The sequence below is a fragment of the Polypterus senegalus genome, chromosome 13, assembly GCF_016835505.1.
Source record: "Polypterus senegalus isolate Bchr_013 chromosome 13, ASM1683550v1, whole genome shotgun sequence".
NCBI lineage: Eukaryota > Metazoa > Chordata > Cladistia > Polypteriformes > Polypteridae > Polypterus > Polypterus senegalus.
Genome location: NC_053166.1, coordinates 29,498,603 through 29,559,550, shown reverse-complemented (window position 1 = coordinate 29,559,550; position 60,948 = coordinate 29,498,603). Strand labels below are relative to the sequence as shown.

The 60,948-nt window shown below is 38.9% G+C and overlaps 2 protein-coding genes across 3 annotated transcripts; one reads left to right on the top strand and one right to left on the bottom strand.

The window, feature by feature from the left end:
- The first annotated feature begins 540 nt into the window (after window positions 1–540).
- On the top strand, window positions 541–23,694 carry LOC120542294 (histone deacetylase complex subunit SAP30L). 2 transcript variants are annotated; one of them, XM_039774637.1, is made up of 5 exons: window positions 541–704; window positions 1,446–1,643; window positions 12,319–12,441; window positions 17,645–17,743; window positions 21,126–23,694. In XM_039774637.1, exons 2-5 carry the CDS (start codon window positions 1,458–1,460, stop codon window positions 21,252–21,254), a joined length of 537 nt encoding a protein of 178 aa, XP_039630571.1. In that variant the 5' UTR covers window positions 541–704; window positions 1,446–1,457; the 3' UTR covers window positions 21,255–23,694. The 2 variants fall into 2 exon arrangements, with proteins under 2 accessions (XP_039630571.1, XP_039630569.1); XM_039774635.1 differs by having other exon boundaries at window positions 542–699.
- Window positions 23,695–42,465: 18,771 nt separating this feature from the next.
- On the bottom strand, window positions 42,466–45,883 carry LOC120542785 (heart- and neural crest derivatives-expressed protein 1-like). The gene is made up of 2 exons (XM_039775436.1): window positions 45,097–45,883; window positions 42,466–43,289 (listed from the first exon to the last, which is right to left on the bottom strand). The coding sequence occupies exons 1-2, from the start codon at window positions 45,574–45,576 to the stop codon at window positions 43,194–43,196; spliced, it is 576 nt and encodes a 191-aa protein (XP_039631370.1). The 5' UTR covers window positions 45,577–45,883; the 3' UTR covers window positions 42,466–43,193.
- Between the last annotated feature and the right edge of the window lie 15,065 nt (window positions 45,884–60,948).

Below are 60,948 nucleotides of genomic sequence, written 5' to 3'. Positions count from 1 at the left end.
GTTAAATGTGCGCAAAGTCGCCACGCATTGATTTTTAAACTAGGTTGTGATTTACATATAAAGTTTTCATTTTATTTTCCTTTCTCGAATTATTCAAACGTGTTTACAAACTGACAGCTCAAGTGACCGAATGGAAACGGGTGGGGGGGCGGAGGGCGAACCGTTCAGAAAAACACGTCTTAAGTGAGTGAACATCATATACAGTAATTGCACAGACACTGCCGTATACACACGAGTAGAAGTGTGATTATATAATTTGACCACATTTACATTTTGCTTTATAAAGTCTCATGATTCATGTTTACGTGATGATAATATACAGATATCTCTATCTTTTGGCAAGCAAATCTTCCTTATTGTCGCCAGCCACTCAGTCTGCGCTGTTTCTTTTCATTTAAACAAATACGAGCTTTAATCCAGGAAGTAGCCGGGTGGTATGAGTGACAAGCTCTCTGAGCAATCGTAACGCTCTATTTGCCAATCTCCGCCCCAATCATGTCTGAGCCAGCAAATTAGAAGCCGGTGGGCGGAATTTCCGCTATCAGGACGTGACATGTTCAGTGTGGGTCTTTTTTTCAGTGAACTGTATAGTAGTTGTTGGTGCTTAAACAAGATTCGGTTGAAAGCAATAGATTCTTACTTTTTGCACAACTGGAAAAGGTTTCTTCGGTCGGACGATTTTCACTGCTGACGAGTACAGTAAGGTTGCCTGTTTAACTCGACTGTCCCGAATCTATTGGTTTCTTTTGCACTTTGTCAAATCAGCCGGTGGTGAAGAAACCGTAAGGGGGGTGGGGGGTGCACTTATTCACATACGTTATTTTAACTGTTATTTATCTGCTGCAAAATGCAATCCGATTCTATGTTGTGTAAATTGCGTTTCACGTGCTGGGCTATCATATTGTTACCAGTTTTCGCAACGAGCTGTTTGTATGCTCCGTTGGTCCATCATGCTTTCTCTTTTCTGCGGTTGTCGTCGTCGCTGTTTGGCGATTCTTCATTCAACCTCGGTTTTGTTGCCTTTTTACCAAACGCATTCGCTTTACTGTAGTTTATGAAGAGTAGTAGTAGTAGTAAGAAAAGAAGATGAAATCAACTAGTAATTTGTCAGTCGCAAAATAAATAAATAATCGTAATAATAAAAGCTTGTCCAAGTTTGCTGTGCCGTTGTCTGCGTGATTCCTGTTTTGCACGATGGCCGGCAGTTCGTAACCTACGGCTGCGGCTGATACGTTCGCTCAACTGCCGTTGTAGATCTGCAGCGCGATCCCCTTAAATGCCTTTACAGATTCACCACAGAAAGGCAGTTGTTTTTCAGTTCCTTTACTTCGCTATCTTATTAACCGTTTTCGTTAGATTGCTTTGTTTTTTAAATTTTCATCGTGGTTTCACTTTCTTCAGTCGTTAATAACTTATCTTTTTGTGTTGTTTATTCTTGTATACAGACAAGGTGAATCATGAATGGCTTCAGTACAGAGGAGGACAGCCACGATGGGCCGTTAACTACTTCTTTCTACGGCCAGAGCTGCTGCCTGATCGAGGATGGCGAGCGCTGCAGCCGCTCTGCCGGTAACGCGTCCTTCAGCAAACGGATTCAGAAAAGCATATCGCAGAAGAAGCTGAAGCTAGACATCGACAAGAGCGTGAGTTCAACATAAAATGATCAGAAAAGTGTCTTCTTCTTAAACGCCTTGTATACTTGTAGCGTAAAGTGAAGGGGGCGGTCTATCTTCGCGAAAGCTGCCTTTAGTGCGAACCTATTCCCGTGTGACCTTGTTGCACCAAGGAGAAGTGAGTCTTCAGTCGCATGCTTAAACGTTCTCTTCGTCGATTCTTCTAAAACAAAAATGACCAATGCGTTGCTTGAGTGATCGCTTGCTCTACTATTAACAATTTATTCGTTACAGTCCCTCCCTTCCGGGCGTGTATCTGGCGTGAAGCCAAAGTTTTATAGCCAATCGGATCGCAGTAGTGAATCTTCCTGCAGCAAGTCTAACGTTGAGGGCTGCGAATGAGACCAACCGAGGCTCACTTTGGGTCTTGACGCGTGAAAATCACAACAGTACCGATCGCTTCGGCACAAAATATTGTCGTGTCTTATGCGGTAGACATAACAGGCGGGAGGTTTATATTGAATTAATTCTGTAGTTTTAACATGATTGACTTAGGAATATAATATTTATTATAAAACGAAGGGTAAGTTTTATTTCTACCATAACATTTTTTTACTCACGTTTTTTATTGTGGATAGTTCATCGAGTGCTCTGTGTCCGATTACTGTTTAGTTTATAAATCTCTCACATAGCATCATCTTAAGGGTGAAGTGATTTAACAATAAGCTCAAGACTCGTTCCATATTTGTCTTGATGGGCTGAATGGCCTGTTCTCCTCAGAAAGTTTCTAATGTTGTTATATCCATATTTAAAAGAAAAAAAAAATCAGGAACGTATTGAACATTGAACCTCATTTAAACAGTGTCATTAGATAAAGATTGTGTAATTAAGTTTATAAAATAACAAAAATGGAAGAGGGAAATTTGATTGGAATAATTTATTCAGCAAAATGTCAATGGATAGGCCATTTTTGTCTGTCAAAAAAGTAAATTCACCCATGGCTGTAATCAGGGCTGTAGAGTTTGTACACAATTCACTTCAAATCTGTGTCCTCAATTTATGGTACAGCCTGATCCGATTTCTCTATCTAGGCACTTTGCCACTGCAGGAACTTTTTTTTCAGGGCAAGGAACCTTTTAGAAACTCTGCAACGTTTGTTGTATTCCCACCTCAGAAACATGGGCCATTTGTATGTAGTTCCTAATAGTTAGCTCCTACTACTTTTTCCTTCTTACTCCAGGATATGTACTTTTCGGGCAGCCAAGAACTATCATGGGTAAGGTGATGAATTGTGCTGATTGGCTGACCACAAGCACTGGTGCCATCTTACAGATCTATTAGTTGTTTGTACTTTTGGAGAGTTACCGGTGAAGATTTGAGTTCTGCACTTCCTCATAGCTGCCTCCCTGGTGCGCCACAACATGCATGGCATTAAAGCAGTAATCTCCCCCATAAAGTTGTGTTTGCTTCAATGCAGTAAGGTGGTTTGGGGTCCCCTGTGATCTCCCAGATGCTCCTCATTACGCACCACCTCTCTTCTTTACATAAAGGTTACAGTTCCCGTTGTGTTGTGACAACGCAAGAGGCCCAGGACCGGTGTCACACAGAAACTCATTGGTTCCTGAAAACACAGTTCCTGCAGCGGGAAAGCATCTTTTATAAATAGATTAATATATTCACTTTGTAGACTAAAAGCATACAAGATGCAGGGCATTTAATTCCTGCCAAGTACAGATTGCCACTCTTTTAGATGAAAACGCTGCAAGTTTCTTATTAGATTTGATGATCTGTAGGGACATTCTTTTTGAAACCAGTAAAACTACTGATTTTTGCATCACTTAGGTTTTCTCCATCATCTTCTATGATGCACTGACACAGGTAATATTTCCCAAATGTTATAACTGTAAAGTGTTCAAAAACTGCCAACTTTGATAAAACTCTTTTTGCCGTTGTGAATTTGTGCATGGGGTTTAAACTACCTAAAATATGTAATATTTTGAAATTTACCAAAAATGCTATAAATGTAATCTTAAAAGTAGTCAAATTGAATTAATGTATGTGAAATTGGACATTTCAACACATTATATTACAATTTACATTTCTCTGTAGTTGGTATATTTTTACCAAATCAGATTCTGATGTATTCTGCTTCCAACTTCGACTCGGACTCCATAGCCCTGGCTCCAACTGCTGCTATTGGCCCCTCAAGTAGCTGTTTCCTATAATTACCTCTGACTTTGACTTAAAGCACATTTTTCCCCACTTCTTCATGCAAAATTCTTTCAGATGTGTGATGTCTGTAGGGTGTCCTGAGTCTACAGCCCATTTCAAGTCACCTGCCACAGAATCTCAATATGATTCCAATCAAAGCTTTAATTGGGTAAATCCTAAGCTCTCCATTTCTTTCTTTTCTCCCATTCCATGGTGGGTTTACTGGTACTGTATGTTTAGGGTCATTGTCATGTTGCAAGGTCCACTTTCAGTCTTCTGACAGATGATCTTCTGGTACAATGAAGAATTCAAAATGGATTCTAGGGTGGTGGGCTGCCCATGCACTGAGCCAGAACATTTCTACCGCCATGCTTTACTGTTGATATCGGGTTCTTCTGGTAATTTGTCTGTCCAGAACAAGTTTCCTACTGGTACACCTCTCCTATAGATCTAATTTGTGCAAGTTATTTCTAATGGTAGACTCGTGCGCTTTGACACAATTCTGGCAAGAGCAACCTGTAGGTCTCATAATGAAATTCTGGAGTTCTTTCAGCTTTCTGTTCTGCTGAACGTGCTTTGAATAGCCTGGAGTAGTTGGTAGTTGTTTGAAATCTTCTTCACTTGTAAATGATCTTTAGGGACAGTGGAATGGTTGATTTCAAGTCATTCAGAGAACTTTTTAAATCCCATCCAAGGCTCCTAAACATCTAGAACATTCTTTCTGAAGGCTTCAGCCTGGTGATAATACACATTTTGTCAATGAAAAGTAAACTGAACTAAATGTCTGAAGTTTAAATAAGGGAGGCTCAGACAAGATGCTGTTTAAGGTCATCCAATATTAACATACAAATATAAGCATAAATATCATTAACGGCAAATATCAGAATTGTGACTTGTTGACAAACTTTAAAAAGTTTTCTTACAAGTACATGGTTGTAAATGAAATGATTTTTGTATTTGCTGGCTTATGTTGCAACGACACAAGTGTTTTTGTACTTTTGTGAGTACTAATTCTACCATAATTTTTTAATTAATGAAAAGTTAATATTAGTAGGGAATTCTACATTTTGTTCATACTGTGATAAATTAAGTATTCTACATTATTCTTACAGCACGTTTTTATTTTTATACATTAATTACAGTGATCATATCACCTCAGGCACGGTGGTGCAGTGGGTAGCACTGCCGCCTCGCAGTTAGGGGACCTGGGTTCGCTTCCCGGGTCCTCCCTGCATGGAGTTTGCATGTTCTCCCCATGTCTGCTTGGATTTCCTCCTGGTGCTCCGATTTCCTCCCACAGTCCAAAGACATGCAGGTTAAGTGCATTGGCGATTCTAAATTGTCCCTAGTGTGTGCTTGGTGTGTGTGCGCGTGCACGCCCTGCAGTGGTCTGGTGCTCTGCCTGGGATTTGTTTCCTGCCTTGCGCCCTGTGTTGGCTGGGATTGGCTCCAGCAGACCCCCGTGACCCTGTGCTTAGGATATAGCGGGTTGGATAATGGATGGATGGATCTCATCTCTATATGTCTATATATACTGATATATATAATCTAGACGTACAGACATTTGATTATATCTGTTTTCACAAAAGGTCTACTTAACGTTTTTTTTTTCTATTATTTGCTTGAACATTCCAGTTGATTTTACAACTTCTCTCATTTCACTATGCAGCATAGTTCGCTTGTGGTACCAATTGATTTGTGTGAATCTTGTGAATTATTTGTGTGAGACACGCAGCGGGCCGAGGGGAGGAGGCGGGTTCCTCCTCGCTCACACACCAGCCTCGGGGCATTCCTTACTGCCGCTTAGCTAGCGAACGAAAGAGCAACTTGACGGATTTAGATCTTTTTTTTTTTTTTATATATAATTTGCTTGAACATTCTGGTTCGTCTTGCGACTTCTCTCACCGCACTAAGAATCATAGTTTGATTGGAGGAGCGATACATTTGCTCTAATCTGAGACAGAGGCTGCAGGCTGTGGGGAGGGGGAAGCGTGATGTCAGGAGTGGGGAGATGGGCGGGGTCCTCCTCTCTGACCTGTTTCACTACTATGTGGGCGGAGCTGCAGAAGACGGCTAGTTCTTTATAAAACCCCACTGAATTTTTCTTCCAAGTCACTAAAAATCTCACATTTGTTATTACACTGGAGGGATTCCTTCATCAAAAAGATAATTTAGGCCCTAATTTGTTTTTTACTATTAACTCGTTTTTTTGTTAATAGACCAGTGTTATTAAATGGTAATTCTTTGGTAATGTAGTACACATACATTTTGCACATGTCTCAAAACTGATAGAAATTTATTGTCTCCTTTGCTTATTTGTATTTTTAGAAATCTTCCCCTCCTTTTTCCTTAAAATAATGCAAACAATATTTGTTATCAGCTTTTACTGTTAGAGTACTGGGCATCTGTATCAAAGTTGACAAAGAATGGTATGTACATTCATAATAACTACAGTACATAATAACTACATTCATAATAACTACAGTAAACCGAGTGCTGCTTAACACAGCAGAGTTGTACTTCTTAATGAATAGATTATTTTAAAATCCATTCATCTGTCTTTAGTCCTTATCGATCTAATTCACAATCATGGGGGGGGGACTACAGCCTATCTTGACATCCACAATAACAACTGCAGTAAACTGCATAATACAGCAAAGTTGTATTTCTTAATGTGTAGGCTATTTTAAAATCTATTAATCCAATTCAGGCTCATGGGGACATACAGCCTTTGTTGTCATTCGGCAACAAAAAAAACAATTATGAGTAGAAGAGGACAACAAATCTCCAATTTGAAGAACATCATAAAAAAAAAGTGCCCACTAAAATTTTAAACATGTTTAACATATTAACTTCAGCTTCTCTGTGATAATCACCCATCCCTCTTTACACAAGGCAACGTTAAAAAACAAACAAACAATATTACATCACCTATCCCAAATCAGAGAGCCATTCATGCTGGATCAGTCTTCGGTGCAGGATTAGCATTGTTTCCATTTTCATTCAAGTTAATTTTGTGGCTGTTCTTTTTCCTGATTGCAGTTAATGAATAATGAATGCTGACCCATTGGCTTGATGGAAGGCACATGTAGAAATGGCTCGAAAAATCATGTGCATCTCAACTCCAAGGGTGTTTTGTGTAGTGGTCGCATCTTATCCCTTCAGAGATTAAGACTAAGCAATGAGATTGTAAATTACGGATGTTTCTGCATCAGAACATTAACTCTTTTAAGGCAGGTGTCGACTTTTATCGACAGGAGGAGTTCAGGGTGCATGTTGACAAATGTCATCCTCCAGGAGTAGAGGGCGACAATCAGCTGTTCATAGCGACAAATCTCACTGTTACTTCACAGGCATTCCCTCTCTGCTCAGAGGAATGTTAGACTCATTGACTCAGCATCTAATCCTTGCGTGTGCGTGAGTTGCGAAATGTAAACAAGTGTAAACAAAGGCAAGATGGCATCAACATCTCACGAGGGAGCGAAGCGAGTGCAGAAAAGAAAATACTCAGCCGATGATGTTTTGCACATTATCGCTGAGTTGGACTCTGATTTTTCAGAATCTGATTTTGTTGACAGTGATCAGGAGATCTAGTGAGGAACTGGCATCAGCTGATCGGACACCAGCCAATGCCGCCCCAGCTGATCGCCTGCCAGCTTAGCACATGGCGACGCACCACGGCAAGGTTCATGTGGGAGGAATACCCAGACATTGATCCGTGGGAGCCAAACTGGCTACCGGACTTCACAAGACAAGCATGGCTTGCTGTTGGACACAGCAGATTACCAGCCGCTGGACTACTTCAGTCTGTTCTATCCTGAGGCTGCTTTTCAGCTACTGTCAGATGAGACAAACAGGTATGCAGAGCAATTTTTTGAATCGCCAGCTGCGCTTGCAGCGCATTTTCGTTTTTCAAAGTGGAAACCCACAACAAAAGACGAGATGAAGGGCTTTGTGGCATTACAAATAGAGATGGGACTAGATGATGATATAACTTCAGGGAGCATTGGTCCAAATGTGCTTTGTCCTCTGGTGGGTTTGAACAGGTTATGCCATGTGATAGGTATGTGCTGCTGCAAAGTTTTATTCACTTCTGTGATAACTAGAAGCAAATCCCAAGGGGTGAGCCAGGCTATAACCCCATGTGTAAAGTTTAGCCCCTGCTTGACATTGTGGAACCAACATATAAACAATTTTATCAGCCTGGCCGTGATTTGTCTGTGCATGAATATCTGATAAAATAAAAGGGATGCCTTTTTTCTGACCATATATGCCAGACAAGCCCACAAAGTATGGCATAAAGTATTTTGTACTAGCAGAAGCAAACACTGGTTTCTGCCTGAAAGTAATCGCATATACAGGAACGTATTTCTTTCAAAGAGAAAACTGTCCCTTGACAAGTCAGGTTGTGCTGGAGCTGCGACAGGGCTGTGAACATTTGGGTCATGTTGTGTACATGGACAATTTTTATACATCACCAGAATTGTTCATGGAGCTACAGAGCAGGGGAATTGGAGCTTGTGGCACAGTGTGGGTGAACAGGAGACACAGGCCTTCACAGTTGAAGCCAGACAGGCTGGAGAGGAAAAGAGATGACAATCTGGTTTTCATGCAGGCGGAACATTTGGGGGCATGGCACAATGTCAAACGGGTGACTTGACTCTCTACAGTACACACTAACAATATATGTGAGAAAGTGCAGCAACAGACAATTGAAAAGGAGGCACCAGTGCAACACACATTGTAAGCAGTGCAATGTGGAAATGCATGCATTTGGCTGCTCTGAGCGAGAACACACTTTGCAGGACTTTGCTGTGTAACATGTATTTGATATTATGTGAAATCGTATTGTATGCAGGCTTATATAACATGCAGACAGTAACATTTGTCAAAAATAAATGTATATTTTTTATTTTATATGTTAAACAATTGCTTTGTGTTCTTGTTTTTTTAAAAAAAAAAAAGTTAGTTTTTGGAAAAATATTCAATCCTGGGAGAAAAGAAACAAAAAAAATTAGCCCTAAAAGAGTTAACTGAATAGGCTGCAAGAAGTTCTGTTCAACAATCCTGGTGCAAAAAGTGAGCTCCTATAACATCTGACTCTATTATTAAAAATGTAGATAGATTTTTATTTTATTGTACATTTATATATCTATATACACTACCTCTGAAAAGTTTTAGAATATCTGTTTTCCAGTTTTTCTTCAAATTTAATCAGTTGAAATGCAACAAATGACCTAAAATGGTGAAAAGGTGAGCAGTAAACTGCCAGAGGTTTAAATTTAAAGTGTAGGTTAACAAAACGTGAAAAAAGGAAATTTCAGAATACTACAAATGGGCCTTCTTGAGAAAACAACTAATAGTTTACCACCTACAAATGTTCTGTAGTAATTAAAGTAAATTAACCCTTACAAGTTGAAGCAAACAATTTGTACAGGTGTTCCAAATTGTATTGACTTCTTAAAATCTCTCTGTGTGTCTTAAAGCAGATTTGGGACAGACTGTGTTAATATGCCCTCTGAAGTACTACTTGGACAATATTACACTGTAGAAAGTTGTGAATTCCAGGGATAATGGCAAGAAAGCGTCAATTAACAAATAAAATGAGACAGAGCATTATTACCCTTAGAAGTGTAGGCCTTTCATTTAGAGAGACTGCAAAACAAATCAGCATGTCGGTGAGTTCAGTGGTGTGCTACACAACCCAAAGGCAATCAGACATTGAAATAAAATCTCTGAAAGAAAGAGATCTGGCAGAGCCAAAGTCACAAGCCAATTAGAAGACAAGTTTCTGAGGGTCACCAGCTTGTGTGATGGGCGCCTCACAGCACAACTCAGCAGTGCAGGTCAAGAAAAGCAAGTGTCAGTTTGTACTGTGAAGAGTAGACTTTGTGCTGCTGGTCTGACAGGACAAGTGGCCTTAAGAAAGCCATTCCTTAAAGGACAAAATCGGGCAGTGATATAAATACTGGCTGTGGACTACTGCAGACTGGAAGAAAGTCTTACGGAGCGATGAATTAAAATTTGAAATCTTCGGTTCATCTTGCAGTGTGTTTGTATGCCATCAAGTTGGGGAAAGGACAGTGACACTAGCTGTCAACCATGGGGGAGGAAATTTGATGGTCTGGGGTTCTTTGGAATTGTTATTGATGGTCTGGGGTTTCTACCACAGCTATTTTAATAAATCCAGCATTTGAATAAAATTGTGTACACTTAATGATTCCTTGACTTGTTTTTTATTACTATTGTTTAATTGTTTTATACCTTGACTTCATGAAACATTAGAACATTAAAATGTGTTCATTTTCATAAAAACTGAGGTATTCTAAAACTTTTGACAAGTAGTGTGTGTGTGTATGTATATATATATATATATATATATATATACAGTGGGATGCAAAAGTTTGGGCAACCTTGTTAATAGTCATTATTTTCCTGTATAAATCGTTGGTTGTTACTATAAAAAATTTCAGTTAAATATATCATATAGGAGACACACACAGTGATATTTGAGAAGTGAAATCAAGTTTATTGGATTTACAGAAAGTGTGCAATAATTGTTCAAACAAAATCAGGCAGGTGCATAAATTTGGGCACCACAAAAAAGAAATGAAATCAATATTTAGTAGATCCGCCTTTTGCAGAAATTACAGCCTCTAAACGCTTCCTGTAGGTTCCAATGAGAGTCTGGATTGTGGTTGAAGGTATTTTGGACCATTCCTCTTTACAAAACATCTCTAGTTCATTCAGGTTTGATGGCTTCCAAGCATGGACAGCTCTCTTTAACTCACACCACAGATTTTCAATTATATTCAGGTCTGGGGACTGAGATGGCCATTCCAGAACGTTGTACTTGTTCCTCTGCATGAATGCCTTAGTGGATTTTGAGCAGTGTTTGGTCGTTGTCTTGTTGAAAGATCCAGCCCGGCGCAGCTTCAGCTTTGTCACTGATTCCTGGACATTGGTCTCCAGAATCTGCTGATACTGAGTGGAATCCATGCGTCCCTCAACTTTGACAAGATTCCCAGTCCCTGCACTGGCCACACACCCCACAGCATGATGGAACCACCACCATATTTTACTGTAGGTAGCAGGTGTTTTTCTTGGAATGCTGTGTTCTTTTTCCTCCATGCATAACGCCCTTGTTATGCCCAAATAACTCAATTTTAGTTTCATCAGTCCACAGCACCTTATTCCAAAATGAAGCTGGCTTGTCCAAATGTGCTTGAGCAGACCTCAAGCGGCTCTGTTTGTGCTGTGGGCGGAGAAAAGGCTTCCTCTGCATCACTCTCGCATACAGCATCTCCTTGTGTAAAGTGCGAATGGTTGAGCGATGCACAGTGACTCCATCTGCTGCAAGATGATGTTGTAGGTCTTTGGTGCTGGTCTGTGGGTTGACTCTGACTGTTCTCACCATTCGTTGCTTCTGTCTATCCTAAATCTCTCTTGGTCTGCCACTTCAGCCTTAACTTGAACTGAGCCTGTGGTCTTCCATTTCCTCAATATGTTCCTAACTGTGGAAACAGACAGCTTAAATCTCTGGGACAGCTTTCTGTATCCTTCCCTAAACCATGATGGTGAACAATCTTTGTCTTCAGGTCATTTGAGAGTTGTTTTGTGACCCCATGTTGCTACTCTTCAGAGAAAATTAAAGGAGGAGGGAAACTTACAATTGACCCCTTAAATACTCTTTCTCATTATAGGATTCACCTGTGTATGTAGGTCAGGGGTCACTGAGCTTACCAAGCCAATTTGAGTTCCAATAATTAGTTCTAAAAGTTTTGGAATCAATAAAATGACAACGGTGCCCAAATTTATGCACCTGCCTGATTTTGTTTGAACAATTATTGCACACTTTCTGTAAATCCAATAAACTTCATTTCACTTCTCAAATATCACTGTGTGTGTCTCCTATATGATATATTTAACTGACATTTTTTATCGTAACAACCAACAATTTATACAGGAAAATAATGACTATTAACAAGGTTGCCCAAACTTTTGCATCCCACTGTATATATATATATATATATATATATATATATATGTCGCTGTATTTACATATACAGAATATTTAAAAGCCAATTTCTGTCCATCTGACAACTTCAATTAAAGGAAGCTTACTTCCATCGCCTTATTACTTTTGCACTGGAACTAACATGCTAGACTAATATAAATTTATATATTTTAAGGAAGTGAAATGTATAATTCCATGACATTTAGTTTGAAACGTCTGTTTGAAAATAATTGTTACATAGTTATGCAAATTAGTTTTTTATCTTCTACTGATAGGTGGTGTGTTCTTATCTCTTCCTCCTTTCTTTCTTAAATTTACATAACCATAGCAGCCATTTAGAATGACAATTTACATTAAAAAAAAACTCTTCAGGAATGACTGTCAAATTATTTAAACATCTTTGTGTTACTTTATTTTTTTTCTTACAGTGCTTCTTTTTCTACTTGTCTATTAATCCTTTTTTCTTCATGGTTGTAGGTCAGACATCTGTACATCTGTGATTTCCATAAAAATTTCATACAGAGTGTCCGAAATAAAAGAAAGCGGAAAACCAGCGACGATGGTGGGGAGTCTCCAGACCATGATGTTGAAGTTCCAGAGGTAAACAGAAATGTGATCCATAGAAATCCTGTTATGTCCTGGGCTGCCCTCTAAACCCGCAGTTGAGATTTAAATAATTAGAGTTATACATCTTTTGAAAGTACTTTATTGCTTGTGGCTATATGTGTGTTTCCAAACAAGACTTGAAGCAACAGAAGATTATGAGGAGACATGACTGAAGTATTTAAAATTATACTGTAATGGGAATTAGTCAAGCGGATCGAGACTGTTATTTTCGAGTGAGTTCATCAAGAACACAGCCGCACAGTTGGAAACTTGTTAAGGTTAAATTTTACACAAACATTAGGAAGTTTTTCTTTATACAGAGAACCACAGACACTTCGAATAAGTGACCAAGTAGTGTAGTTTGGTAGACAGGAGGACTTAAGGGACCTTCAAAACTCGACTTGATGTTATTTTAGAAGAATTAAGTGGATAGGACTGGCAAGCTTTCATGGGCTAATGGCCTCTTGAACTGTTCTCGTCTAGATTTTACTAAAGTTCTAAAAGGTACTTGACACCATCAGGGAAATCATTTATTCACATTTTTTTTAAAAAGACACTGTTTATTAAACTTCAGGCATTAATCATGGTGTGGTATTGTTGTTAAATAAGTAGCAGTTTTGTTCAGTATGCTGATAAAAGTACATTTTAACCTTTTAAAAATCCTGTGAAATTCTACATCCTTTTCCCTTTTGTTTAATAACTAATGTTTAATCCTTTTGCTTACAGTTTCAGTTTTGGGTAAAGGCTGATTTGTATTTCATGTGAGGCTACCCCAAGTATCTGGTAAAATAAAATGAAAATGAAACCTCTGTGCTTCCTTGGCACCAGTGTATGGCCACAACAGTAAGATTGTGTAATGTCGCTGACTAATATTACTGCTGTTTTCTGTTGTCATGCCAGTGCCTTTTATGTAGTTGATTTATCATTGTTTGTCTTTGCTTGTGGTGCTTCTTCAGGACTCCAGTGTTCACCTGTGTCCTTCAAGCGTCTTCCTTGTGAACATAGTGTTCAGGTGACCAGTTGAAGGTTCCTGCCACATGCAATATGGGCACCACTTAATTAGCCAGTCATCGGGTCACTGTTACTGTATGCACCACACCATGTTGGCTGACAGCGAGACTGGTGCAATGCCACAGTGGGATGTGTGCCATGGAGTGGCATGCATTTGAAAAGTAAAAGACTGTTCTTTGTGATTGCATAAAATCTAAGCGCTTTAATGATAGCTGTAATACAGAAGAGTTTGGAAACTTTCCAGCTCTAAATATTCACATTGAAAATGAAAGTTCTTGTATGGATGTGACTGCCTTAATTCTTCGTGTATAAAACAGTGGGCTAATGTAACAAGTTTTACATCTGTCTTACTAAGTTCTCCTTTATTCAAGTGGTGGATTTTTACTTCTGCTTAGTGTTTTATTTCATTATTAATGTTTTTCCATACTGGATAAACTTGCAGGGTTTACACATTTTTAAAATCCAATGAAAAAGTTTTAGCGACTTTTGAGGGTCATACAGAAAAAAATATTATATTGAGTACCAGCACTATAGCGAATTAGGGATCACGTATACTGTAATTGAATCCATTTTACATATTGTAGCTATTCTTTTTCTCTTGCATATTGCTGTAAACCAACTGGACACTTTATTAGGCATATCTTGGTAGTACCAGGTTGTCTAATTTTGGTGAGCCCATGCAAATTGTAACCTCAGTTGCCTGCTCTTGGCTGACAGGAGTGTCACCCACCTCTGTAGCCTACCTGCTTCAAATTTTAACATGTGTTGTCAAAGATGGTCTTCTGCATACCTCGGTTGTAACAAGTGGTTATTTGAGTTACTGTTGCCTTTCTATCAGCTCGAACCAGTCAGGCCATTCTCCTCTGGCATCAGCAAGGCATTTTTGCCCAGAGAACAATCAATAAGCTTGGTTTGAACTTCAGCAGGTTGTGTTGACTACCATGTGATTGTCTAGTTCAGGGGTCCTCAATCACGGTCCTGGAGAGCCGCAGTGGCTGCAGGTTTTTGCTCCAACCCAGTTGCTTAATAAAAAGCACTTATTGCTAAAGTAACACTTCTGCTTCACTTTAGTGATTTTGAGCCCTTATTGCTAAATTTTGTCTTAAACAGCTATTTTAATTGCTCCTTATTATCAATAACATGCAAATGACAAGAGAGAGCAGCATTTCTCCATTTAGCTTATTTACATTTACACCTGTGTGTATTTATCTGCACTATTGGGTTTAATTAAATACTTGGAAGAAAAATGAAGAGAAAAAAGTGAAGGACTGAGAATTACTCGTCCATTTTAGCCTTCAAATCATTTGCATGATAGAAAGGGAAAGAAAATCTAGGATTTGAGAATGACCTGACATAGCAGAGTTAATTTAATTTCATAGCTTGTTAGTGCTTTATTGGCAAGAATTGCTTTCTAATTAAGCAACCAAGTCAGAACAAAAACCTGCAGCCACTGCGGCTCTCCAGGACTGGGATTGAGGACCCCTGGTCTAGTTAGATATTTGTGTTAAACATGCAGTGAACAGATGTACCTAATAAAGTGGCCTGTGAGTGTGTGTTTACTGTTAAGCATTTAGGTAAAATACTTTATAACGTCACCTCGCAGTAAGGAAATCGGGGTTTGTGTCCCTTGTTCTCCTGTGTCTGTGTGAGTTTGCTCCTACTGTCCAAAGACCTGCAGGTTAGGTGGATTTGCAATACTGAATTGGCCTGGCAGTGTGTGTGTGTGTGTGTGTGTGTGTGTGTGAGAGAGAGAGAGAGAGAGAGAAAGAGAGGTGCCATGTCCAGGGTTTGTCCCTGCCTTGTGCTCTTTGTTACCTGGGATAGGTTCCAGTACCCTTTAATCAACAAACACCCCCCTTTTATTGACTTGTACCAAATTTATTAAACAGTTAGATATTCCATAGCTCTTGTAACCTGGTACTAACTTGATTAGACATTAAAAGCAAAATGTTATCAAGTACACAAAAGAACTGATATCTGAAATGACTAATTCCAAAAGCTTTGTTGTACCAAGGACTTCAGGTAGATTGCACTGTAAACATATTTAAACTTCATGTGCACATTAAAAAAAATGAGATTCTTTGACTTTGGCTTAAAACAGTAAAAGCTAAGATTTAAGCCCAAAAATAATAAAAAGTCTCTGCTCTTTGGAAAAACTCTGCCCCCCTTGCATTTTTTTTTTTTTTAAATAATGGATGTTCTTTAGCTGATTTAGACACAAGGATAGCCGATGTCAGCTGATGTAAGGTATTTCTATTATGCAGCTCTGGATTCTGGAATTGTGTTCATTTTATGTGTTTTTTTTTTGTCTCCTTCCTGCATGGAGTTTACAAAGCACTTTAGTAGTGAGAAAAGCAATATATGAATGTAAAGAATTACAAGTCGGATAAGGTGCACAACTGCCAATTTACTGATTTAGTAAAAAGAAAAGCCCAATAGCTATGTGTGAATGGGGGAGATGACACTGTAGCCTGCTGAGTTCAGTACTTGAAGCTGTGTGAGTGAGTGAGTGAGTGAGTGAGTGAGTGAGTGAGGGGGTCTGCATTGTGTTTAATTAAAAAGAAATGTACATCAAAGAGCACTGCAAACAATTAAGAAGTTCTGCTTGATGTTTGTCTCTGTCACTGCTTTCTATAAGTTTGATTTTTGGAGTTGCTGCTTACTCTGCAGAATTAATTTGTCCTGTATGTGTTTATGGATTTTTCCCCCACAATATGTTGATTGTGTGCAAATCTGTGCCTGAGTCCAGCAATGAAATGCTGGCCGAGATCTCCAGGACTCTGACTCTGACTGTGTTTGTGTCACCTCTGAGTCCTTCTCTATAATCTGGCCGTGTTTTTACAATTAGCTGCTGGACAGAGAGTGTTGTTTTTCATTTATGTTCATTAGTTTCTAATTTGTTTTTGATGTATTTGAACAAATCTGTATCCACATATGTGATGGTTAGAGACTGGTGTAATTTGTTCTTGTATTTTGCCTTGCAGCTTGTACTATTGTATAAGTACTATTGTATTGTATTCCTGAGGTGAGAGTGATAGACTGGCCATCAAGCTCTGTGAACAGAATTGCAGGTGTTCTGCTTTGTGTGTTGTGTTTACCCCATTTCTTTACACCCATTGCACACCCATCTTACCTGTCTCTCCTTGAATTCCATTTTCCCAAGATTTCTATCATTTTTTTTTCCTCCTACGTTTTTTTTTTTTTTTTTCCGCTCTTCTTAGCAAGTCAAGGCTGGGGGGCTGTCAAAGAGCAGGGTCTGTTAAAGCCCCATTACGTGATATTGGGTTATACAGGAAATATGTTGTTGTTCTTGTTATCATCACTTCTTGGGCCAACTTAAAAGCAAGTAAATGCTTGCTATTTTTTTGTCATTGTTACACACAATTAACTGTTTTACCATTAAGCAAAATGTCAAGTATGAGCAGATGTTTTTAAAAGTATATTTTAAATTTGTACACTGAAATACTGTCTTAGTTTTCAATATAATTGCCAATTTCATTTCACAGAGAAGCATTTTCTATTATATAAACCCAAACCTGTCATAACAAAATGTGCTATAATTATATATGGTGTGTGTATGCAGTATTTAGTTTATATTTATATACTTGCTGCATTTAGAAATGTTTACTATATTCGCTTCATTTAAAATTTAGGTATAATAATGATTGCAGACAATTTTGACTAGTGGACTTCCTTTACTTTTTAGCTTTCTGTCAAACACTAACATTGGGGTACACATCTGCTAATGAAAAAATTTACCTTTTATTCAGTTCATAATTTTCCATATATCTTCTTCTATTTTATTTCTCATAACATAAGCATCCCATGCATGTGCATCTGGACTTTATTAGAGTGCAGCTAAGGAATACTCATGCTGGTCTTACACACAGTAGAATAGATTCATCCCATTGTGATTTATTTTCTGAACTTTTGCCACCACTTATTTGGTTTCAGAATCTGCTTTTTCACATCAATTGCCAATTTGCATTTTTTAATTTATTTTTTAATATATAAACATTAAGTGACAATTTACTGAAGGAGATTATCATTCTTTGTATAACATATGCATGAATGCAGTACACTGTGGTCACCTTGTTTTAGGCACATTAATATATATTTCTGAGTTGTTATTGTACATTTTTTTTAAATAAACACTGAATCAAAAACCTTTTTTATTGATTTGTAGGTGGATTTATTTCAGCTACAAGTGAACACACTTAGACGCTACAAAAGACATTACAAATTACAGACCAGACCTGGCCTAAACAAAGCCCAGCTTGCAGAGGTAAGTACGCTTTTTAGAGACATCATGAAGTTAACTATGTGTGTATTTTGTTTGTTTTTGGATTAAGTTTTTTTTTTTTTTTGGAATAATACATTATGAATTTTGCAATGTATTTCATTGTATTAAATTGCATTTTTTAGCATAATTTGTACTTTAGTCACTGTTGTGTAGTTGTTGCCTTTCAGCAAAGCTCTTGCATTCTAAAACATTATCAGCTGAGGGCTCTAAAGTTTGTGTCTAAGGTGAACTTCAAATGATGCCTCATCAAAGAACTAGTTACTAAAGGAATACTCCACCCAAAAATGTTTTTTTATTTTTTTGTTTTTATTTTAAAAACAAATATGTTAACTTACCCCATGTATTGTAGTTTGTTAGCCAAGATTCATTTTTTTCATGCAGAATGGTGTGGAAAAACATTTATGATATAATAGAAGCCAATGGTCAGGACAAACAATGTGAAAATGTCCATGGAAAAAAGAAAAAAAAAAATAGTTACTCATGTCGCATAATCCACATGTTGGTTACCCAGTCATATGCCTAAAACGTGCAAAGCACATGCCTATTTTGCAGAAATATTGTTAAATAGATACTCCCGGTGCACATCATTAACAGAAAAACATACTCCCATCATGTAGTACTTCTGAATTGAAGAAGGGACTCTTGACCAATGAATAAGAAGAGACAGATCTTCAGTTCAAAAGTGCAGTATTATGGGAATGCATTTTCCGAAACTGCTAATTCCGAAAGCTTCTGTTTAACAATATTTTAATAAAACAGACATGTACTTTGCACGTTTTAAGCATACAACTGGATAACTAACATTTGGATTAAGTAATTTGAGATTTTCTTTCCATGTATGTTTTTCACAAATCGTTTGCCATTTTACCGCATTGGTCACCATTATGTTCTATTATATTGAACGTTTCTCTCTCCATTCTGCATGAAACCATGAGATGAAATATTTTGCTTGGTCATCGCTATAAACTAGACAGGTTAAGTAACTTATAAAAGACTGTGAGTTTTGAGTAGAGTATTCCTTTGATCACATAGTAAATACTTTGTTTTACCAGCGTTCAGCTTTTATATTGAAAAAGGGTTACACTATTAGTTCATCTAAATGAAAATTGAAAAAAGCACAATCCACATATATTCACCCGTTCAGTTACATTTTAGAGAAGGTGTCTTTTCACTTTAACTGTAATTATGGTTATTATTTATTTTAAGGGCATTAATTTCTATAGACCAAAATATATAAGCATGCAGCACTTGAAATACATGTCTATGAAGTATCGTTTCAAATCCTTTAGCTTGCATATTTGTCCTTGGCCTAAATTTGCGGTTAGGTCAGAAGTCAAAAGACCCTTCTTCATCTTATTTAAAGCCAAGGTTTTTTGACTTTAAACTGTCCTGCCCACTGTGAGAGAGGGAGCATGGTAACAGTACTCATTTAAAGAATATTGAGCTGTTTTAACAGCAGGTTTAACTTGAGTAGTATAGATTTTGTGTAGAGACTCTTATTTTTGAAGATGGCACTAGGATTGTAACCTTTTTAGGTGTGTGTGTGTGTTTTTTTTTGTTTTGAATTTTTTCCTTTTAGTAAAAATGCTAACACTGGGGATCCTTCATGATATCAAACCTCAAATGTCCCATTTATTATTCACATTTTCTTCTCATAAGCCCTCGCACACAAATAGCACATTAGCCATGAGCACCCAGGATAAGGTATGATCACTTTAGCTGTCTTCCTGCAGTTCTTTTTTTTCTATTTAATAAATACATATAACACTTCTTTTTTTATGTATATAACTCTTCATTTTTATTTATTTATTTATTTTTTATTCCTGCATCACAAATCCTAAAAAAAAATTTTTTTGTATTTAATTGGGGAAAATATCGTCAAACAAGCATTTTTATCAAACAATAGGTTATATTTAAAAAACAGCATTGTTAATGAATGAAGTTTGATACGCCAACATTTCCAGCCAGTGTATTTGCAGGAGCAGCAACTTCCACTGTCTGGAGAAAGTTCACTTCGGCCCACACATCTGAACATGGAAACGTGGAAATCTGATGCCTGGCTGCACCTGGGGGACCGTACACTTGTGTCAGGCCAGCAGGCCCAGCCCAGCCCAATAGTGCCCCCGTCTTCAGTGGAAAAAATACATGTGTTAAATGTAATGATATCCGTCCTTTTTCCCTTAATAAATGAAAAAGGCTTGTACCGTGAATGATTTAATGACGTCCTTTTAGTGCTTTGAGTAATGGAGACTGGGGGAGCAGGGGAGGGTGTGCGGTGGTCCCTTTTCTCCTGAATTATATTCCAGTTTCTGTTCTCTTCCTTTAGCAAATACTACCTTGCAGTTGAATGCTCTGCATTCATTTGTAGTGCGTCACGCTCGTTAGCTAAAATGATATTTTTAATCTTGACCTTTTAATACAGAAAAGTAAACACATTTTAAATTTGTTTCTGTCTTTTTTTTTTTTTCTTTTACGTTTTCTTAAATCCACACTGTGTGAGTAATTTTGCCCTGAGATTTTCTAGTTTGTTCCTGCCTTGCTACCAGTGCTTTTGGAATAGACTCTGGCCTTCCAAACTTTGAACTGGATCGAGTGAGTTGCAAACTAAATCAATGATTTCCTTTCTTCTGCACAAAGCAGACTTTTGGTTATACGTTTCTAGCTGAAATACAAATAATTTTAATGTGGAAAAGAGGACGGCCTCCGACAACCCGATATCTTTGTAGCAGTCCTTCTTTGTGAATGAATAAAACCGTACAGATGCCGATCTATCTGCTACTTTACCCAGCACTATGCAACACTTCTACTGGGAAAGTCAACAAGAGGGGCCCATGGCAATTAAAGCTTTTGATTGGGAGTTTATGAGTGTATCCAAATAAGAACTTTGTCTGAAGATTTCTGTGGCTCAAAGTAATTTTTAAAATTAGCAGGTGGACCACTAGTGACTCGCCAGATGTTTCGAGTTACTTTTTAACGGTCATGTTCTTGAACATGGTATTTCCATTCAGATGGAGTCATTAGGGGTTTCTGAAAACAACTAGAACCATTCTGTAAGTGCAGGGCAGACCAAAGGTTTGGAAACTTTCAGACATTTTATTTATTCTGCACTTCATTAATAAGAGCCGTAGTCAACAGTTGTGTCTAATTAATGGTGTGTTCCCTGTTCTTTGTTTGTATACCCTGTTTTGTGTTATTCTGAATGTACATGCTGGTGCCATCTCTGGACTGGTATACCTGATATGCTTTTAAAAACTGATGGTCACAGGCCATAAGGGAGTTCAGGAGTTCTGTTTCGAATTGATCATGTGTTCTGACTGTGTCCCTCTCTCTCTTTCTCTGTCTCTCCTGATTCCATGCATTTTAGACTGTTAGTCGTCACTTCAGGAATATTCCAGTAAACGAGAAGGAAACGCTGACCTATTTTATTTATATGGTGAAGAACAACAAAAGTCGACTTGATCAGAAATCGGAAAGCAGTAAGCAGCTTGATTAAGCCTGGACTTTAATATTAAACTTTGTGGACGAACCGAAGGAAGTTTGTGGAGCATGGTGTTTCGATTTGCCTCTTGTGCAACTCTCTTTGACTCCAAAAGCATAGCTATAATATCGTGACGCACATGCCTAAATGTTAATATATATATAATGTATGTTTACCTGTAAATGATGTAAAACCATTTGCTTTGAGAATTTTTGCAGTATAGAATGGTTAAGCTGGCTGCCGGATTGCAACAAAAAGTTTACATTATACGTATGTGTAATAAAATACGTTGTGTGCGTTTTGAATTGTGCCAAACTATAAACTGCAACAGAGAAGTTCCTAAAAAGAAGACTAGCGGGATAAAATGACACATGCTATCAGACCAAATGGATTTACATTTGAACATCCGGATTTGGGGTAAACTTTCATTATGAATTTGTGACAGAGGGCAGTCAAATGACCAGACGAAGGTGTTTGATTACCATATGACGTTTTCTTTAATACACACTAAAGCATCTCCCACAAGCATTCATATTACTTGCATCTTTTAAAAAGCTGAGAAACATCTGCAAACACACCAAAAGTGTATCCATTGTTAGCATTAATTTGATTGTGTTGTTTTTCTGCTACATTCGCATGCATCTAAATATGCGGTTTCAGCAAAATTTGAAGATTTTTTTCTTTCCTAAAGTAGAGTGCAGGACATGTGGCTTTGTCAGCCATCCCATCATTCCTGCAGTGCCTTTTGGCAGTTGACCGACTATAGCTACTTTTCTTAATGACATAAAGTGAATGTAAAGGAATTCTTATCCTTAGTTTACAATTGGCAGTATCCTAAGAGTGATGCTTCTGAAGGCACAAATATCTTAAATCGGTCCCTTAAACAATAGCGTTATTCACAGACATCATCATCGTTCATGTATTTGTACAAATACCAGTTGCAATTTGGTGGCTGTTGAGCAATAAAAAGAATTTATTTCAGTTGGCCTGTACTATAGAAATTGAAAAAGATACAGGGGCGCTTACAGTTTCTTTATTGGCAATACAAATAAATGTTAAGATGTCCTGTTATAGAGGGTATATTTTTTGTGCTCTTTTTCACTGTCGGGCCCTAGCTATTGCACTTACATTCTCTGTTTTTATGTTGTAACATCCCATCGCTGCACTTTTTGATTTGTCTGACCCTGGTGAACGTACTGACCCATCCTCACCGAGCTCAAAAGGCTTTTGAAGGATAAAGCACCATGTTAGTAAGTGGGTTTACTGTGTATAGAAAGTGCACTTGCAAACACCAAAATGTGGAAAGCTGGCTCTTTTTCAAGCACCATTTTAAACTACAACTCGTATTTCACTACTCCAGGAATTTGTGATACCGGGAAAACCTCAAAAAAGGCAACTTCCAATTTAAAATGACATTTAACAATGAATTATACTAGGCATACATTTGCACATGTTTTCAACAAAGCCTTTTAAACTGTCAAATGCAGGAAATGCTGGAGTACAAGTTGTGACCTCTGTACTTGTTTCCTTGAGCCTCCATAGTGTTAATATGCCTCATAGTTGGTAAAGTAAAAAAGAAAATTAAAAAAATACAAATATTTATATATATCTCTATTTTTACATGTTAGGAGTTACAAACTCCCTTTTGAATGTTTTATACTGTGATATTTTTCGGTATTACATGAATGAGGTTTCTTAAAGAAACCAGTTGACGTCATGTCTGCTGTCAGATTTGAATAAAACTCTTTTTAATGCATTGGTTGAAAAATTGGAAAGGCTGAAAAGGACCTTGAATACAACATAATTAGGAGTGCTCTACAATGACAGATCTGCCCTTTAAATATAAATAATATGTAGACAGGAAAGGCTCTAAACTAGTGCTGTCAACAATTTTCTAAAATTACGTGGATATATGTACTGTAATGTGAAGTATTTGGTTTTAATTAAAAGAAACCCTTTTCAAACATTTTTCTTCTGCAACATTTTATTCATGTAATTGAATTCATTTTTCAATAAGTGTTTAATGTCGGGGTTTGTTTCACTTGCCTGCAGAGAAAGATACTTTCTGTAAATGGGTGTTATTGTTCAGGAAAAAAACGTATTTCCTTAAGAGTTTTGGTTCTCATACCGGGACACCGTTCGAGGCGTGTTGTCACAGAGAAGGTGTCCCCGTTTTGTAGATACTTCACCTCACATAATTCACCTCAAATGGGTTGTTTTCATTAGTGTGCTGTAATGCCACCATTGCTCCCTTATACATATGTATAATATTACAGAAATGCTAGTTAGCGCACTGTAGCTTTTATTTTGGCTAATGTGTTAAGTGCTGCAACTTTATTCCACAGTACACTGCCTGTGCTGTCCGAAGATTTTTGTATACCATATGTAGATATACCGTACATATGTACAAATGGCTGCTTTTTTGCTTTTAATAAATGTTTTGTGAGTAGTACAACTCTGTCTTTGTTTTATTTAGGGTTGGTGCCTCGAGTTCTTTCTTTATGGTCATGATTCTCTTAAAATTATAAGATGCAGTGTTTATATAAAGTAAAATAAGACAAATGTTTGAGAATACCTGGCCACTGAATCAAACCCATCTCTACAATTCCTTTACTTCTAGCGCTTCAAACTCATTTCGGGTCGAGAGGTCTGTGTCGCCGTCGAAGTGCCACTGGCAGGTCAGGTAACTGGCTCCATGTATCTCCATGTGAGGACTTGCTTTCTAACACTGGTGTGAATTTTTCCCACATCCTCTTTAGAATTTTTTTTTTTTTTAATGTATTTATTGAATTTTTAATTGTGAATGTAGTTACTTCATTCAGGTCTACTCGGTTTTCTTCTTCAGTTTTTGAAGAAATCAAACAGGCAGCAGGCTGCGATGCTTAGGAAGGTAAATTCTTTGACTTTTACATTGGTTTGTCTGATTTTTAAGATTTTGTTTGAATAAACCTCAATTAAGTTTAATTTAACAGACTTGTTTATCTAAGGCTGGTAATGTAAGCACTTTTTTCTTTTGTAGTAAACACTGTTTCTTCCCTATGTATAAATGTGTTTAAATCCCAGTTCACTAATTAACTTTTTTTTTTTTTTGATTAAATTATAATAGGTGAACTTTATGAATCCCAAGGGGGAATTCCGATGCATACAGCAGCAGAAACATAAAAAAACAAGAATACACACTCACAGGACAGATAGTTAACATAGCCAATCGATAAATAAATGAACATAAATAAGTCGATCATTTTCTAACCTTCTTTACTCCTGAACAAGGCTGCAGAAGGGGGGCTACAGGAGCCTATCCCAGCTAGCACAAGGCAGAAACAAACCCTGGACTGGGCACCAGTCCATTGCAGGGAGAACACACACACTATGGCCAATTTAGTATCGCCAGTTTATCTAACCTGCATGTCTGTGGATTGTGGGAGGAAACTGGAGCATCCACACTGGCACAGGGAGAACATGCAAACTTCATGCAAGGAGGACCTGAGACCCAAACCCCCGGTCTCTTTACTGCAATGCAGCAGTGCCACCGTGCTGCCCCTGGATATTGTGCAGATATTTCAAAATTTATCTAAAGTGTATACTGGGAGGGAGCATTGCAGAGGTCAGAAAAGACCCCCATAGGCACTTCTTAGTACACCATGGTGGCTAAAAGGGCTTCTAGAAAGGGGTAGAGGAGATTGTTCATGATGGCATCCGATTTTGCTGCCACCTCTCCTAGTTTAGCCCTGGTACTTTAAACCGGCACCATTACTGTAAGATTTTTTTTTTTTTAAATAGTTTGTTTGAAATCGGTGCCATATTGCAAAAATATACTTTAGTTTCTCCATTTCTGAAATTTAATGTTGTTATAGTGATCTATACACATTGGCATCGGGAGTGGTGGGGGGTGGGGTCCTTCTGACCAAAAAGGCCCCTTCATTGGGCCACCTCAAAAATATTTAATTTGAAAACAGAAAATGTAATATTTGTTAATTTTTAGGTTAAAAGTCTACACATGAAAACACAGAGGTGTCTTCAGACGCCGCTCCCTAGCAGACCTGAGTGGGAGTGAAGGAGCGTGGGACCTCCCAAGTGTCTCCAGTAGATGGGACCCATTGCTCTGTAGGCAAGCATCTCTGGTTTGAACAGTGGGTCAGTGTAACGACCAACAAAGGAGAATGACATGTACCTCCCTCGGCAAAATGTGACCCTGCATTTTGAATCATCTACACTGGACTGGTAGCACATGCAGGTACTTAAACCAGCAGATAGCTACAGTAGTCCAAAAATAAAATGACCAAAGCATGGACCAGAAGTTGTTACATATTCTGTAAGTGATGGTCTGATCTTGCGGATGATCTGCACAATGAATCTGCAAAACCCTGAGGCAGTTGTGATGTGTTCAGTGAAAGGTAGCTGCTTATCGATCACCACCCCATGTTGACTTGGTAGGTGTTTGTGATAACAAGCCAAACTCGACAGACATGGTGTTGATGAGATGGCCTTGCTGGGATAACCAGGAGGTTCGTCTTCCCAGGTTGTGCTGGAGACGGTGTGCCTTTCTCCAGGTTAAGATATCAGTGAGACTGTGTGGCCCTCTGAGGGCAACGTCTGGTACAGCTTTGTGTCATTGTCATAGCGCAGATAGGAGAAGCCATGGGACTGGTTTGTAGGGCCTAGTGAGGCGGTGGTACAACCAGAAGAGCAGAGGACCCATTAGGCCTTATCAAGTATTAATAAGGATTTGCATGCCTTATACTGACGTATGCATTATTGAGACCTATGTGAGGTTATTTTAGTATGCCACGTTCATAAATGAGCTATTAAGACCAAAAGAAGCCTTTGGTAACCTTCTGTTCCATAACAATATGTGTTACTTAATTCACTTATCTGCTCATTTACTTTCTAGATGTTTGATAATCTTGACATTTTATCCTGTGTTTCAAGTTGATTTTTTTAAGCTTTATATCTGCCTCCTTTGATCAGACCTGATTAGCTGAGTTCAGGGAAGAAACCAATCCTAGCAGCATCAGGGCGACGCCAGTCCTGGATCGAACACCATTCCACCATAATACACGTATATACCCATGTCCACACAATGAATATTCACCATCACCCACTAACGGCATCTGTGTTTGAGATGGAGGACGTGATGTAAGAAAACCTTTTCAGACACAGAAGGGACATGCAAACTCCGGAGACTGGGCTGAGGTTGGGGATTGTGGAACTATGGGAATGCAATTCTGACCACTCTACCATTGTGCCGCTATCAATCGTAATTGCATTGTTCAGTAAATTAAAGTTAGTCTTTTTATCCATCTTTGGCTGAATTGTACTATATTTACATTTTAATGCAAGGCCCAGTTATTTTGCTGAGTTTGACCCATACTTGGACTACATAATACAGCATGCAGCTTGTTGGATTCCCTTGTTTTAGCTGTGCAATGCTACCGCTAGATGGCAGTGTTACTCACACAAGTTCAGCCAGACTGGTCTCAATCAATTTGTCTCTTTAATGTGTGTAGTGCTGCCTGCACTGAGGATGGAAGAATATTCTCAAGCATTGGTTATGTTCATTTTTTGATGATAAAGCAATTTCTAAGAGTTTTGTATACGTATTATCCATTTCAAACCTTTACAAATGTAGAACATCGGTGTGGTTTGTTATAATGACACAGTTGAAAGGACTGCTGCTACACAGCTTTCAGATCCTGGCCAAGTCATTGTCTGGTTTTCTCTTTGTACTCCAGTTTGCTCCTTCAGTGCAGGTTATGTGCGTAAGAGAGTCGACTCTGTTGAAATTTGAGAGGTCTTGGGCACAAAACATACCCACTGATAGAACCCTGGACAAGGTGCCAGTCTATGGCAAGTGTTACAAGCCTGCAGAGATTGTGTTGGCGTATCCTTCCCAAACCCCCCGTCTAACTAAATTGTTTCCAAGTACTCCAGGTTTCCTAAAGATGTATGTGTAGTTGTTTGACTACACAATATTGAAACATCCTTGCTGTCACTGTATTGGTGCACTGATTGGTTCCTGTATTATGCTTAATGGTACTGGAATCGGCCCTAGATCTCCATCACCCTCTAACTGGATTAGGCTGATATTGGTCTGAGAATTTATGGATAAGCAGAGAAAATGAATGAATGAAAGACTAACAGTCCATTTACATGTACAGGCATGATCCGGTTAAGGCAGAAACCAAGTTCCCCTTATCAAGCGGGGTCATTTTCGCTTGTAATTCGACCTCTCCAAATTAGAATCATTGCTGTTATTGAACTATCTGGAGTATAAACACGTTTGGTCTCTTTGTAAAGGTAACATTCTCTAGTTTCACCCTTAGTAGTCAGAATCACTGTAGGTGTGACTGATCAAAAGTTATGCACATTAGAACTCACAAAAAAACGAATTTTTTTGTTCTCGCCTAAGTTTTTTATGAAAATAAAGGAAAATAAAGCTGCAGTAGGTAGGTGGGGACAGAAACACACTATGTACCAACAGAATAACTTGTTGACTACTCACATTTCAAATTTGAAAAGAATACCTGTAAAAATGACATTTTTTACACCAGTTTTTATGTGGGCATGCCCAGGGGCTTTTTAGAGGGACCATTATCCACATTTTGGAACATATGGAAAAAGTGTAATAACTTTTGAATGCTTCAACCCACATATATCAATGAGGGCTCTACTGAAAGCTTACACCTAAAGGAATCTATATCTACACACAGTGTCACTCTATTAGTTATAAAAACAATAAAAAATACACATTTCTATGTAAAAATAGTCAATACAAGTCTTATGGGCCAAAAATATATTTATATTTTTTTTTTTTTATAAAATGCACACAAACTATATACATTTCTTTTACAAACTGTTACAACACAGCTCAGCGTTTTTCCATGTGCCACTTGATGGCAGCAATCACTAGCAAGCAGAAAGCACAAGGCGTGGCACATGTCGCTCTCTGCCATTAGACGTCTCCTGGGCGGTTGAATACTTTCGCGCGTACATGCATCTATTATTTAATCAAGCGTTTATTTACGTTTAAACTTCTACTTTTATTCATATTTAAAATGCGAAAAAACTTGGCGAAATCACAATAAACAACCACGCACCAACTCTGCAGACTGGCACAAATGCCACCTTCGCAGCTCGATCGTTTGTTTACAAGTTAGTATGGCAAGTTACATATCAAAATGCTCGGCTGCTCATTGGCTGTAAGTTTTGAGTGTCAGTCACAGTGTCCAATCAAACTGGTAGATTCTACCAGGGTTTGGAGCTTTACGTCATCCTTCAAGCTGTCTGTGACACTCGTTGGCTATACGAGGTGCCAGTCAACCCCAGACCCGTCGTAATTGGCCAACTTAGGTGTCGATCAGAAGCTAACACTTCCGTGTTTCATGCAGTAGCATGGTTATCACCGACAGAAACAAATTACGTCTGATATGATCAATATAAATGAAAAAAAATTACATAGGTGGTCTCAAGTTATGAAACGTTTTCTGGAGTTTTTGTCCCTTTGAGGATATATCGTGTGTTTTGTACCTAAATCGTTTTACTGGATTATATTCGCTGGAGCCTTACGGACACAATGGGATCAATACTGCTCGGAAATATTGATGTTTGACTTGCAGGGGGTCTTCAAAGGTAGGCACAGTCAACTCTTAAAAGTATGTACTTCTCTGTAAAAAAGGCTTTAGTGTCAGTGCTGTGGTTGTTGTGTGTCAAAATGGTTTATATCATCGGTAAGACGAGACTTTAAAGTTTCATTTGATGGGTAGTATGTCGAGATGCATGGCAGATGGGCATGCACACATTACTGTAACGTTTTTAAAACGCTGTTATGTCCCGGGACCGGTACGTGTGCGCGTTAAGGGGTTAATAATCCCCATTTACACGCGCAAGTCATTTTCTGGAGTTCTCCTTTGTCAAAACACTCATTAAACTGCGCAAACAAAAAGAGTTAAACATCATTATCAGCCAACGTAAATGCAAAAATAAACATGACAACCTGTGATGATTTGCTTGTGTTTGCTTTATAAATGTTTAGTCAAATTGACACTTTGTGTGTAGGCTTCTGTTACCAGATTGCACTCTTTACTGGTTGGTTGTGTGGCTGAGCCCTGCAGAGGACTGACCCGGAGCGGATGCTTCTTGCTTTACACCTAAATACTACTGGTATGATAATAGCTTGGATATTTATGCTTTAATAAATTTAGTGTTACGTTGGGTTACTTGTTACTTTAAAAAATTGGAATATGTAATTCACATTACTTTTAACATGTTACGTTACTGTTCTTGAGATTTTGTTGCTGAGTTTAGCACGGCACATTCAGCCTATTAATGTAAATTTAGTAATTTCTGAAATTTTTAGAGATAATATATAGCCAAGAGAACTAATTATGCAATTGACTGAACATTTGCTTCTGGAAATTTAGCTGGTGGATGCTTTTACCCATGGCGGTTGGAAGCATGTGCAAAGCAAATACATGTGCAGGCTGACAGAGTGCAATGGAAAATCCTCGGCTCTAACAAGGTTAAGGGTTTACATGGCCACATAATTGGGTTATTTGTGGAGGAATCTTCCTCTGATAATCGGGTTACTCAGAGGCCAATGACCTGGTTCCTGTAATCGGAATAAGGGTTTACATGACATTTTAGAAATTGAGTTTTTGTTGAATAACCGGGGTACTGATGCTCCTGTGAACATGCAAAGTTTGACAAGAACAGACCATTCAGTCCAACAACACTTGTGAGTCCAATCCTCCTAATGTCTTTTGAAATATCATCAAAATTTGAAGGTCCCTAAAGTCCTACTCTCCACCACACTGCTTGGTCACTTATTCCATGTGTCTGTGGTTTTCTGTGTTAACAAAAACGTTATAATGTTTGTGTGAAGTTTACCCTCAACATGTTTCCACCTGTGCCTCTGTGTTCCTGTTGAAGTGACAGCCGGGTTCCTCTGCACTAATTACGTTCACAATTTTTAACACTTCAATTATGGAATCAGCCTAGTTGCTCTTCTGTTTTGTTTTGTTTTTTTCATTTGGCCATCAATTATCACTTAACTCAATAATAAGTGAAAAAAAGGTTTTGAGAAAGATTTACAAATTTCTTAAAAATCAAAAACTGAAAACTTTCTTATACAGTACAATTTCGGTACTTTGTAGAAGCCCTTTTTTGGCAGCATTAGAACTTAAGAGTCAGTTAGTCAATCATTTTCCAACCTGCTATATCCTAACACAGGGTGACAGGGGTTCTGCTGGAGCCAATCCCAGCCCGCACAGGGCGCAAGGCAGGAACAAACCCCGGGCAGGGTGCCAGCCCACCGCAGGGCACACACATGCACACACTAGGGACCATTTCAGGATCGCCAGCGCACCTAGACTGGACAGTGGGAGGAAACCCGAGCACCCAGAGGAAACCCACGCGGACATGGGGAGAACCCAGGTCAAATAACTGCGAGGCAGTAGAGCTACCGCTGTGCTACCGTGCCGTCTGAACTTAAGAGTCTTCTTGGGTAAGTTTCCACAAGCTTTGCACACCTGGATTTAAGTAGTTTATCCAATTCTTTCTAGCAGGTCTTCTAAAGCTCCATTACATTAGATGGGAAATGTCTGTAAACTGCCATCTTCAAGTCTCTCCACAGATGTTCTATGGGGTTCAGGTCTGGGCTTTGGCTGGGCCACTTAAGGATACTCATGGACTTGTTCTGAATCCACTCCAGCATTGTGTTGGCTTTATGCTTTAGGTCATCATCATTCTGAATCTGAGGTTATATGCACTCGCTAGCAGATGTTCTTCAAGGCCTCCTCTATCTTTGGCTGCATTCATCCTTCTGTCAATTCTGTCCCTGCCCCTGTTTGTTTCATCAGACCACAGAATCGTTTTCTTCCTTAAATGGCATTTAGCAAACAGCAAGTGGGCTGGCATTTGCCTTTTTATTCAAGAGTTGTTTCCATGTAACCACACTACCATAAACTCCTTGTTGATGGAGTTCCTTCCTCCTGGTCCTCCCATCTCAGCAAAGGATTTCTGCCGCTATGTTAGAGGGGCCATTGGGTTGTTGTTTACCTCCCAGACTAAGGCCCTTCATGCCTTCTTATTGAGTTTGACTAGATGACCAACTCTAGGAAGAGTCCTACTGGTTCCAGACTTCTTCCATTTCACATTTATTGAGGCAACTGTTCCCCTGCGATCAACCAAGTCTTTTTCCCTTGATGTATGCCCTGCCTCAGTTTGACTGCAGAGGTCTACAGAGGGTTTCTTGGAATTCCTAGCTTGTTTTTGTCTTGGGTAAATTGTGGGGCCTCATATGCACAGGTCTTTCTAAATGATGTCCAGTCAGTTCACTTTGCCACAGGTGAACACCAGTCAAGTTCTAGACACATCTCCAGAGGAACCTGAGCTCACTCTGGATTGGAGTATCACAGCAAAGGGTCTCAATGCTTCTATGAATGACAGGCTTCCATTTTTGATTATTAATAAATACATTTGCAAACCTTCTTGAAAACGTTTTCATTTACTTATTTGGCTGAAGCCATTAACTCAAGAAGATTTACAACCTTTATGGTATAATTGGTTCCATTTCTTTTGTTTTTGTTTTTTTAATTGGAGCGCAGGCCACTCAAGCGACCTGGTCAGGGTCACACAATGTCAGTAGTGGGATCTGAACCCAAAACCTCAGGGTTTGAAGTCCAAAGCCTTAACCTGTCCACCACACTGTCTGCCTTTCATTCATTTTATCATTATGGGTTACTGAGTATAGATTGATGGATAAAAATAACAAATTTGTTCTTGTAAAATGAAATCTGCAACACAGTAAAGTGTGCAGAAAGTGAAGAGGTCTAATAATTTCTGAATCCACTGTAAACTACACATGCACACACATCTGTGACAGTCCTTTGTCCATTTTGTTCAATTTGGGGTCATGAGTGTTGAATCCTAATTATGAGATACATGAACAATAAATATGGTAAATATGGAAGGTGTAATTATCAGAGTGGACAAATGTAAACTGAGTGATGCCACCTAAATTATGGACTTTAAGACATTTGTCCTGAGCCATTTAAGGAATCTTTGAAGTTTTAATGCCTTCTTAATGCCATTAGAAGAAGGGCCTGATTTATTGGTCATTTTGTGTGATATGCATTATGTGTCATTCTTGGCAGCACATCACAATGTATTTTCTAGCATGTGACAATCTGAATATGTAGTCTACAGGCCCTCTGGTGAGCTTGAACCAAACCTGAGCACCTCATGGTGCCTTGATCTTGCAAAGTCAAGATTCTATTGCTTTTCTGCAAGCCAAATGTGCAAGGGCCCTACTGAAAAGACTCGTATTCCAAAATGCTGACCAAAACCTTCTGAAAAAAGAGGCAGTGCCAACCAGAGCTCATCTGGTTTATGTTTTTATGTGTGGGCACAGACTGCACTGAAAAGGGTAGACTTAAAGTCGTTCTTCCACAAATACATTTTTGGGGGAGTCCTTTTCTTTTACAGTGACCTGGGGACCCCCAGCTATCCTCACAACAGTCAGCTCTTGGTGGGATGCCAATGCATTGCATGGCACAGTAATGCATGCAGGTTGAAGACTATTAATGATAATACCTTGTTCTGCATGTGTCTTCACTGATGGATTTAGCATGTCACGCTCCTCACTATGGAGTGCAGACACGTAATGCTGCATTTAGTGCTGATCCCTTGTATCTCAGGCTCTGTGGGTGTGTGTTAGCAGTACCGCTGAGGACTCAGGAGAGGGAGACAGAGATAAAGTACTCTTATCTTGGGGAGGTATGATGGCACAGTGGTTGGCACTACTGCTTCAATTTTTTTTCATATTTTGTAATGGATGGGACAATCGGACTAATCCACGCTGTTAAACTGCAGCTCCAGAATCTTTTACAGTTAATTCAATATAATGTTAAAATGTTCACTGTTAAAAGTTTGGGTATTCTGTGTGTGAGATAAAATGTCAATATTGTATACAGTTTGTGTTTAAGTATAGAGTGGAGTGTGTATGTAAACATTTATAGATATGTACACCTTAAACGGCACAATGGTAATAACACACCTTTTGTAACCTGCTTCTTGTAGACCTCAAACTCTTCTGACCAAGCACCATTAGGTTAATCGGTGACTAGTGTTGATCAGCAAAATTCACCAAAGAGTTCTTCATAGCGGATTTGCACGGTTCGCCAGTAACCTCATTTGCTAAATTCTTCCCTGAACATTCACTGTGCAGAAAACTTCGTATTTTTTTCCCCGGCCATGATGCTTTGGAAGGCATGCATGATATCACAAAGCTGTAGCTACCAGTGTTGGAGGGGACTGTCGCTACCTGATCTGTGCCGCCTGCCCGATTTGTGTCACATGTACACAGAACTTTCACGTGTGTGTACGTACTGTGAGCTTACTGCACACTTTACGGTGCTACTCCCCATCTGCTTTAGACATGTGTAAATAATTTACAGCGTGGTCACGTGTGTATGATGTCACTACCCAATTAGTCCTCTGGCAGGATTTGCACCCCACAGGAATTTTAAAAAATGAAAAAAACTCACACAATTTTAATTTTAGCTATACATTAGAAGACCATACTTGCGACTATTACTGCAAAACCTTACTGTTTTGCATTAATGTATTGTACGTTGTGTCTTCACTTCTGGATTTAGCATGTCATGCTCCTCGCTATGTAGTGCAGACGCACGATGCTGCATTTAGTGTTGATCTGTTGCATCTCTGGCTCTATGGATGTGTGTCAGTCATACTGGTAAGGGCTCTACTGTATTATAATCCACTCAAAACTAGTTCAGTTTCTCCTTCCTCCTTGCCTTGAGTACATTTCGCTGAGTTTGACAAAATTCCTATAATTCCCAAAGATTGCTCCGTTTTCTTCAAAGTGGAAGTGAAGTAAATTCAGTGGAGTTCACTTATCACTGTTGAGTGACTGAATTGGGCCCAATATGTGTGAATGTGCCCTGAGATGGACTTGTGCATCTGCAAGGTTGGCTCTTGCTTTGCACCTGATGCTGTTAGTATGGGCTCTGCACTTCTTTACATTGAAACAGGTAGACTTCAGAAGTGAATTTATTAGCTTTTTTGGTATTTTTGATATGATGGCTTATCACTTATATCAACAACATTTATTTCTATACAACATAGTCACATACAAGGGTGTAGTTAAAAATGCTTCACAATATGTCAAATTAGCTTTGAGTAGTGATAAAAGCGCTATATAAATTTTATTATTATTAGTATATGTGTGTAAGTGTAATCAAATTCAGCCGTTCCGTACTGTACACAGGATGTACGCGACAATAAGATGCTTTCATTGGAATAATTCAACAGCATTGATGTGCATGCAACATAAACATAATGTGTATATTATTGAAGTAAATGCTCATAAAAATTTATACAAAATAATTTTTAGTTTACAAAATTTAACAAGTTATAAATGCATGAAATTATACATGTATTGCTTTATATTTCACATATAGTATATTATTAAAATGATATATAAATCATATAAAATTGTATACATTTTGCGTATTTTTTTTAAAGAAGTCTTTAATTAACTTGTTTTAAAGAAAACAAATCTTGCTGAACACCTGTCAACCTCTTCGTGGCAAAGTCGCAGAGGAGCGAGCGAACGAACATGAAGGCCCGCCCCCATTCCTTCAACATTCCGGAGTCCAGCCCAATAACAGCTTAGGCTGCATTCACGTGCTTTTGGACAGACGGTAAAAAATTGTTTCCGAGTCAGAAATTCCACATACAAACTCTACGATCTGAAAGCTACAAATCAGACAGTACGGAGAACACAAGATTTTTTTTTTTTTTTTAAATTTAAATTAATAAATTAAAATTAAAAAAAGTTACAAGCTAAAGAAAAGCGAGTGCAAACATTACAAAATTCGGAACTCGCAATTTCTGACCTCTGACCCGGAAAGCAAAAAGAAAACGGACCCCAAAGTCCCGCGTTTGTACGACTTCAGATTATGGCGTCAGTCGAAAATGGCGACGTACACTGTGATCAGTACGGACAGTAACACTTTATAGTTTTAATTTGTTTATTAAAACGATTTATTAATAAACGACTAACCTCAATACCTCAAAATATTGCGTAGTTAAGCAGTAACATTACCTGAACAAACAGTAACGGACCAACCGATGTTCTGATTCGCGCTTTTTCAGTCAATTTTTATTCGCAACTTCCAAAAGCATAACAGTCTCTTTTAGACATGACAATATATCTTTTTGGGCCTTTCTTGCTTCTTCTTTGATCCAGACTATAGAACTGTTAGTTGGCGATTGTTGCTGGAATTGCAGCTAAACACCAGCAACCGGACCAACCCACTTGTTGTGCGATTCGCGTTTTCAGTCAATTTTTATTCGCAACTTCCAAAAGCATGTGACATCCGACTTCCTAGAATGACAATATATCTGTCGGCCTTTCAGGCTTCTTCTTTGATCCAGAGTTCAACTGTTAGTTGGCGATTGTTAAGCGTTGAGCTCTTGCTCAAGAGAATTTAAGAATATTTTAGTAAAAAGAAATGCGTGAGATATGTTGTGAGCATGCAGCTGAATGATTTGACATGTCAGTAAACCAACACGAGCAACATTAATTTTTTCATGTTGATATTGTTTGCTTTGTCCAGCATTGGTCATCATAGACTACTAGGTTTATCCCCAAGATTAAAAGAAAATCTCATCATTACCAAATGCATGGGGATATTCCTTTAAACTGCAATTCCAAAACAAGTGTAATATTTAAAATAAATACAATAAAACACTGGATATTTTTATAAATAAAAAGGGCCGTGCAAAAATGATGGACATGGAGTAGATCCGAAAATGGCAAGAGCAGAAATGATAAGGAGAACGAAACCTAGAAGCATTTTTAGCTAATCGAGATTTTTGGGGCATCAAGCACCAAAAGAAGCATGTTAAGTAAGAGCACAGCGAGGATTAGTAGACTTGAAAACTGTAAATGAAAAAGAAGAAGAAGCTGCGAGTCCTCTGTGAGATCGAGGGCAGTTCAGGTGAGCGAATAGGGAAAGGCAGAGGATGCGCATGCAGGTCTACGTCAAAAAGAACCAAACTCTAAAATAAAATGCTGGCAACTGTGCTGTACGTGACACTGCAAACTAATAAGGGTGCCTTTATGACTGTTTAAATTTAAAGGTTAAGATTTGCTTTTTTTTCCATATGTACATTAACAAAATAAATTGGGTTCTGAATTAAATATTCCTACACAATTTTTTTCTTTGTGCTTTCTCCAACAGAATGCATTTTTTAACTTTCAATGACTGTCTTTTTTTGTCTTGTGACAAAATAATTTAAGCATGGGTAAAGTTAAATTGGTAACCTGTGAAAGTCCTTTTGCTTTTTCTCATCAGTAAATTGTTTTCAGTTATGTTATCTGAAGTGACGAAACTTTCTTTCTTTCTTTCTTTCTTTTGGATGTTTTTAAACGTTTCTTTTAGATGTTTAAGAAATGACTTTCTGAATTTCCAAATTTAATAAAAAGTTGGCGTTTTTTCGCAGTTGCATGAATTTCCTGTAGTGTTGTAAACAGCGCCCTGATGTCGAGGGCGATCGACGGCCAAATCATTTAACATCAAGAAAGGTTCCGTGAGGACTAGACAGATTTAACTTTAAAATTAAAGGCATGCTAGAACCAAATACATCTAATTCTGGGTAGTAGACACTGGACCGACAGCACTGGGGAGTGCAAGGCAGGAGCCATTCCTGGACAGCATGCCAATCAATCACAGACATGCAAACGCACAGTTTGGAGTTGCCCGTGTTAGTAAAAAAAAAAGTGAAAAAAAAAAAACCTAGCACCACAGATGAATTTGAATATTTCAAAAAGGGGTCGAATAGACTGTCGAAAAATCGGTAAAATGAAGAAAGCAGATGGTTAGGAAAGCTGAAGGCACCGAACACACAGGGCAGGTCAAATGTCTGCGTTGAGGATAGAAAATCGCAAAAGTTTAACGGAGATCCACTTAACGGTAGACTCGAGAACCAGAGAACTCCTGTGTGCAGGACACGAGGGAGACAAAACAACAACGTCTATGCGCATGTTTCACCTTAATCAAAGCATATGTTTATTTTAAATGTTTAATTATAATATGTATTCTGTCGGCTTTGGCTCCCGCTCCCCGTTCCGTTCCATTGAACTGAATTACCCGAGTCCCATAATATTATACCAGGTATTCTTCAGTCTATTTACATCACAAACTATTTGTATTTCAAATATAAACAATAAACCGCAGCTACTGATGTCGAAATGTCGGAATCGCAGACGCAATTCTGTGTTGCGCGTCCTTATCGTAGTTTAAAGACACGACGCTACTTTATCGAAGGAAGTGAGAGATAACGCGACCGTCCTGCCTTCATTAACTTTAATTAACGGTGATTGTATTATTATTTCGGTCGTTTTGTGTTCTTAACCTTGTATAAATTTAACTGCTCAGAAAATGGATTCATGATTTGATGGATAAAATATAAATAAATAATAATGTAGAGTTTTATGTCTTTATTTCTCGTTTTATTTCTTTGACATTTTGTAAAGCACTTTGAGTTACATCCTATGTATGAAAATGTGCTTTAGAAATAACTTATTGTAAAAAGGGGAATAAAGTCGGTGATACTTGTAACCACACTGCCAATCGACTTTTAATTGGCAAAAGAGGGCGGCCTTTAGTATATTCCACTGGCCAGATGACATACCTGGGAATTAAACCATCCAGTGATACTGACAGACGGGCACGGATGTAACAGCGGGCATTTCATCATAGAAGGCAACAAGCCGTGATATACTACCCTTAATACATTTTCCTCCTATAACTGTATAGAGTAAAGCTGCCATTGAGATGTTATATACTGGAAAAAATCATTCACAATTTTTTTTATTTTTGTAGACTTAACATGGCACTGCTGTTGTTAATGTCATTGTAATTTTATACTGTTCACCTCAAATAAGTTATTCGATTATTATTAATCTTGCGTGAACCTGAGCGGCTTTCCAAAATCTTGATATGTATCTTATAATACTTTGCACACGGTATATGTGTGTGTAGGTACTTTATACATACAAAAAATTATTTATTTATTTATTTATTTATTTATGTATAAAATACACACAGCTCACACAAAAACCTATCCAAAATAGATGTGTGTGCATTATTTGTATTATTATATATTTATTGCATACATTCTATTATTTTCCTGAGATCTGTTGGCATGGTGTTCAATGCGTCCAATCGAATCATACAAGCTTTACGATTTCGGCTGTTTGTACTAAAACAGTCCCCAACTTCTGTATATATTAAATAGGGTATTTTCAAAGATATGTATAATTTAGACTTTTAAAGTGAACATTTGCTTGTGCCAAAAGGTCTATAGAGTGTTTTGCGCATTTTACTCAGTCGTCTAGTGATAAGTAAGGGTTTTATGCTACTTTAAATAAGAATTTATGAAATCATGCCACGATTTCAAGTCTCTGTTCTTAATTTATGAACACTGAAGGCTTATTGTCTTCATGTATGCTCTTTGAGTTTATTTTATACTCTTAGAAAAATCATTTCAATGTAAATAACGAACTGCTCCAGTTTCCTGCGAATAAACATACGGAATGATGTTTGTTTGATGGAGTTTCAATTTGGCACTTATTTTCCGCCTTATTTATTTAAATTCGTGATTTGTTTAAATGTTCAAATCCAGGCACGCGAAATCAAAGCTTTTCTTTTTTTCCTTCACAGCATCCGACATTTGGCTGTCTTTTTGATGTCAGATTCCCCAGGAGTTCCGTCTTAGAAATCCGTTCGTGGTCACCGGAGATATCGACGTATACACGGTGGGCTGTTTGCTCTTGAGCTGTGAGTTTTGGGGTTACTTTCTTTATACAAATGTTTTCAAACCAATTAACACTCATAATTTGTAAGAGTCTGGCTGCTCTGAGGAAAAACTTGTGTCCTTTACTAAGCCGGTGTGTTAAAAAGACACCTGAACCAGCTAAAATTCACTAAGGCTTTAAATAAAATGATCTACACAAGTCCGTTAATAAAATTACAGTAAAAACATCTATTCCTATACACACAGGTACACCATTTTCTCCGTTTGTGGATTTCCAGCTAAAATGCAAATCGTATCACATACCTTCGCTTCCATTCCTACGGAAGAAGCCCTCCAATGTATTAGAGTGACAATGGGAAACGTCGGCATTACGAGAATCTCACAACTATTGCATTGGATTCCTGAATGTCAAATCATTTCTGTCCGATGAGGACTATAGGAGCTGGAAGCTTAGTAATAAAAAAAAAATTTAAGATACGCGATTCATTGTCTCCCTTTATGGATTGCAGCTACAATCATAAAGTGTATATACTGTATATTCTTTTTAAGTCTGAATCGCATATGTGAATTTGTATAAAAGATTACAGATTGGAAGAGAGGTGTATACAGATAGATTTTTATAAACATGCAAATACATTTTCAGTTAGCAGGAGAAGAATAGTATTGTTTTTTCTCAAAGCCGCAATAATTTGCTGCACGCATACGAAAACCTCTAAACCTCTAGGACCGGAATTTCTCGGCGACACCAGGCGCACGCACACCCAACCCACACACACACAAGGGGGGCAATTTAGAGATTTCGGTTCATCACTGCTCAAAGTTGAATGTATAAGGCTTTATGTCTCCCCTCAATATTTTTAGGATTACAATGTGTAACAATTTGTTTTTGTTCGTTTTTGACCCATTAATACTTCGTTTGCCCCGATGTTAAAGCTTTTGTTAAGTATATGCAGCAAATAATAGAATTTTATAAAGGTCCAATCGGAAAACTTGGATACAAACAGAAGTTCAAATTTAATAAAATCATAAAAATGTCTGAGTTGCCCGAGCATCTTTGATAGTGTGTGTGTGTGTGTGTATATATATATATATTCCCACTCGATAAAAGCAAGCAGCATTGTAAACAAATGCAGCGTCATGCTGCGGGGTAAGGAGTATCGCCAAAATAACCACCAGACTGAATTTAAAGGTAGCCACCTTCTAAAGACAACTTACATTAATTAGTCCCTTTGATGTGTTTAATTTCCTTTCAGATTTTAGCAAACATCTCACACAATATGTCATATTTCTGATTCCCAGTGTATGTTTATAATAACTGACAAGCTTTAGGATATATATGTAATTTATTTAAAGTTTTATATAACTTTAAAAATATATATAAATTGCATATATATAGGGAAAAGGGTTAAAAAATATTTTCACGCTTAAAAGAAAATAGAGTAAAAGACACGACGGTTCGGCTGTACAGCCATCATCAAGTATATATTAGTTTTTTTACACTACACTGTAATTCACTCATAAACATATGCAAATATTTATTTTGGTAAAACTGCTAATATCTAGGAATTCGAATTAATGGGAATGTTTATTCAGCAAGTGGCGTTATAATGTGAAATGAGTATGCTTGTGACTGTTAATAAAATTTCCATAAAGAAATTATATGACAAAAAGAATTTTGCTTCTAAAAAACAAACATCCACGTGTCAAAAATAAAATAAATTCTCCGATTCTGATCGGGTATCCCCGTTTCACTGATATCACGCAGCTACAGAAGTTTATCTGGGTTGCAGTTTGGATTGATATTAAACATGAACTTACACCGTTAACAAAATAAAAAATAGAAATGTCCACATCCTAACTAAATAATAATAAAGTCCCCCGTAGGACAGTGGTGGTGATAATGACTTTTTCATTCTTAGTAAACAACAAAATATGTCCTGCCAGAATAACCAATGAATTAGAAGCTAATTTTTTACATCGAGCTTGATCACGTGTACTTAATTTCTTTGGGCATTCATTTAATGGTGCAATTTTTTTAATAGTGAAATTGGATCTTTTACTGTATGTTAAAGAGTAATATTATGTAACTTAGTCCTGTTTGGCATTTGTTTCAAAACAGCCTCCATCCAGATTGGTAACCTATTTTGTAAGGTGCTTTGGATAAAAGCGTCTGCTTAATGAATGCGTGTAAATGTAATGTTAAATAAAGGCACCGAGGCTTTCAGATCCTTAAGGTATAAAAGTGGCGATAGATAGATAGATAGATAGATAGATAGATAGATAAGAACTGAAAATGCGAGGCTGAAGGCGATCGAATAAAAAAAAAAAATAAAGTTCAACAAAGCCATGTTGAATTCGGAAAGCTGTGAAAGTACAGCGCTGTGATATACCACTTACCAAATCTGAAAAAAAGAAAGATCTGCTGTTGAACGTGCACATCGACATGTATTGTATTTCTGATCACTTTATTTTAGCTAAAAGCGATTTGTTTTCATGTCAGTTTGTCATCTGTTAATATTATAAAGGCCAAACCAGCGTTTATTGTTGATGGCAGAACGTTAGGAGGTGGCGGGGAAATTTCTTTGTGTCTTTTCCCGGCAACCTAATCGAAGGGATTTTTATTAGTATTGATTACTGAGCTGCAAATAGTATTTTTGATATATATGTGAAAACAGTCGCACCGATATCCGGGAGTGTTTTGTGCGTCCTCTGAGGTGAAGACGGAGAACTCCCCAGTATTTACATGTGAATTTTAAAACTGGCAAGTTTATTAAACATAAATGAGAAGACAGAAGTGCTAGTGAGCGGTTCAAGCGCATTTTTACATTTTTTCAATTTTAATTTAGGATCAGTAATTAAATTATAACTTATTCATTGTGTTTCTAGAACTATCACATTTTAATTAATTCGTCGAGGTATAAACTTTTATATGTTTGTTGTATCATTTTACTTCAGACACACAAAATGGAAGGAATCTGCAAAAACGGTTTCCGTTAGTAATAATTTAAATGTTTCGTTACGGGGTCTTTAATTGGGATTTTACTTGCTGTGTTTAGAACTAAATGATCTTTTTTTTTTTTGACTGACGGACTCGGACAGGTTATTTTGTATCAACACTGCGTGTCTGCCATTTGCTTTAAGATTAATATTAACAGACATTTCTAATGTTTGCATTACATAATTTATTTCTATCAATCATTTGAGGTAACTGCTTGACGTTTTGGCTCTCCTGTAACACCCCAGTCTCGGCCTCTGCCGAATCGGAAATTGATAAAGAAATCGGATGCATTGCAGTAAAGTTGAAACCCTTTGTGAGTATGGTGCCTGTTTTATATCGTGCCTTTCGCCCAGAAATCATATGATGTCACGTACACAGTTCCTCTTGTACATAGTAATATTTATTGACATTTCATTTTATCCCAGATAAAATAAAAATGACTGCAATAATTGCACGTCTACTTAATGAATAGCAAATCCCTCTCGCCTCTTCTTGTTCAGTGCGTTTCGATTGTCTGTTTTTCTGTTTTTTTCTGTTTTTTGTTTTCCTTCGAAGGCACAGCTACCCCGGCGGACATATTTGTCCTTTTTGCACTGAATACATTTAACTTCAAGGATAATTAACTACATTTGTCTTTCCGTTTTGTTACCTGTATAATGTCGTCAGAAACAGGAGGTAGTCGAAGACATTTATCAAGTTCAGTATAATAAAATTACAGAAGTTCATCTGGCTGCAACACAATGGACTTTTCAAACGTGACGATTTTATTAAATTGAATGGAGAGTCAATAGCTTCTGTAGCCATCTAAGCGTTTTTGGACACGTAATAATAGTATGTCACCGTTTTAAAAGAAATGTTTACAGGAGTTCAAGGCGATAAGAGAGCATAGTGAAGGCTCCAGTGATTGCCAGCAGCAGCCCGGTGTGCAGGAGCAGACCTCTGCGGGTCCTTCCTCAGTCTGCGGTGTCATCCTCCTCGTTGCGCTCTCTCACGGGGTCAGACTCGGCCTTTACGAAGATTGCACGACTATTTGGACCAGTGGTTGTACTCCTAGTCAGACGAGCCCGACCCGACCCGACTGGCTCGACTCTGCCCGGCATTAGCAAAGGTCACTGATTGAGCTCCAAAGCCCACACTTGCTGTGGCCAGCCTGTTCTTCCTTTCAGTTTCTTGTCGTTTATTAAAGATGCTTGGGGGTCTTCATTCTGTTAAACGAAACAAAAATGTCGGTTAGTTTCATATGTTACAGACATATTTTAGAGGGTTATCAAATATATCTTTATATCCGGCAGACCTAATATCCTGTGTAAAGACACTGGATCTTCTAGAAGAAAACGTTGATGGTTTCATAATTTGTAAAAATATATTTAGATTAGCCGAATTATATATAAAAAGGGTCACTGCATCTGTGTTACTGAAATGCGGACAAGACCTGGTGTAACCAACTTCGTTTTTGTCATCGAGTGTAATTAATTTCAATTATTTTCGTGTCGTATTCTTCACGTATAATATACAGGCTCAGAGCGCTTCCACATATTTTCAACTGTAAAATATTAACAGTAAATTATTATGCCTTATTTGTAAAGTATATTAAAGACACACACACACTTGTCTGTTCTCCAATTGGAAAAAAACAGAAGAAATTTAACTATTTGCATCTGAAAGATTGTACGTCGCCATGGATAAAAGCGCCAGCCAAATAAATAAACATAAAAAGAACAATTTGAATGAAATACACGTATAGTGAGAATTTATGCAAAACATGTATGATTTTAAACTCCCGTACATCCACTTATCCATTTTCCTAATTTATTTTTATTGTCATAATCATTCTCAGACTTCTAATTTATAACGTGAATACGCGTTTTGAACACAAAACCTGAAAGTCATTGACGGTTTCAATTGTAGATACTATCATGTAAAATAAATCGATTGTAAATTACAAACATTAAAATGACGTTTTGTACATGAAATATTTTCAGTTCGTCTCCTGCTATGGCCGGGAAAAAACATTTCTAAAATTGTGATCTTCACTCTTAAAACTCCTGCTTCTTTAATGGCATTTTAATGGTTCTTTACTGGATTGAGTGGCTCCCCTGTAGCGCCATTACTTGACTAAGCACCATTTCATTCTGGGAAAGGTTCACCGCGTATGAAGTTGGTTATTAGTGTTTTGAAAACAACTTCCTAATATGTAGAATAAATAAATAAATATTTAATGTATGATGGGCTTTCTAGCAGAACACTAACAGGTTAACAAAACTTAGACATGGCCTGTGTTGCTGTACGCATTGTACTGACTTCTTGGTATTACACAAATCTGTTACCTTCTAGTCATGATTATTTACTCTGAGCAGATCTACATAAATAAACACTCTTTCTAGAACCTTCCTGTGGATACAGATCGTATATGACATCGCTCTGAAGAACCACTCGGGCACTTTGATTTTTAAGGGTCTTGTCAAATACAAGTCTGCGTCACACTTCATTCGATTTCAGTCCAAGCGTGACAGATCCTCGCCACCACAACCGCTCTCTAAACGGCACCAAGTGAAACAACGTGATCGTGACATTAGGATACATTTGTGAGAGTAATCATTACTAGCGTCGCGAAGTTCTTCCTGTGCATTTGTTACAATTGTGTTTAACTCTCTAAATTATTAAAACGGGCGGTTTGTACAGTGTAAAACATTTTAGGTCACTGGGTTCAGCATATAGTAATAATAATAATGTGTTTGCTGAATGAGATTAGCTCCTGCTGTTCCTCGAACCTGTTCTGGAAAAGCAGGTTTGGAAGATGAATGAATATAATATAACGGGTGTTTGCTTTAAAATATGCGCTCTTGTTCCATTCCACGGCGAAATGACCTTACGATTACATTCAAGTGGTCAGCATCAGAAGTAATGGTTCCTCTGATGTTCATTTCTCTCACTCTTTTTCTCTGCCTTTCTTAATACATACAGCCTCTGCGAATTACAAACACGCGACCTATACGGCACCCGCCTCCTTACCAGTTCTCGTTTCCTTTTAATCTCCCTGCTGTCGAACTTCTTGATCTCCGCCTTGAAGCCCTCTGTCTCTCCTGTCTGGCCGTCTTTGGCCAGCACGTCCATTAGGTAGGCGATGTAACTGGTTGCCAGTCGCAGTGTTTTGATTTTTGACAGTTTGGTGTCCGCCGGCACATTGGGGATACATTCTCTGAGCTCGGCGAAGGCGCTGTTGATGCTCTCAGTCCTGCGCCGCTCTTTTTTGGGAGCGGCTCCTCGTCTCTTTCCCATTCGGCCCGAGAAGGACTCGAAGTGCCTGTGATCCTGTGCTGGCCCTGGGACCCCTAAATCCGCATTGTAATGATGGATCTGGAAATCCGGAGAGACTTCGCCGTGGTTTAAGACCCAGCCTGGAAAAAATTGGGCTTCTTGATGGCACCGTTGAACAAATGGGAACGTTTCGTGTACCATATGATGGTGTTGGTAGCTCCCGATAAGGTTCATTGTGAAAACAGTAGACTTTAGCTCGAAACGCTTTGATATTTTTTTCAGACCGAGTTGAAAACGTTCCCATCCACAAATAATTTTTAAATATGCTGCTTCACAAGATGCACAAGTAAGACATCTTTAAAACTGTCATCGACTCTGTTTAAGCGTTAGATTGAGTAAAACGCGTTGAACATGAATTGACCATTCTGTGTTAAAAGGCAACCATAAAACAACTCTTCGATCCAAGATGAAGGCCTTTTATAGTAAGAAAAACAATCCCCCGGACCTCAGTTTCGATTGTTCATCAAATTTAACCCTTGCTACTTCATAGGGGGCGAGTTTATATCACCTTAAAGTTCTGCGCAGGGCGTTTAGCGCACCAATGAAGTGAGCAAGAGCGTGACGAGGCGTGGGTGTGGGCGGGGCATCCTCTAATAAAGTGTGTGTGTGTGTCTGTTTGGTCCGAGTTGGGATGGGGGAGGGGATGTGGGTCAGTTGTCATTGGCCTGTCTTGCAGTTAGACGTTAGCGAGCGTCCCTTACCGAGCAGTCACACATTATACTGGTCTTAATAACAAAGTATTTGTTAAAAGTGATTTATTATGCGTGTTTTCTTTAATGCAATGATTAATGGAACAAGATGCATTTATGTGATTAAAGGCATATTTACACGTAATCTGAATCAACTACAGATAAACACATTTGTATTCACCTGCTTTAACCGTTAAGCTTAAATTGTTTAAAACTCTAAGCCACTCATGTCTTTCACAGGAGGGTCCTGCCACTAACAGGCTCAAGCCCATCGCAGGGCACACTCCCAGATCGCCAGTTCTTAATCTTACACGAACATTTTTTAGACACAATAAGAAAATCGAGGCGCACACAACCCTAACCCTTTGGAGCTGTGCCCACTCATCCAAACCCAATCCCTAACTTAATGTCTGTCAGACACTTGCGAAAATATTAATCCTCCAGTTATAAATAATTGATCAGTCTTTTCATTATTTTACCCATCCGATAACTGTTCTTGCCGTAAAATGCGTACAAAGCTGAATACAGCGCTAGACGTGATGCCACTCCGCTGCCAGTCACCGGCGTGCACACACTCCGTTATGCCAGGGCTGGGTGACATTCACCAGTCAATACAGAGGGAACGTGTCCGCGTGCAACGGGAAAGGAAACGGCAACCGGGGAAAAGCAATGAGAACCTACGAACTCCGTATAATTAACTCCACCAATAATGAAACAGAAGGCTGTGATTTTGAGCACAAAGAACTGGCATTTAAGTCGAGCCAAGGCGCCGTAGCACGGAGAGTGCCATTCGTTCAGAGTAAACGGTCCTCTTTGAGGTATCGAACTGTGAGCTCCGATTATACCTTCATACATTTGAATTCTTTGGCGTAATGGGCGAATAGATTTAACGCATCGTGTGTTAAAAATGTAAAGTTTGTAATTCAGATAATGTGTATAATTAAGTTGATCGTATGCGTATTGTGACCTCAGGAGTCAACAGTTTATGTGGCGTCCGTCCATGGTGGGTCGCTGGGGTAAACAAGTCTTGGGGAAGGTGAGGGGAGAGAAAGTGCAAACCGAAAACGGGTGACCCGTGTAATAGCATCGTTAACCGTGCTACCCTGTTATTATTATTATTATTATTATTATTATTATTTATATATATGTTGTAATAGTTTTTGTAGTTCCCTGCCATAGACTGGCGCCCTGTATTTTCCTGCCCGTGCCCGCCAGCTCCCTCACGACCCTGCGCTGGATAAAGTGGGTTTAGAAAATGGAGGAATATTAGTGGTGCTGTTATTGTTGTAATGTTATTTTGTTGTTCATTTGAATCGCCAATAAATCCAAAAGAGACAACTTTGGAAAGCGGGGATTGGCTTTAAGGAAACGCACACAGATAGTGACTAGCACCGGATTTGGACCCCTGCGGGCTCCTAGAGGCTTGAGAATGAAGCGATTGCTATTTCGCCGCTGCCAGTATGAACGTCCATCTGTTTCAGAAGTGGCAGGTTAAATGGCTCGCTGAGGGTCCGCACAGAGAAGGAAGATGACGTTATAAGAGCAAAAGAAGAAGAATTTCAGACTCAGTGTCATGCAGCACCGAGTGAAGCAGAAACAGATTTAAGTGGGAGTGTTGGCCAAAACATGCTTTGTGCACTTTTTAGAGTATACAAATAATTTTGTATTCCTTTAATCATATTTGCCAATCGGCACACCATGAACAAGTCTATTTTTGCTGCAGCACAGCAGCTAAACTATCACCACTTTATTCAAAGAAAATTTTCATAGTTGTCCAAACTGTATTGTGCAAGTAGCAGGCCTTAGACGCATTTGTTTATTTATTTCTTTAAAACTTTAGTCTGTCGGCTGCAGGCTGTTGTGGTGATGCTTACGAATGGTTACCGGAGTTCCAGCTGTTGATCATTGACTTGTTATTTGGCTTTAAGAACAACCTTAACATTCTGTAGTGGAGCCGCGTCTAATGAACCATTTAATGAAACCCACACCTTTATAAATGAAGGTGCCAAAGTTGTTTTTCAGAGTGATGCCAAAGTAGAATCGTTTTCAGTCCTAAAAAGAACCATCCCTAAGAAGGTTCCAGAAAGAACACTTTATCGATTAAGATCCGTAATAGGACCCTGAAACAACCATGAATAGATGATTACAGATCTCTGCCATATCAGGTTTTCTCGATCTGTTAGTGTCCTGCTAGGTAACATCATGTACGATTTCTGTTTTGTCCACATATTAGGACCCTTTTCAAAGCCCAACCCTCCAATTTTACGTGCAAAAAAACCAACCCGCGAATGAAACACACACCCAGCTACGTGCTATTTGGGAACCCTTAAGTATAAGAGTGTCCTTTCCTCGACTTTCACGTCCCTGATAATAATAATAATGATGATGACAATGATAATGCTTTCTTCCTCCCTTCGTGAATTTGCATTTCACCTTCTCACTAACTTTATTGCTATTATTAATAATAACAATATTCTTATTCTTATTTTATTGTTGCTTTTGTTGTTAATAGATAATAACAGATTTGTAATCTGTTAGTGTCCTGCTAAGTAGCATACCATACATTAAAGATTTCATTTTTTTTTTTTTCATTTTTCTTCATATTAGGGAGTTTTTCAAAGCACAAAGAACCAACTTAATATGCAAAGAACGCTTCCCTGAATGACTTGGTGCTTGATCAAGTAGTCGTGCCACGAGGAGCCACACAGCCCAGTAAAGAAGCATAAATGCCATTAAAGAAACAGCAGTATACAAGAGTATAGGTAGTCTAATGTACGGATTTGTTTAGTCCATATATTAAGAACCATTAATAATAATAATAATAATAATAAATTATTATTATTATAGTAGAATTAATATAATAATAATAATAATAATAGAGTTGAATCGTTGCTGAGATATGTAAGCTCAGTTATTCAGCGAGTCTTTTTCCGTTAATTGAAGTTACGATTGTTTCATGTTAGACTTCTTTATTTTCTTAACAGTTGCGTAAAACGAAAATAGGAAAATATTCACTGTATATTGTATCACAGAAGCCTGAAGTATCTTTACTGTAAAATACTGCAAAGTTTAATTATTATTTCATTTAAAAACAAAAAAACCATTTAGACCAGACTGAGAAGATTTCTTAAGCCTCCACACAAACCCGACTACTAATATTTTCGTTACGTTTTCGGCACTGGTTGATAGCAAAGGAAAATTAATCAAATGTTGAAAAAGTAAGATTAACTGATAACGGGATCAGTCAAGAAATATCGGGAAAAATCGTGTGTTAAAAACAAACGAATTAAGCGTGACATCTTCAAATATTTATTAGAAATATTTCCGTTCGTAAATGGATTCTCTAAACCTAAGTTATCTAAGTGTTTAGTAAGGGGGGAGCCCGAAGACTGAAGAGACTGAAATAATAAGATCAGGGCACACTGCATTTGCTATTCATTGTCAGTGACAGGACTCAGGACAGTAAGGTCACAACTTACAGTGAAGCTCCACAGCCACCTAACTCCGCGGTTTGCTGCTCCCGCACACTCCCGCACACAATCGCTGACTGACTCGGCGCGCTCGCCTCTACACTGGGTGGCCTGGCGCACACAGTAACGAGCAGAACATGCGGAGTCCACACAGCGAGCAGCCAAACCGCGGAATTCAAAGTCAGTCAACTAAGCGTTTGTACACGTATGACGCGAAATGATTTTATGATCTATCAGCAGGAATGAATGCAATTGCTTTTCCTCAATTATGCGAACGTATTGGAGGGACATCGGGAATAGGAATGCACGCAGCATTCATTTTATGATTTTTCAATTCTTTGCTTCTGCCATAAATCAACCTGTTAAATAAAAAAGGAGTACTGAGGAGTAACAGGTCCTAACAAATGAAGCGATAATATAAAAGACAGTCGTGAGTGCTACTTTGGGACTTCTTGCTATTTTTGTTTAGGACGTTTAATTACAGTTAAATTTTGTATACCTGCTTCTTCTTCTTCTTCTTCTTATTATTATTATTATTATTATTATTATTATTATTATACCGCGTTAAGCCAATTTAGAGTCTGAACGGCTCTCGGTGTGCTGATGGATTCTTTTCGTTATTGCTGATATTTGGACTTTTTCTTTCCCACGAGTTCGTTCCTTATATTTTTCCATCTTACGTTTTACTGGGAGTGCCCGGGGAAATGTCAGCACGCTCTGGGATCTCCGCATTTCAACATATGGCGACACGACACAGAGCTGGTACTGGGCAGACCGCACCAGGTTTAAAATATAATAAGGAAATTAAAACGTTTTCTTTTGCTGATTTCTTTTTCTCTGTTAGCTGCCTCGGGTCTTACCGCAGCTCACCGACGTGAAGCCCCCTGGGGCAGCTGAAGCAGCCGTCGTGTTATCAGTTCTGCTAAAAGCGCGGCGCATTGTAAAATCATCATACATACCTCGATGAAGTAGCATTCCTGGAGACTGTGTACTCCATATCTCCTTATCTCTATCGCACTGAAACATTATCCAATTACATTTCATGACCTTGACGCTATTTAGAAACCATTTAGCGCAATTCTTATCTAAATATAGCTGTAAATCAATGGGTGTCAAATTCCAGTTAAACACTGGGATTCCATAAAAAGCGTTTCTCGAGCTCGACTGTTTACATTACTGTAAAGTCTGATATTTTACTGTCCCTTTTGTTAATGCCTGTGATTAATATGAAATAAATCCGTCACCAATTGCGGGGGAAAATAAATTACGCTTAGTTATTTTTGTGAAATACAATGTCAAGTGATGACGGCGCAGAAAGAAACACGTTTGGAAGCTGGTGACTGAAGGAAGGGGTTTGGCACAATGCCCAAAGCTACCACCTTCAAATACCAAAGCCACCGATGTGGGTCATCAAACCAAACCTGTGCGGCCATTCGACTTGATTCATATCATTCAAAAAAAGGAAGTGAGTGGGACAACTGCGCGGCCAGCGGGACGGAAGATGCGCCGCCTCGACGGCTGTAACCGCCGCGTAGTCCGCAGGTGACGCGCAGAAAAGGGGCCTTCACGGAGACTAAAAGACTGGGGAATTCCGCCGTGCAATCGGTCCAGGAATAAATACGTAAAAATATAACAAGCGCAGTCAAATAAAGAAAATCAGTTCAACTGTAAAAAGAAAATGAAAATACACGTCTCGATGAAAGTTTCGCCATCATACACTAGTAAAATGCTATATAGGCTCTGTTATGCGACCATACTGGGTTGTGTGATTCCTTGTAGATCCATTGCTTGGCAAAGACATGTTTCACAATTTGAAGGGTGGGGGGCGTCCCCCTTGGTGATTTTTGTCAATGGATGCACAATCTCAATCGTTTCATCTGGATTGGGTCCCCCTTCCTGATTTCATCCCATATCATCGAGGTCGGGTCCCCCTTCGCGATTTCAGCACGCCGATACTCAATCTCAGTCATTTCATCGAGGCGAGGTTGGGTCCCACTTGGTGATTTCAGTTTGTGGAGACTTGATCCTGATCGTTTCATCAAGGATGCACTGTAAAAAAAATGTACGGTAAAGTACTGCAGCTGGGATGCCAGAATTTTACCGTAAAAAAAAAAAGGTGACAGTATTTTGAGGTCTATAAAAAAATTATTTTTACGATAAAAAACTGGCAGCTGCGTTGCCAAAATTTTCCTGTAAATGAGGTGACAATATTTTTAGGTCTACAGCAGGGGTGTCGAACTCCAGTCCTGGTGGGCTGCAGTGGCTGCAGGTATTCATTTTAACCATCTTCTTAATTAGTGACCAGATTTTTCTGCTAATTAACTTCTTTAGCCTTAGTTTTAATTAGCTTGACTCAGGCCTCGAAGCTGTTTTTGCCCTTAATTAGTAGCCAGACAGTAATGAGACATAAAACAAGCAGGACATGTCCAGCTCACCTGTATCCATCAAACAAAATTTGAAAATAAAGATGAAGGTCTCAGTAAGAAAAAAACAGAATATCAATAGTTTTGGAAATGTCGCCTGTGGCAAAAAGAGAGCAGCAACAAGCCATGGAATTGAATAACTGGTTTAATTAACAGCAAGAATCAGCTTCTCATTAAGGGACTGGTTGGAGTTTGAAGCCCCAATTTAGCTGGTCATCTGCTGGCTCGTTTCATGTCTCATTTCTGTTTGGCTGTCATTTAATGAAGAAAAGAATCAACTCAGAAGACTTAATCCTTTAAAACAGGGCTATTAAAATAGAAGAAAAAGAAGTTAATTAGCAGTGAAAACTGGACACTGATTAGGAAAAGGGTTAGAAAGAAAACCTGCACCCACTGCGGCCCACCAGGCCTGGAGTTTGACACCCGTGGTCTAGGGGTCCTCTTTGTTGATTTCAGACCGTAGATCAGGGGTCCTCCATCACGGTCCTGGAGGGCCGCAGCGGCTACGGGTTTTCATTCCAGCCAGTGTCGTAATTAGAACTCAGTCCTTACTGATGATGATAGTTGGTGTTTAACTCTATGCCTTGTTAGTTCCTTTATTCATCAAAGACAAATTTTAGTTACTTTGTAGATCAGAGGTCCTCAGTTACAGTCCTGGAGGTCTGCTGTGGCTGCAGGTTTTCACTTTAACCAATTTCTTAATTAAAACCCTTTTATTTAGCAATACGGTTTTTGGGCTTAACTTTAGTTCTCTTGCATGTTACCTTTCAGAACCCTTAACTGTCTATTTCAGATTTTAGCAGCTGCATTTAAGTTTTAATTGTTGCCTGTTTTCTTAATCAGACATTAGTTGATAATGAGATGCAGATAACCAATAAACCAGCAGCTCTCCAGCTCACGTGCTTATCGTGAAGTATCTGTGATAAAAATGTTTAGAAATGAACGAGAGGGGAATTGGAAGGACTGTTAAGTTTAAATCTATTCTGGTCCACAAAACACATGGCTGATGTTCTCACTGAAGGAAACTCTACAGTGCAATTCAAACTGCAGCATTAACAAGCTAAATGGTTCAATACCAAGTTTCATTATCAGCATGGACTGCTTTCTAATTGGGAAACGAGTTGGGGTAAAAACCTGCAGCCACTGTGGCCCTCCAGGACCGTGATTGAGGACCCCTGCCGTAGATACTCAATCTCAATCATTTCACAGAGGTTGGGTCCCATTTGGTGATTTCAGCCAGTGTTCAATCAATCTCGATTGTTTCATCAAGCATGGGTCCCCCTTCATGATTTCAACCTGCAGATACTCAATCTCCATCATTTTGAGGTGAGGTTGGGTGCCGCTTGGTGATTGCATTCCATAGATTCTCAATCTTGATTGTTTCATTGAGGTAGTGCCCCCTTTGGTGATTTCAATCATATCATGTAGGTTAGGTCCCCTTTGTTGATTTCAGCCTAGAGGTGATACTCAGTCTCGATCATTTCATCGAGGTTGGGTCCCGCTGGTGACTACAGCCTGTGGACACTCAATCTTGATTGTTTCACTGTGGATGAACCCCCCAATTTGTGATTTCAAACACCTAATCATTTCGTCAAGGATGGGTTCCACTTGATGATTTCAGACCATGGACACTCAATCTCAATTGTCTCATGCAGGTTAGGTCCCCTTTGGTGATTTCATGGACAGTCAATCTCTCTTGTTCATCAAGATTGGATCCCCTTTTGTGATATCAGCCCAAAACATTGCACAACAACTTTATAGACAGTCATTTTGGTGTCACCCGGTGCGGACAGCCCCCGCCACCCAGCGATGCCATTGCCAAGCAGGATACAACAGATGGAGACAAATCGAATTTAAGTGAGAATCTTTTTAAAATCTATGGAGGCACCCACTCCTGTTTTAAAAGTCTGTTCTTGCAGCCTTAAAGAAAATTCTAATAAGCAGACAATAACAGAAATCTTTAATGTCCTTCAGCTACCTAGCAGAATACAACAGATCAAGGAAGCCTCAGCTTAGTTGGTGTTATCTAATGCAGGAAGAGACGTTTTCGAATCAGGAACCCGCTGGTAGCTCTTAAACCAGTTGTCATTTATAAAGCCTGTTACAATCGAAGTACAAATTTCTTTCTGCATACGTCATGTGGACGGTACGGAAGAGTATTAGGGCCACGGAGAAGAAAGAAAAATTACGGACATAGTGGAGACAAAAAATGTGTATGTCGAGATTTACCCTCGTAGTTTATTATGTCATTATAGAATGTCGTAAACTAAACTTCATCTTAAAATGAATGTTTCATTTACTAGATTTGCTCAAACCCCGTCATAAGTTACGTAGCACATTAAATGCTTTTTGTTAAGTGTTGCCTAAACCTTGTTGTTAATCGGTACGCGCTTCTTAAACTGACTTCCTCTGCAACTAAGAGGAGGCGCCGGCAGCAATCGCCACACAGCATCCATTCACTTTATGCTATTTCTGCTCTCTGAACATTTAGAATGCTAAGATAAATACTTCATATATTATTTTAATGATGAAATACAATAAAGCATGTATTAAACACGTGGGGGCACGGTGGCTTAGAGGTTGCACTGCAAGGGGGTCTCGGGTGTTCCCTATACCTTGAGTTTCTGGTGAGTTTGCTCGGCGTGGTTCAGTTTCATCGATTGAATTCTGTGTGTGTCTCCAACCACCATATCAAGAACCCAACATTTACACAATATTTCAGTTAAACCTGTGCGATACCCATTCATACATCCAGTTTTTTGGAGCCTCCTCACACCTGCCATAAAGTTCTCTACACTGAACGTTAATAATAATAATTCATTACATTTACTGTATATAGCGCTTTTCTCAGTACTCAAAGCGCTATCCACACAGGGAGGAACCGGGAAGCGAACCCACAATCTTCCACAGTCTCCTTACTGCAAAGCAGCAGCACTACCACTGCGCCTGTAACGTTGACCGGAGGACCCAAGGGAGCAGCACTCCCCCGACACCACCGTGCATGTTTAATATCTGCTTTAATGCATCTCATCATGAAAATGATATCAAGTATTTATCTTAGCATTCTAAATGTCCAGAGAGCAGGAATGTCATGAAGTGAATGGATTCTGTGTGCCGATCGCTGCCGGCGCCTCCTCTTAGTGCAGAAGAAGTCAGTTTAGGAAGCGCGTGGGGAACATTTAACACAAAACATTTAATTCTGCTACATTAACTTATGACAGGGTTTGAGCAAATCTAGTAAATTAAACATTCATTTTACTGTGAAGTTTAGTTTACGACATTCTACTTTAATGACAAAAGAAACTACAAGAATAAAGCCAACATGTCGACTTTATGCTTGACAGTGTGTGGCAGAAAAGTAATGAGACTGATTTTTTATTTACCAATGTTTTTATTTTTTTCAAACATCAATGTTATCCCGTTCAAAGTAGTTCCCTTGGGCAGCTACACACCGATGGAGACGTTGTTCCCACTGTTGGTAGCAGCGCTGGAAGTCTTCAACCAGTATGGTCTTCAGCATGTCCGTTACACTCTTTTGGATGTTTTCTAAAGTCCCGAAATGACGTCCTTTGAGGACATTTTTCAGTTTAGGAAAAAGTCACACGGACTGAGGTCAGGTGAATAAGGGGCTGGGGAACCACAGGAATGCCTTTTGAGGTCAAACATTCTGTTATGGAGAGGGCAGTTTTTCGGCACCACTTTGGCACAGACCTTTCGCATGTGCAAATGTTCAGTCAAAATTTGATGAACGGTAAATCTGTTCAAATTTAATTGTTCACTCAACATTCTTAATGTTAAACGACGGTCTGATCTCACAAGAGTGTTCACACGTCCGATGTTTTCATTGGTTTTCGAAGTCGAAGTCCTCCCTCAACGGTGTTCATCTTCAACGTGTTTTCTGCCTTCCAAAAATGATTTGTGCCAGCGAAAAACTTGAGCTCGGGATAAAGAATGTTCCCCATAGGCCTGTTTTAACTTTTCAAACGTCACACTTGCCGTTTAATGGCACAACGTTGCTCCAAATTCCGCTGTTCCATTTTGCGTGACGCACAACCAAAACACAACTTCGCTAATAGCAGTCACAAAAATCACGTAGTTAACGGAAGGAGTTGAAACTCGCACTGAGCTATGGGAGGGTACTGATACACGTGCTCTATCAAGGACAACAGCGCAGCGTTGCCAGATCGCTCGCAGTGTTGCCAGTCTCGTTACTTTTCTGCCACACCTCGTATACAGTGCATCCGGAAAGTATTCACAGCGCATCACTTTTTCCACATTTTGTTATGTTACAGCCTTATTCCAAAATGGATTAAATTCATTTTTTTCCTCAGAATTCTACACACAACACCCCATAATGACAACGTGAAAAAATTTACTTGAGATTTTTGCAAAATTATAAAAAATAAAAAAAAATGAAAAAGCACATGTACATAAGTATTCACAGCTTTTTCCATGAAGCTCAAAATTGAGCTCAGGTTCATCCTGTTTCCACTGATCATCCTTGAGATGTTTCTGCAGCTTAATTGGAGTCCACCTGTGGTAAATCCAGTTGATTGGACATGATTTGGAAAGGCACACACCTGTCTATAGAAGGTCCCACAGTTGAGAACTCATGTCCCTACAGATTTTATTTATTTTTTCTCCAGCCGTCTGGAGTTTTTTTGTTTTTTCTGTCCCCCCTGGCCATTGAACCTTACTCTTATTCGATGTTAATTAATGTTGATTTATTTTGTTTTCTTATTGTGTCTTTTATTTTTCTATTCTTTATTATGTAAAGCACTTTGAGCTACTGTTTGTATGAAAATGTAAATAAATGTTGTTGTTGTTCATGTCAGAGCACAAACCAAGCATGAAGTCAAAGGAATTGTCTGTAGACCTCTGAGACAGGATTGTCTCGAGGCACAAATCTGGGGAAGGTTACAAAAAAATTTCTGCTGCTTTGACGGTCCCAATGAGCACAGTGGCCTCCATCATCCATAAGTGGAAGAAGTTCGAAACCACCAGGACTCTTCCTAGAGCTGGCCGGCCATCTAAACTGAGCGATCGCGGGAGAAGGGCCTTGGTCAGGAAGGTGACCAAGAACCCGATGGTCACTCTGTCAGAGCTCCAGAGGTCCTCTGTGGTGAGAGGAGAACCTTCCAGAAGGACAACCATCTCTGCAGCAATCCACCAATCAGGCCTGTATGGTAGAGCGGCCAGATGGAAGCCACTCCTTAGTAAAAGGCACATGGCAGCCCACCTGGAGTTTGCCAAAAGGTACCTGAAGGACTCTCAGACCATGAGAAACAAAATTCTCTGGTCTGATGAGACAAAGATTGAACTCTTTGGTGTGAATGCCAGGCGTCACGTTTGGAGGAAACCAGGCATCGCTCATCACCAGGCCAATACCATACAGTAAAGCATGGTGGTGGCAGCATCATGCTGTGGGGATGTTTTTCAGTGGCAGGAACTGGGAGACTAGTCAGGATAAAGGGAAAGATGACTGCAGCAATGTACAGAGACATCCTGGATGAAAACCTGCTCCAGAGCGCTCTTGACCTCAGACTGGGGCGACTGTTCATATTTCAGTAGGACAACGACCCTAAGCACACAGCCAAGATATCAAAGGAGTGGCTTCAGGACAACTCTGTGAATGTCCTTGAGTGGCCCAGCCAGAGCCCAGACTTGAATCCGATTGAACATCTCTGGAGAGATCTTAAAATGGCTGTGCACCGACGCTTCCCATCCAACCTGATGGAGCTTGAGAGGTGCTGCAAAGAGGAATTGACGAAACTGGCCAAGGATAGGTGTGCCAAGCTTGTGGCATCATATTCAAAACGACTTGAGGCTGTAATTACTGCCAAAGGTGCATCGACAAAGTATTGAACAAAGGTTGTGAATATTTATGTACATGTGATTTCTCAGTTTTTTATTTTTAATAAATTTGCAAAAACCTCAAGTAAACTTTTTTCACGTTGTCATTATGGGGTGTTGTATGTAGAATTCTGAGGAAAAAAAATTAATTTAATCCATTTTGGAATAAGGCTGTAACATAAAATGTGGAAAAAGTGATGCGTTGTGAATATTTTCCGGATGCACTGTACTTTTTTTTTTCTTCACTGTGTCCGTATTTTCTTTTCTTCTCCGTGGCCCTAATACGCTTCCGTAGGATTGTTCTTTTAGGGAAGTAAGAATGGGCCACAGTTCTAAAAAAGCACTTGAGAGTGTAGCTGAAATGAAACTAGTTGACTGATGCCTGTTTTAGCGAACATACAAAGTAACCCTGGATATTTTAATTCTCCCAGATCCGTATGTTATAAAAGGGGATTGTTTTTGGGATCAGTAATTTCAGGTCATTCTGTGAAATGTCCTGATATTGCAGAGATTGCTACACCTCAACAGTGTCATGGCATGGTGATTCCAACAGGGCCGAATGTTTCCTGTCTGCCCTCTCTTATGCTAATAAACAACCAGAAGTGCAACTTCACCATTCACATCATAAAAATCGATCCGTGGAATTCAGTTTTTTTTTTTTTCTGTAGCGCTCTTCACCACGCAATGCAGCGCAGAGCACCGGGACAAGTTGTCAGGTAAAATTCAATGAGTCCCCCGAGCACGCAAAGACACAAAGTTGTCCGGAACTGACTGACCTAAATGGAGCCCAACACTAACTAAAACCTGTTCTCCGGCTTCCTCGCGACCGCACTCTGGTTATGGATGGGCGGAGGACCGGCTGTAAGACATGAGAAACGGAAGGGAGGCGCTAGTCTACCTGAGGTCGCGTGTTTTACGTAACAGAAAGGAATTCGTTAGACGACGTCGGCCCGGCGGCAAATTCAGGTGCGTTCGGCGACTAAGTTAACGGACTGAGAGTTGGAGCATTTCACATTTTTTATTTACTCCATCCAAGAGTCCGTTATTACATGTTTGTTTATTAAAAGGTTTTGCAACAATGAGTCATATATTAAAAAGTAATAGCAATAATAGGATGTGTTAGACAATGTAATCTTTAATCGCACGTTAGGAGTTAAAAACGGAGTGCAAAGAGGCTTGTGGCGGCTCCACGGCTTTCAAAAACAGCGGATTGTACTTCAAGCGATGCGAAAATGGCACCGATTGATGTGCGTTATGAGGGTCTGTGCCATTTTTGATAGTATACCCAGCAGAGCAGTAGCCGATCATTAGCAAATGAAAAATATATTTTAATGCCCAATATACTAGCATAAAAGCTCAATCAATATTTGTAAAATCAGCATCATGCTATGAAAGTAAAAAGGGGAACTGATATGTATACGCACTTAAAAATAAAAGGTGCCCGAGTGATTCTTCAGAGCGATGCCATAGGGGAACCATTTTTGATACCTAAAGAAGCCATCCACATGAAGGTTCCAGAAGGAGCCTTTATTAATTTAGATCCGTAACAAGCTCCTTACAGTGAATAGCCATTGCTAGATAGTAACAGGTTTGAGGAATACCAGCGGGTCAGGATTTTAAAAGGACTCTTGCTGCATACAAACAGTAACACAGGTTAAGGTTTTCTGGACCTAGTGTACTGCAGCCTACCATGTATTAAAGATGTTTTTTTTCTCCACATATTAGGAAGGTCTTCAAAACACGACTAATCAATTTCATTTGCAAAGACCCTCCCCAGAATGAAATGCTGCTTCGTCAAGCGATGGTGTTACGAGGAGCCACGCAGCGTAAAGAACCATAGAGTGACATTAAAGAACCGTTATTTTTAAGAATGTAGCTATTAAATTAAACACAGTCATTCATTAAAATTATATACATACTGTATGTAAGAACGTGGAATGGTACTGATTTATTTTATATCCGAAATAGAAAACGTGGCACTTATTTTAAACATTTTAATTCCAGAGTGAAGGTACATGGAAGTAAAAGCGGCTCTCCGGGTATACGGATAAATCGTGATGTGCGCTCAGTTGGCTGTGTTTTCTACCGCTATGGCGCAAACCGTAACGCTGCCCTGTTCTTGCTGTCAGCGACCAGCGTGGTGGTCCTTGTTGCACGCCCAGTCTTAGATCATTTGCAGTCCCATTTCTACACACGTCCATTGTTTATGTCAGTTGGGGCAGCTGCGCCTTTCCGTGTTATTAAGCAGTTCAAACAGCATTTACCCGCCATTGATAACCTCGGTTCTATAACATAATTATCAGCACACAATATGTGATTAATCAATTCCGTCTTATACAGTATGTGCTTACATGATTTCTTTACGTTCCATTTATTTCCAGAGAATTTACTTTTTTTCTGCTCAATTTGTTAACTTACATAAAGCAGCAGAGAAGGCGCTGCTGTGTTTATGCGTGCGTTTGATCGGCTTGCCTTGGGCATCCATGCAGCAATCAGATGAGCAGAAGAGAACAATATGTACAATATATAAGTTACAGATTATTGTTTTTTTTATCGTACCTCTATTAGTTAACTTACCTACAGCAGCAGGAGAAGATGCAGCAGTTTTGGCATTTTACGCATGCGTCTGCCTGCCGTTTGACCGACTTGCGTTGAGCATCCGAGGAGCGCTCAGATGAGTAAAATAGAAAAATGTACAAAATATGCAACTTCCAGAGAGGTGTCTTTTATTGAACTCTATTAGTTAAGTTACCCAATGCAAAAGGAGAAGGCGCTGCTGTGTCGGTGGTTTACACATGCGCTCAGCCCGCCATTTGATCGTCTTGCGTTGGGCATCCGTGCAGCGATCAGACGAGTAAAAGCAAAACTGATACAAAATATACAAATTCCAGAGAAGTGTCTTTTATTATACTCTATTAGTTAACTTACTGTAATTAGGAGTTCATATCAGGAAATTCCAATAAAGTTAATTGATAGATTGTTTAAGGGAGGAGAAATTTGGTGGGTAGAGTTGGGAGATAGAGAGAGAAAAAAGAAGTGTTATTTGTGTAGCTCCACAGTTGTATTACTAAAGAAATAAATATAACTGGTAATTAGTCCACAAAACTGGGG

What these genes read in the sequence shown, in the direction of transcription:
- LOC120542294 (XM_039774637.1), top strand. Translation starts at nt 1,458, where the DNA reads ATGAATGGCTTCAGTACAGAGGAGGACAGCCACGATGGGCCGTTAACT. An exon ending in AGCTAGACATCGACAAGAGC is followed by an intron (nt 1,644 to 12,318) that starts GTGAGTTCAACA and finishes TCATGGTTGTAG; the next exon opens with GTCAGACATCTGTACATCTG. An exon ending in ACAAAGCCCAGCTTGCAGAG is followed by an intron (nt 17,744 to 21,125) that starts GTAAGTACGCTT and finishes CATGCATTTTAG; the next exon opens with ACTGTTAGTCGTCACTTCAG.
- LOC120542785 (XM_039775436.1), bottom strand. Translation starts at nt 45,576, where the DNA reads ATGAACCTTATCGGGAGCTACCAACACCATCATATGGTACACGAAACG. An exon ending in TTAAAAGGAAACGAGAACTG is followed by an intron (nt 43,290 to 45,096) that starts GTAAGGAGGCGG and finishes TTCGTTTAACAG; the next exon opens with AATGAAGACCCCCAAGCATC.